The 65,208-nt window shown below is 38.6% G+C and overlaps 1 protein-coding gene and 1 long non-coding RNA gene across 3 annotated transcripts; one reads left to right on the top strand and one right to left on the bottom strand.

The window, feature by feature from the left end:
• Positions 1-9,444: 9,444 nt before the first annotated feature.
• Positions 9,445-32,118, top strand: LOC112656709 (uncharacterized). The gene is made up of 3 exons (XR_003134606.3): positions 9,445-11,074; positions 13,728-13,857; positions 30,505-32,118. It is a non-coding gene; the product is annotated as an uncharacterized LOC112656709 (long non-coding RNA).
• A 7,972-nt stretch (positions 32,119-40,090) lies between these two features.
• CPO (carboxypeptidase O) lies at positions 40,091-64,920 on the bottom strand. 2 transcript variants are annotated; one of them, XM_025442035.3, is made up of 9 exons: positions 64,734-64,920; positions 54,314-54,413; positions 52,145-52,246; positions 50,744-50,848; positions 49,762-49,872; positions 48,550-48,640; positions 47,205-47,407; positions 41,356-41,440; positions 40,091-40,492 (listed from the first exon to the last, which is right to left on the bottom strand). In XM_025442035.3, the coding sequence occupies exons 1-9, from the start codon at positions 64,799-64,801 to the stop codon at positions 40,230-40,232; spliced, it is 1,128 nt and encodes a 375-aa protein (XP_025297820.1). In that variant the 5' UTR covers positions 64,802-64,920; the 3' UTR covers positions 40,091-40,229. The 2 variants fall into 2 exon arrangements, with proteins under 2 accessions (XP_025297820.1, XP_025297823.1); XM_025442038.3 differs by having other exon boundaries at positions 52,145-52,265; positions 64,734-64,753.
• Positions 64,921-65,208: the final 288 nt, after the last annotated feature.

Raw genomic sequence — 65,208 nt, 5'->3', positions numbered from 1 at the left:
TAAATATACGTCTAGTGGCAAAGAGCTGGCACTGGTACATTAAGCAGCCCAGAATAGAGTGGAGCCAGATGTAAAAGGGTCTCATTTCACTTGCATTAATGCTGCAGAGCTGTAGAGACTCTTGCCTATGTTGAAAACCTGCTTGGAAGAGATTGGCATCATAGCACTATTCTGCAACATGGGTCCCATTTATCTTTATTAATAACCAGCCCATTCATAGGTTCCAAATAAAAAAGGCAATGCAATCCCATTATACTAATTGTTCTCTATGAGTAGGAAAAAAGACTAATGAAAATGATTAGGAGTATCACCATCGGATGGGTCTGAACTTTCTACTTGCTCAGAGTTCATGCCCTTTTCAGTGTCCCTACTTACTTAAAAAAATAGATTTGGAGCTGCCCAGCTTGTGCAGGAATGTTTCCAACATCTCCTGGTAATCAGTTATTTGGTCAGAAATGTAGTTATTTGATAGAGTGTTTAGTCCTCAAATGCTGGTCACTTCATGTGAACAGAGAGAAAACAATTTAACTTACACAAATGCCGTTGTTCAGTCACTCATCTGCAGCAAACTTGTTCAAAACCAATAGAATATCTCTCTGGTTCAGCATTCTCCCACTGCTACATATAAATGAATGATTAATAAGAGAATCTATAAATGGCATTGTTTGCTTTAATTCTAGTTTGCTATCTGTTGCTGGACTTCTTCAAGCACTTGAGAATATATTTTCTGATCATAGCACTTTTTAAAGAAGTAGTGAGAATTGTTAGAAGGACTCCATTTGCTGTTTATTATCTTAAGTCTACAGAATTGAGACACTTCATGAAACAATCAATCTTACGAGGCTCCTACTTTATTATTTTATTTCATCTTGTTCCATTTTTTTTTTTTTTTTTTTTTTTTTTTTTTTTTTTATTTTTTTTATCTTGTTCCATTTTGTTTCTGCTTTGGTCTCTATCCCCTATCCACCCTGGGACTCCCATCAGCATCTCATCAAGTGTTTTACATAGATTATGGATTGGGAGAATCTATGTAAACATTTTTATTTCGTTCATTAGCATTTATTTAAAAGATTGTGTTGTGTCACTAATGTGTGTTCTTTAGTTATGCAGGTGGTAGTGTGCTATAAATCTCCTTTTTCTTACTTTTCATTTAACTTAGAGTTTCTTTTTTTTAAAATGGGTTTCTCTTTTTTTTTTTTTTTTAGGATTTTATTTATTTTTTCATGAGAGACACACACACACAGAGAGCGAGAGAGAGAGAGGCAGAGACACAGGCAGAGGGAGAAGCAGGCTCCATGCAGGGAACTGGATGTGGGACCTGATCCCGGGTCTCCAGGATCACGTCCTGGGCTGAAGGCGGCGCTAAACTGCTGAGTCCCTTGGGCTGCCCTAACTTAGTTTCTAACATCGATTTTTCTTTAAATAAATCCAGTTTATTGCTTCTTAATCCTTCAGATTTCACCAATATACATGCAAATACTATTTCTGACTTTGACATGTAGCATATTTCATTTATTCATTTCTGTACTGGGCATTTGGTAGATACCTAGATTCCCTAGTGGATAGTTAGATTGCTTCCAACTTTTTGGTACCATAAATGATGCTGCAATCTTCCATCACCATGTTTCCATGTGGATCTCTGAGCAAGAAATTCTCTGGAGTATATTCCCAAGAGCAGAATTTCTAAATTGTGAGGGTATACATGTACTAAGCACTTCCAGATTGCTATACAGAATGTTTGCACCAATTTATAATTTCACCATCAGCAAGGGTAAAATTTCTCCACATCCTTGCCAGCACTTTCTAATTTTTGCCAACCTGGTGGGTGTAAAATGGTATTTCACTTTTTAAAATTTGCATTTCTCTGATTACTAATGAGGATGTACATCTTTTGTAACTCAAGAGCTGTTTTCATTTCCCCTTCTGTTAATTGCCTGTTCATGTCCATTGCCCATTTTTTTCTTTTGAATTTCCTTTCTTTCTCTTTTATGCTTGTTTGTAAAGTTCTTTATATATTCTAAATTTCAATTCCACATCACTAATGCAAATATCTTTTCCCCAATATTTTGCTGGTTTGTTTATGGAAAAATGGAAGTCTTTAATTTAGATGTCAAATCCATCAATTTTTAAAATTTCAACAGATTTTCATTAGCAACCCCTATATAAAATCCTTGTTTGAATTTTCCTTCTGATATGCTAAATATATATCTAGCAGCAAAGAACTATGTCTGGTACATTAAACAGCTTCAAATATGGTATTTCCTTTTCCTTCCTTCCTTCCTTCCCTCCTTCCTCTATGTATCCTATTTTATCCTTATACTGCTACCATGTGTTTTATGTGTATCTTTTTAAGTCACTATGTTCTTGGAATATATGTATTTTTGAGTGTACGTAATTTTTAAATATTTGTAAATAATACTGTATTATACCTGTCATTCTAAGTTTTTCATCAAGCATATGAACATCTAATCCTTTGATTTTAACTGCTACATAATATTTCATGTATGTACCAATTATATTTTTCCTATCCACATTACCAGTGTTAAACACTCAGACCCAAAGAATCATTTCCTTGGGATCCATGTCTGAGTGAAATTGCTTGCTTATAAGCAAATGCCTACTTAATAAGACAAAGAAGTGACAAATTGCCCTCCAGCCTTCCCTTACTCCAGTAGTTCATGAAAGTCTCTGTCCCCACATCCTCGCTTGCCATTATACTTGGCATCATTCTACTTTCTCTCCCTTTTTCTTTCTTTTCTTCTATTTTTGCCAATTTAATCATTAATTTGTATTTCACTGCTTACCAGTGATTTTGAGCATCTTGATGAATGCTTATTAACTTTTCAGATTTCCTCTTCTAGGGATCCCTGGGTGGCGCAGCAGTTTGGCGCCTGCCTTTGGCCTAGGGCGCAATCCTGGAGACCCGGGATCGAATCCCACATCAGGCTCCCGGTGCATGGAGCCTGCTTCTCCCTCTGCCTTTGTCTCTGCCTCTCTCTGTCTCACTGTGTGCCCATCATGAATAAATAAAAATTAAAAAAAAAAAAGATTTCCTCTTCTATAAATTGCCTTGCTCATTTTATCTATTAGAATTGTTACCTTATTGATTTTTAGGAGTTGTTTATGTATTCAAAACAAATTATCCCTTGTTGGTTTAGATGGCACAGATATCTTCTGTGAACTTTGTGCATAGTGCTTTCAATTAAGCTAAAATTTTTAATGATGGTATAATTTAATGTAGTTTTTAAAAAATTGTATTTATGTATTTAGCCTTCTGATGTGTGCTTCTGAAGTTTTGTTCTGCAAGTCATTCCTTGCCCTGGGTCACAAAGATGTTACCATAAATTTTGTTCTTTTATCCTAATTTTCATTTACCTGCTTTTCTTATTTTTTACAGTTTTCCCAAATTACAAATGTAAGTATTGAATTTTATCAAATAGTGTTTTGCATCTGGGATGATCAGGTGATTTTTTGTTTTTGTCCATTACTATGGTGAATATTTACAGAACTTCTTTTTTTAAAATATCTTTAAAATTTATTTATTCATGAGGCACACAGAGAGAGGGGCAGAGACATAGGCAGAGGGAGAAGCAGGCTCCCCTCAGGGAGCCTGATACAGGACTTGATCCCCAGGCCCGGGATCATGTCCCAAGCTGAAGGTAGATGCTCAACCGCTGAGCCACCCAGGCATCCCAAGAATTTCTGATTCATTCATTCTTCCATTCCAAGGGTAAACCTGACTTAATTATGAATTATTTTTAGTATAGTATTGTATACTATTATTATACTAGTCAGTTTATTTGAAATTATTACATCCATGTCCTAATGAAACTAACCTATACATGTTTTTATTACACAGTTACAAAGTAGAACTTATTCAATTAAATTATTTTTTGATTTTGATATTAAGGGTAAACTAGCTTCATGAAATGCATTCATTGGTCAGTGTTATGAGCTGAATTGTATCTCCACAAAATTCATATATTGAAGTTTTAACTCTCAGCATCTCAGAATGTGACCTTTCTGGAGATACAGTCTTTACAGAGGCAATCAAGTTAAAGTGAGGTTATTAGAATGGGCTCTAATCCAGTACGAATTATGTCCTTATAAAAAGGGGACATTTGAACACAGAGACATATACAGGGAAAATGCCCTGTGGGCAGGAAGGTAGCCATATACAAGCCAAGGAAAGATGCCTGGAATAGATTCTCTCATAGTTTTCAGAAGGAATGAAACCTGCCAACATTTTTTTTTTTTTTTTGGACTTCTAGCCTGCAGAACTGCAAGGCAATAATTTCTGTTGCATAAGCCACTCTCTTTGTGACATTTTATTATGGCCATCCTAGCAAATTTTTAAAAAATATTTTATTTATTTATTCATGAGAGACAGAGACAGAGAGAGAGAGAGAGAGAGATAGAGAGAGAGAGAGAGAGAGAGGCAGAGAAACAGGCAGAGGGAGAAGTAGGCTACATACAGGGAGCCTGATATGGGACTTGATCCCAGGTCCCCAGGATCACACCCTGGGCTAAAGGTGACACTAAACCGCTGAGCCACCCAGGCTGCCCAGTCCTAGCAAAGTAATACAGCCAGCTTTCCCTTTTCCCATTTTTGGGCACAAATTATATAAAATGGAGATTATTCAAAACTAAGCATTGTAATATATTCATATTACATTTTCTTTCTTGAGCAATTTTTTTCTTTTCTTTGGCATTAACCATTAATTCATTTTCTACTTGCTTAGTTTTGTTGGCATAAACACCAATTCACCCCTAAAATTTCTTCCATGGGTAAGTCTCTTCTCAACATTCAAATATGCCAGATATTTTTAAATTTCACTTTCTTGGAGGCATTTCTCCCAGAGCCCTCTGACCTTCTCTAACACAGTTCCCTAGCTCTGCCACTTGACAGTTATCTTGGAATTTCTTCTCCCCATTAACTTGAAGACCTCCTTTTCCTCTCCTGTGATGTAAGTAAGTCCTGTTTCTTGGATCTCATGTCTTTTTCTTTCTTAGTTGAGTCTCCTTGGTGGATCACATACTATGGCAGCCAGGACAAAGTATGCAAAGGTTATATATATTTTTTTCAATTTTAGGAAATTCTTCATCATTGCCTTTTCAAACATTTCTTTTCTCCATCTGGAGACTAATATCTCTCCTTTTGCAACTCCTAGTTGACAGAGCTGTTCCAGTTCTGTCTTTATATTACTTAACTCTTATTTCATTCTTTTCAACTTTTATCCCTTTCTAATGACTTTTAGGATAGTTCTCATATATAATTTTTTAACTCACTAATTTTTTCTTCAGCTATGTTCTTTTATTCTGGTATTCAACCTAACCATTGAGTTCTTGATATTGTGAAGGCTAGCAGTTCTCCAACAGGATGTTTTTACTTCTTATTCCAAAGGTCTACTGGGCTCCATCACTGCCCTGATGTTAGACCACCTTGGATGTTAGACCACCTTGGATGTTAGACCACCTTGGCATGCCTGAGACAGCAGTGAGTGAGCAGAGATCTCCCAGGACAAAGAAAGCTGTTCCGTAGTCATCCCGTTCCTTGGCCTCTGACCTATCTAATAAGGCTTTTCTTCTTATCACTTTTGGTCTTCCGAAGGGTTATATGCAGCTAGTGGTAATTTTATTAGGGTTCTGTGATCCGTTAGCCTCACAAACTCTCATGTGACATCCCCAAGATTGACCTGAGTGGGGACATGAAGGCGACCAATAATCTGCAGTAACCTATCATCTTGCCCAGACTGTTAAACCCAAATCATCATTTCTTTTTTTCTTTTTTATTCCAGGACCTTCATTAAGTAATCTTATTAAGCTCTGTTTTTTTTTTCTTCCATATGTTAATTGAGTGATAATATTTGTTCTCAGTTTTGTAGGAATCTTGGGAAAATTGAAATCATAAGGTTGAGAATTATGAAATTCCTTTACCACAACTAGAAATAATCCTAATTATAAAAATTCTCAGGGTTATTGTTGTAATGCTAGACCTTTGGAAAAACACATTCTTCTGGTTCTTGGTGTCGTTTTCATGTCAGAAGTAATTCTGACCTACGGAAAGTTTGATGGGAGGAATATTAGTTATGGTCTAGGCTTCAGAGACAGATGGAGCTTGGTTTAATTCATGGATCCACAACCTATTATGCATCATAGTCATCTATGTACCTTCAGGGCATACCACAGTTCCTGGCTCATGGTAAATTTTCAATAAATAAGTATTAAACAAAAAAATTCTTAGCCTCACTAAGCCTCAGTTTCCTTCTCTTAAAAAAGGGGGCTAATAAATTCCTAACATAATGCTTGGCAAGATGTATGTGTTCAATAAATATTAGTTTCCTTCCTTACCTTTCTTTTCTTGTGGTCGCAGCCACTATATTACCCAAGTAGCTTGTTATTTGAGTGCCCAAGGAAACTTGTGCTAACATGCTGTTATTATCTCAGTTCTTAGAACAGAGCAGGGAGAGTGATTTTTTCCAACTGTTATTCATACAATAATTTCCTAAAAAGTCAATTATAAATGAACCCACATTGCAAAATGCATCCTAGAGTCTGAATCAGGTTAGAAGATGCATTAAAGCTAATGAAAAATCTAATTTGGAAACATTTTGGAATCTGCAAAACTAAGGAACTGGCATGGTCTGATATAGAATTCAAAATTCATTTCATTCATAATCTCCCAATGTTGCCTTTTGAAGGAACATGTATGAAAATGTTAGATGAAAATCTTACCCAGTCCTTTTGCTGTTGTTGTTAAGTGCTATATTTTTGTTTACTTTTTATATTAGAATTGGTATGGGTATTGTACTGAGACCATCCAGGGTACTGAATACAAAAAGGAAAATACTAGGAAAGGTTAAGTCTTGACTTTTCCTTTAAGAAATTGTAGCTAATTAAGAAATTCCACTGCAATGTGTTTTTTCTCCCTCAGATGTTTCTAGAACAATGTGAGATAGAAATGAGATAAAAGCATTATTGAAAACAAAAAATCCACACCCTTGCCCCCGTTAGACCTTAGTCATAATATCATTGTTTCCCATTTCATTTTAGCATCTCAAGCTGGTATAATAGAATATGTGGTGGCAAACAAAAGGAATGGATTCTGACTAACTTACATAAGATGGGAATTTATAAGTGGGGAGAGAGATTACAGATGAAAGAGGTTCACAGAATTGAAGAGAAAACTGAGGAATTGGACTAAGGGGAAAAGAAGGAACCAGATTGCTTTAGAATTCTCCATTTCAAGATATCTCATCAGGGTCTGCTGCCATGATGAGTACATGCCACCCTCAAGATATTTAGGAGCAAGGCCCTGATTGACTTGGCTTAGTGACATTTCTATCACATATTGAGGGGAGGTTGAGAAGCCTTCATTTGCAGTCCCGCTCAACCTATACGCCCTGGGGGAGACATATTTTCCCTACGGGGAACTGGGATTTTGTCAACAAAAGACAGGGGGAATGGATTCTCAGTGAACAAAGAAAGAACAATTGTCCATTGTATATCATTCCAAAATGCAATTTAGAAAAATAATGTTTTAAATCAAAAAGTTCTTAATGAATGTGTTCATGAATTTAAAATTCAAATGTCAACAAGTCATTACTTAAATTTAGCGTTCTCTCTTTTAAATTATTGGGAGTTATTTGAGGAAATGCCATTGTCTTTATAGATTGGATTAAGGATGGGAGTAATTTCCCTGAAGAATAATTTGGGGTGGAGATAAAGAATAGCAGTTGTAGTGGTGAAAAAGTTGACCTTCTGGGCTTGCCTACTAACCTACTTTATAATCAACACTGAGTAATTTAATTTACCCAGCCTTGCAAATCATTGGAAAATAAATAAATAAATAAATAGACCTGTAAAAATTCTGCTTGGCCTGCAAAATGTGCTTGGCTGTCATCCATGTTACCAATTCTCCTCTTGATCCCTACAGCTTCTCTCATGGGCAGACTAAGAACATACAAACTTTGATGTACTCAAGCATACTTGAACATCTCTCTTCCATGGCTTCCTGGGGATCAAAACCTTTGTAAACACACACCCAAAACAAACAGAAATGAGGAGGTATAAAGGGAGAGAGATGATTGTTTTCTCATGAGGCTTAACATAATTTTTTTTTCCACCCAGAGCATGTGGCAGGAGGCCTTTTTTTTTTTTTTTGCAAATAAATTAACCTCTGTGCTCTTTAGGGTCAATAATACTTTCCCATTTTACTGGAGAATTTGAATTATTGACTGTCTGTGACTTCATTCTCTAGAAGGTGAATTGAAGGAATTAATGTTTTTGAGGTAGTTAAAAAGATAATTGGTATTTTGCTAATATTATTTTATTAATCCTTGACCGTTTTTGCAAAATGAAGTAGTGACTAAAAGCACTCATCCTGCTTTCTAGTGAGGCACAGAGAAGGTAAGTCAGTGGCTTTGAGAATGAGTGGGTTGCAGAATATTCATAGAACCTTCTAGCACACACTGGCCCAGCGTAAGATACAGTAAGTGTCCTCTAGTTCAACATCCACATTCCTGTGGTCGCTGATTTCTAAGACTGTGGAGTAGAGGCTATCTCCCAAACCGATCGCATGCCAATTTTCTAAGGCCTGCTTGAACTAGTCGTGCCTTTAAAATTGAACTTAAACGTTTGGAGCACCCTGAAAAGGAGAGATTAAATGGTCAGACATCTCAGTACTTGTTTGAGAGCTTACCTACCTATTTAACTCCAGAAGAGCGTATTTTAGAAGGTCATATTTGAACTCTTTATTAAAATAAATAGCAACAACAAAACACCTTTATAAGTTGAAAAAAGCGTGGTAATGCAGAATAAAAAGTGGAGGTTTGGAATTCCAGATAAAAATTCCAGCTCTGCCTCTTGCTATCAATGGGCAAATTATATATCTCCTCCTAAAGCTTCCATTTCCTCGTCTATTAAATGTGGAAAATACATAGTGTGAGTCTGGCGGTGAAAATTTAAATAAGGCTAATAATGCATGCAAAGAACTTGTTAACTCCGTGCATACAATATGGATTCAGTAAATGATAGCTATTAGAAAAGAGAATCCAAACCTAGTATGCAGGCTAACATGATGTGGGATTTCATATCTATTTGCTTTATTCACAGAAAGTAGATCACCAAGTTTTTTTCTTTTGGTGAAGAGCAGATGGGCTCAAAATAAACCTCTGGTTCATCATACACCCTCAGACAACCCTCCAGGAAAGGGAGGTTTTTGCCCTCCTTTGCAAGGTCAGTCTCTTTCCATTTTTTCCCCAAATCCCTCCTCACCCCCACAGGCATTCTCTTTTATATGTTTAATTACTTCATAGCTTTTCTCTATAGTCTGTGTTTTATGCCTTCTTTCCTCTCTTGCAAGAAAGATAGCTTATTTGATGATTTTTCTCATTCACTAAAGAAAGTGCTAAGTCAAACAGCTATAAGGTGTGAAGAGGTGACACTCCTCCTATCAGGAGAGCCAATGGCTAATAGCCATCATGCTAACTTTAAATATAGATTATTATTATTATTGAGCTTATAGCACCTTGGCTGTTTGCCCAGCATGTCCTTGCTAACTCAGGGTCACAGAGAAGAGTAATTCTCTGCCACAACTCAATAAGACATGGGATCTGCATGATTAAAATGGCCTTAGCATTTGGAATCCTGAAATAATGGCACTCCAAATTAAATTAAAAATGGGTTAGATTGCTTTCAGGGAAGAATTGCTATTACCCTGTACCTTTCTTCTTGCTCCCCTCCAAAGTCTTTATTGATTTCATTATTGCTCAGATCTGATAACATCTGTCCTATTGTTTGGGGGAATTTAGGATGCTTACAAAGACTTACCAAATTAATGAATTAATGGAGGGAGGTTGGAGAAACAAAGAAAATGAGGTGATTTAAATACGTGCACACACGCACGCGTGCACGTGCACACACACACACACACACACACATTCCTAACAGAGGTTGCTGCTGTGGTAGACACTTTCTTTGATAAAAGCAGAGCAGAGTTCTTTGTTCAATAGTTGCTTTCTGGGTAAATGTGTTTAGTCAGGACATGAGACCACTGGCCCTTGGCCGACTCCAGCTCGTTTGCCCCACAGCAACCACGGTGCCCACACAGACCATTCTGATAATTAAATTCCCAGAAAACCTGTTCTGAATCACCCAATAATTGACTGAATTTGTATTTGGATGCCATTGCTGATGAGAATAAAGCACCATGCAATAATGCTTTCAGTTTCACCATGGTTTTATTACCTTATTGGACCACCAGGGATCTGGAACATCCCAGGGGGAATACTTTTCAATTTAATTAACCTGTAGACATTTAGCTTAAAGAGTAACAAATAATAGACAAATACTCCCCTTTCCCCTATTTGTCTCTTATGGAGAATTACAACTACTAATAATATAATAATTGAAATCCAAAATAAAACTACACAGCCAGGGAGGTGATTAGGCAGAGAGGGTGGAGAGTAGAGCTGCAGAGGCCTGGTTGGGTTGTCTGTACACCAGCTCTGGTGAAATAGGGCTTTCCTTCAGTTTACTACAAACTGGGAGGCAGAAAAGAAAGGATTAGCTACTTTCATGGCTAGGAATTCAGGAGTCCCAGGAAAGGGCCCCGCTCTGCACAGCCTCCTTCCTCACCAGCACACTGAACCTTTAACCAGAAACAAAGCCATTCTTTCTATTGTTACATAGAAGGCTTGGAATGTGAAGTCTCCCTGGCAAGGGAGGAAGAGATGATGTAAGCTCATTAACAAGGAGAGGCTAATGACTGATGTCACATTCTCTCCTGAGGGCTGATTTTGATGATGCAAAAAGGGGAGAAAGACCTGGGCTTTGAAGAGGGATGGAGGAAAACGGAGTCCAGGGTTTGGCATACTTTGCCCTTTTAGCTAGGTCTGTTTTCTTGGTGAAACGTCATCCGTTCATCAGCTGAAAGCAAAGCTACTGGTATACGGATATGTATTAAGCATTTACTGTGTGCCAGGTTCTGGGAGAGGTACTTTCCCACACAGACTCCAACATTGCTGCAAAATAGGATTCTAATCCTCTTTTGTAGGAGAAGAAATTGAAGCTGGTATGTAAAAATTAATTTATCCGAGATCACCCAGCTCCTGCGTGGCAGAGAGGAATTGAAATCAAGGTCCACCTGCTTCCACACACCGTATGCTTTTGATTCCCACCATGAGAGCACATCTTAGAGCTTGACCTGAAGTTTGGGGATGATTTTTTTAAAATACAAACCAAGTCAAAATTTTGCCATTAATCTTGAAATATTTTGGTGACAGTAGTCAGATGGACTGAGCCCATTTTATAGATAAGACTGAAAAAGGACTGTGGGACCAAGCCAAATTTCTACTGCAAAGCAGAAAGTAATTAGCATTCAGTGTTCTGATGTTATACCCAATTGCTTGATTGGCCTCTTCTTTTGGGTTTCTCTCTGGCACCTTCACTCAATCTGTGCAGGACTGAACTTACCATCTTGTATTAGCCTATTACCCATATCCCTTTCCTACCCTAACCTATTCTTTCTTCTATTCCTTTCTTGATCACTGGATACCATCATTCATCTTTAGTCACTTAAGACAGGTACCTAAGTGTACTTCTACAGCTCTCCCTCGACTGAACCTCCCTACTCTGCCCCCCAATCTAATCAGTCCTGTTGAGTATACCTTCCAAATACGTCTCTAATAAGTTTCCTTTTTTCTTTTCTCCATCTCCAATGTCAACTCCTTGGTTTATGCCCCAGTCATTTTCCCTCTGTGTTCATCTTGTAAAGTCCAAAGTCAATTTCAGGCCACACTGCCTTCTGCCCCATCATACCCAAATTGATGACAAGCTGGTTTCCCTAAAACCCAAAGCTGGATACATAGTAAATGTTGAATGAATAAATGACAAAATAAACCAGAAAACAAAACCAAATCTATTCACAAGTATGAATACTAGAATAGCAACAAATGAGCTAGAAAAAAATGCAAGCCATTTGTACTCCTTTAAGTTGATATAAGATATATACTCAGTGAGATATGAATCTTTTTTTTTTTTGAATCTTAAGTATAAAGTTCAATCAGTTTTGTCAACATATATACCTATGTAAACAACACCTCAATCAAGATATAGAACATTTTCATCACTCTGGAAGTTTCCTTGATGGTTTTCCCTAATGATTAATGATACTGAGCACTTTTCAACATGTTTATTAGCCATCCATACATCTGCTTTTGTGAAATGTCTGATCATGTTTTTCACTCATTTTTAAATTTGGTTGTTTTTAATTGCACATTTGTAGAAGTTTTTGATAAATATAGATGAGAACTTTTATCAAATAAAACTAACATGAATATGTTTTCCTAGGCTTGCTTTTGTGAATATGTTTTCCTAGGCTTGCTTTTTTACCTACCTGTATTTCTTTTTTTTTTTTCCTACCTGTATTTCTTGAGAAGGAGAGAAATTAGAATTTTGATAAAGTCTACCCGATAATTTTTTTCTTTTATGGTTAGTGCCTTTTGTGTCTCATCTAAGAAATCTTTGCCAACTCTAGAATTCAGTGATAGTTTTCTGTTTTCTCCTAGAAACTTGACATTTTAGCTGTTATATTTTGGTCTAGAAGCCATTTAAAATCAGTTTTGTGTATAGTGAGAGGTAGAAGTCACAGCTTTGTTTTGCTTTGTTTTTCCGGATAAGGCTATCCAGCACAAGTTATTGAAAAGATTTCCTCTCTCCATTGAATTGCCTTTGTGCCTTTGTTGAAAATCAGGTGACTTAATATGGGTCTATTTCTGGACCTGTTATAATCTAGTGATCTATTTGTCTATCTTGACACCAATCCCACACTATTGATTTACTATACCTTTATAGTAAGTTTTTAAAACAGATAGCACATCTTGTCCCAGGTTATCAAAATTATTTTGGCTATTCTAAACCCTTTGCATTTTTTCTACATATGTTTTTAAATTATCCTGTCTATTGTCACAAAGAAAAGTCAGTTGAGATTTTGATTGAGAATGTGTAGAATATTTAAATCTGTTTAGAGAGAATTGACATCTTAACAATAGTGACTTTTCCAATTCACAGACATGGTATATTTCTCTATTTTTTTTTAGGTTTTATTTATTTTCTCATAAGAATAGACCCAGTACAGGTTTTATTAGATTTATTCTCAGCAATTTGATTTTTTGATGTTGTTTTAAATATTTTAGAATTTCATTTGTCAAATTGTTGGTAGTATATAGCAATATATTCAAAATATTAAAATATTTTTCATAAATAATCATATGAGTATGTGAATAAACTTTGTTTCACTTTTTCCTTTCTGGTCTTTATGCTCTTTATTTTTCTTGCCTTAAGACTTACAGTTCAATTTGAATGAAGTGGAATTTACGTGCTCCCAATGTTGGAGTAGATCCATTGATTCACCATCGAATGTGGTGTTAGCTTTAGGCTCTTTGTAAAAAAATGTAGATATAGATAGATATAGATTGAGTTAAGAAGAGTTCACTGTATTTTCAGTTTATTAAAAGTTTTCATTATGAATAAGTGTTGAATTATGTCAAATATTTTCCTGCCTCTATTAAGATAATCATATAGTTACTCTTTTTATTATCTCTTAATATGGTGAATTATATTGAATGACTTTAAATGTTAAATATTTAAATATTAAACCAGCCTGTGTTCACTTGGTCATGATGTATTATTCTTTTCACATTTCACTGAATTCATGAGAGACACAGAGAGAAGGGCAGAGACATAGACAGAGGGAGAAGCAGACTCTCCACGGGGAGCCTGATGCACAACTCAATCCCAGGACTCCAAGATCACAACCTGAGCCAAAGGCAGATGCTCAACCGCTGAACTACCCAGGTGCCTTTGAATTCAATTTTCTAATATTTTATTTATGGTCTTTGCATCCATGCTCACAGGTGATATTGGTCTGTAATTGTCTTTACTTGTAATGTCTTTTTCAGGTTTTCACATCAGGGATATACTGGCATCATAAAATTAGTTGAAGAGTCCTTTATTCCTTTCCATTGCTATCACCTTAAAAACACATCTTTATAATTTTTTTGGTTTGCTTTTTCTTGCTCCAAGGCCATGATTCTCAAACCACCTACAAGTTAAAGCAAAACAAAAATGGATGGCCCTCTTCCCAAGAGTTCCTAATTCAGTAAGTCTGTGTAGAGACCAATAACTTGCATTTTTAATAAATTCCTAGGTGATGCCGAAGTGATTAGTCTGCAAGCCAAACTTTGAGGACCATGTTTCCAGGGTTAAAAATATGCATATTTAATTTATCATAATTAATTTCAGTTAATATTGTGCTACTTCACATAAAATGTATGAGTTTCAACAATAAAATTCTATCACTATCTTTTGTGCTATTGTGGCCATGTGTTTTATATGTACCTAAGCAATGAAACAAAATAAATACAGTTTTATCATTTTTAATTTCAAGAGTGAATTCCTACATTGATTTCTAGAACACCCTCTTTTGGAGTTTCCTCTTTTCTAGTACACCCTCCTGAAAATTCTAGATACTTTTGCAGTCTAGAATTCTGACCTTGCCTTTTCAACTCAGCTAAATGGCCATTCTATCTCAGCTCTGCATTTCTACATTGTGACAGGAAAATGCCCCCCAAGAAAGTGATAAGAGATTCGCCTTGTGTGTTTCTCTTCTCTCAAGGATTGCAATTCTTCATTGTCTGTTGCTTGATGCTTAAAAAACAAATACATCATATCCTTTGACCATCTTTATACTTGTTTTATGATGGGAGGGCAAATCTGGTTCTGGTACCAGTTGCTCCCTTATGGCTGGGAGCAAAACTTTGAAAGTTGTAACTTTAAGTATAGATTCGATGACTAAGTACAAATGTGTTTGGTGAAAGCAATGTAGTAGAAACTGATGTCTGTCTAACTGCTGTCACTTCACCCAGGCCCTCCCCTCCCCACACACATACACCAATTATCTGCAAAATCTGAACTCTAATTACTGCTGGGTGTTACAACGGGCTACAACTGTGTGGCTTAGACTTTGACTCCAGTGGTGTTTTACTTTATTATTTTTTTTTAAATGAGTTGCCATCAATTAAGAATTTGAAAAGTTTGACCTGAGAGTCCAGAGTTCCTAACTTCTTTAAAATGGAAAGGTCTAGTGGCACTGAATAAACATGGCCACAGCAGCCTGGAGCAGAATAGTGATTGCCTTCTTCAGAGAGGATATGTGTTTTCTGGTTTGCCTCAGCCCCAAGCCAGTCCATTTCACTTAGTTATGTTGTCTTTCTGACCCCTATAGTATTTTTCTATGTGACTTTGGTATGAAAACAGATTATCTTACATATAAATAGAATGCCCACCATATCCAACGTGATCCACCCCTTCAGTGCCACATTCCCCACGATAGTTTTATTCTATGAATGCACCCAGTTTTCCCATACTCCTCACTATTCTCACTAAAGAAAAAAAAAGAATATTCTCACTAAGGAAAAGAAATAAAGTAACAGGGAACAAAGACACAGAATGGAGTTAAAATTGGCAGGCATAACCTGGTCTTCGTGCAGCTGGAAGTTCATCAATAAGTAGTGAGGGACTAGCCACACTGTCTGCTCCCATTCTGATTCCAAGGTTAAGACGTGTTTATGCCTTTCAGCCAACAAACCTCTCTTGTTAAAAGCTTCTCTGATATTACTTTCCTGGAAATTCAATTTGGCCCTGCTCTGAATTTTATACCCATAGTTTTGCTTGAAAACTCAAAGAAATGAAAAATCATAATTGCTTTGCTTATGCAATAGGGATATGGTCTTTGTGTTTTATAATCAAAACAATGCTTTTTTCTTGAATTTAGTGTGTGTGTGTGCATGTATTTTAAGAGATAATAATATTAACTAAGATAGTTTTTGATACTTACTATATACTAGGCACTCTGCTAAGCATTTTATATGAAAGATGAAATTTTATCTTCAACAACAATCCCGTGAAGGAGAAATAAATGCTCTCTTTGTGCCGATAAGAAAGACCGTAAATACCTTGCCTGAGACCTAATGGCAAGTGAGTAGTGAAGTTAGAATTTGAAATCTCTGAATTGAAAATGAAATATCTGAACCGAGTGCTAACCAGTTTGTGCCCTTTGACTCCTTGTAATGGTTTTGAGCAAAGGTGTCAAAATCATGCTGCAGATGCCTCACCCATCACCCCTCTAGCAAGTTCCTGGGTTGCACAATCCAGAGGGATCTTTCATACCTAGAGTTATGCTCCATGGTGGCCCTGGGGACTCAAGCATTTTCTATGAAAAGGAACTCATTAAAGTTCATGCCTCTTTAGAGAACAAGTCAACAAAACATTTGAAATGAACCACAGAATGTCACAATAAAATAACATAGAAATGGAGTATCATTTTCTCTGCTCTACACTGATTTTGCAGCTTGTCCCTGTGTATTGACCTCACATCTCTTAGGCTCAAAAAGCAGGAAAGACAGGAGCTTGAAGAAAATCCTGTTAGTGTTCTCAGGGCAAAAAGACTTGATTGAGGAGACCAGATAAACCTTGAGGAGTGTTCTCACTTCTCAATCAGGGTCAAGGAACTTAAAGTTAGAAGAAGCCCAGGAAAACATTTTTCTCCTGCCCTCCTGCTTTACAGATGAGGCAACTAAGGCCAGATGCAGGTCTGACTCCCCAGGTACTAGGTCAGTGATGGCAGAGTTGAGTCCAGAACCTAGGCCTCATGGCTTTCTGATACAGTGTATTTTGAACACACTACTATGGTGCCTCTCCTAAGCGGGACTTAAGGGTCTCCTCAGAAAGTGACTCCACTGCATGTTCAGGCATGTTCAGAGAGGAGCAGAGGGAGAGTGGCACATAGATAAAGAAGGACCTGGCAGTGGGATAACTGATGATTCAATCAAGAGCCAAAATATCAAGTTATTAAACAATAGAAACTTTTCCCTTTTATTACCATTGAAACTTTTTCATTGAAATTTCCAACGTGTCTTCTAAGAGACTGGAAGTAAAGGGAAACAGAGGATATTGTTTTACTTTTTGGTTAATCCTCCAATAATTAGTGTCAAAATTAAAATTGTGAGGTCCTGAGGACACCCTGACTGGTCTCTATAACTCCTCATTTTTTCAATCCTTTGACATGGTGACTGCAGCTTGAGCTCTTCCGTGGGTAGTGTCCTGCTGTCATAAAGAAAGAAAATAGGCTTGCAGGGGTGAACTGATTTTCCTAAGGCTCCATATCCACTCGATTCAGAGGACCTAAAACCTTTATATTTTCAGTCATTCCTTCTGGGGATGGGTATGTAGCCATCATATCAAAGACATCTAAACTTATGGGGAGGCAAATTTTGAGATATAAGTATGGGGAGGCAAATTTTGAGCAGTGAACAGAGCTGGGATATTCTACTCATGCACAAATATACCTCTCTAGCTTATGACTATGACCAGCCACTCAACTTCCCTAAACTTTAATTTTTCTCATCTACAAAATAATGACAATTATAACTGCCTCATGAGATTAATATAAAGATTGTATGGCTCTTCTTATATTACATAAAATGGTTTTCATGTAGTACATGTTCAAGAAATGTTAGAGCTTGTTCTCTCAAATATCCTCTGTCAACAGTCAAAATACTCAAGATGGACAAGAACAAAAAATCTATAACTGGTTAGGTATAATTAAGATACTAACAGAAATACTTCCATTTACTTCAGTGAGGCTTCTGATCAGATTTCTCCATGGCATTGCCATTTGTTCCTCTCTTTTTATGACTTTTCATACATTTTTATTGGCATGTAATCAAGGAGAATATGGCTTTCTAACCTTTCCCAAATGTCCCTACTTAAATCCTTCAGATAAAAATTTACCTCTACTAACTTTGATGTGCTACATTAGTATGTGTACAGAATTTTTTGAAGCTTTCATTTTAATTCCAGTCAGTTAACATACACCATTATATTAGTTTAGGGTCTACAATACAGTGATCCAATACTTCCATACATCATTCGGTGCACTCCTTCATCCCTATCACCTTATTTCACCCGTTCCCCCCACTCACCTCCCCTCTGGTAACCATCAGTTTGTTCTCTGTAATTAAGAATCTGTTTCTTAGTTTGTCTCTCTCTTTCTTTTTTTTCCCCTTTGCTTATTTGTTTTGTTTCTTAAATTCCACATAAGAGTGAAATCATATGGTATTTGTCTTTCTCGGACTGATTTTGCTTAGCATAATACTATCTAGCTCCATCCATATCATTGCAAATGACAAGATTTCATTCTTTTTTATGGCTGAATAATATCCCATTGTATATATATATGCCACCTCTTCTTTATTCATTCATCAATTGATGGACACTTGGGCTGCTTCCATATCTTGGCTATTGTAAATAATGCTGCCATAAACATAAGGGTGCATTATCCCTTTGAATCAGTGTCTTTGTATTCTTTGGGTAAATACCCAGCAGTGCAGTTGCTGAATCGTAGGGTGGTTTTAACTGTTTTCCACAGTGGCTGCAACCAGTTTACATTCCCACCAACAACACGAGTGTCCCTTTGTGTCTACATCCTCACCATCACCTGTTGTTTCTTGTGTTTTTATTTTAGCCATTTTGACAGGTGTGAGGTGATTTCTCATTATAGTTTTGATTTGCATTTCCCTGATGGTCAGTGATGATGAACAACTTTTCATATGTCTGTTGGCAGTATCTGTATGGGTTTAATAAAGAGAGCAGTTGAATAAAATAATATAGCTCTTCCAAAGCTATAGGCTCTGGTATATGCATATGTCAGTCCTGCTCTCAGGTTTTGGAAATGGGAAACAGAGTTCTAAGAGGTTGAGTTACATATATCGATGATAAATCATAAACTCTAGTTAAGATAAAGAGATCCTTTATGGGATTATAAAACAGAACTGATCACAAGTGAAAGTACGAAACTGCCAGGAATTAATATAATGCTTTGTACCCAGATTTGTGTCTTCCCAGCTTCTACTTCACTTTTCTAAGAGCTGGCTACTCACCCAAATGGGTGGGCTTTTGTTGCTATGTTTGTATTAATTGACACATCTTTTACTGGCCATAGCTGATTGGACCAGAGATGAACAGTGGACCCAGTCTGGGCCAATGAGACTCTTTTCTAGGTGTTTGGACACCTAGGGTGGAAATACATTTCTTGTGCACCTTGATGTTAGGAGGTGATGGTTTTAGGGCTGGGTCTGTGATGTTCCACCATGTACGAAAGGAGCTGGTGTGAAGAGAGAAAAAAAGTAAGTGCTCAGAAAGAAGTGGAGGCAAATGGCACCACAGTCACAGAAAGATTGGCAATAGCACCCTTCGTTCTACAGATTGTCTAGCCCCTATTACTTTCTTTGCTGGAGCACAAGGGTTGTTGCATTCTATGAGATACACATGGATTCTTCTAACAAATATTCATGTTCACACACTTGAGTCTTTTTGTTATCTGTATTAAAAATATCTTTATTGAGGCAGTGTCTATGATGATTAAGTGGTCAAGGTTATTATCCAGCCTCCTTGCACTGGAAGTGTCTTGTTGGGAAAGATGAGTTTCTCATCCAGTGATCCAAGGGAGCAGGGCTTCTGCCAAAACACAGCTACAACAATCACTTGTTTGAGGTCACTTGTCATGTAGTTCTATTTCCCCTTTCATGCACCTGTATTCTCCCCAGTAAATTGGAAGCTTCTTTAGGGAGATGATTCTTCTTATCAACTTTTCATCCCCTGTAGCACCGAGACTGTGATGCTATTGAATTTGCTGATGGTGTTAATGTAAAAAGAAAAAGAAAAAATAATAAAGAAACTTTCTACTTCAATAATTTTGCATTTGGGCAAAACTTCTCTTGCCTCGATTTAGGAAATAATCACATTTCTTTCTTTTTTTGTTGTTGTAACCAATCTCTCTCCTCAGCTTTGTGTCAATGAGGAGATAGGTTTATTTAGCCAGTAATTTCCACTGCAGAAAATCTTGGGCCCAGATTGCCCTGCAAAAGCAATATGTTCTGTTTTATTTTTATATTACATTATATTTATTTTAATTGCATTCTCCATCTGGTCAAAGATAGCATTAGGCACCATAGATGGAGAAAAGAAACAAAGAGATATCTAACCATGATAATAACTGAGATTATTATTTAAAAAAATCATCCAGGGGTACTGTAACCTGCAGGCATGAGACAAAAACAATAGCCCTCATGTTAAAGAGCTCTAGGAGGATTCTGGAGAGGAAGAAAGATAAAGAGAAATAGACCAGATCAGGACTCCTGGTGTCCAGGAGTGGCCCAGAATGGGACTCTTGCACCCACCCCACACCTGGAACTAGTTCTAGGACAGTGTGGGCCACAGTGTGAAATGATACACGTAACCCCTAAGCTATCTTGTGCAATTTTACTATTTCCAAAGTAGTTTCAGCAGTTCATTAACGTACAGTTTCAGTCACATGTTTTATTAATAAACTTTAGAAGAAACCTCCATGAAAGAGGTCATTTTCTTCTCATTTCAGGGAATGTTTCTGCAAAACTCTGCTAGCTCTTGGAGGTGTTCCAAATGAAGCTGATATATCAATGGTTCAGCATATCAGAAACCAAATCCTAAAACTAGATGCCTGCAGTGGACAGCTAGGCACCCAGCTTCTAGGTTAGGATGCTGTGTATGACAGGTTATCAGAGATGCTGAATCAACTGTTCCTGCTTTTGAATTTGATGAGGGAACTTGAGGGGAGGGTTTATACGTGAAAGTTTGCCAAAAATGAGTAGGTGGTGACATTCCCCGACTATGATCCATCTCTCCTCCCACCCCCTGCAGTCTATCACTTAGGATAGTTTATGTTTCAAAAAACAAAAATTCATTTGAAACTGGCATAAGCAACTAATGGAAGAGTCACATACTGACAGATTTAGGGGTATATGGGCTTCCCATGTGGTTGAAAGCACAGATTCATGGTATCCTCTGGGCTCTGTTGATTTGAAAGCCTTTTGTCCACCTTTTATGTCAGATCCTTCCTTCAGGTCGGTCCCAGGTTCAAGTTCCAAAAATGGTTTCACAGCTCAGAGCATCACATCCTTTTCCCATGCCAGTCAGTAACTAAGACTGCATCTTTTCTAGTCTTTAATAAGACTAAAGGAGCATTTTCACATGAAACCTCGAGAGAAATTCTTGCATTTTACTGGCTCAAACCTGATGCTCATCACTAAGGCAACCTTCGTGCCTGGGAAGGGGTGAGTCGGTTTTGCAGATTGGCTTAAGTTTATCAGAGCTCATTTCTGGAAGAGTGTGGAGGTCATTCCCATTGAGAGTGGGGCTTTTTTTTTACCAAGGGAAATCTAGGATGCTATCATCATGAAAAGAAGGAAATGGATACAGGCAGCAAAACCCCAGGTACCTACTACAATGTTCAGTAACTACAATTGACAGTTAATATTTTGGTGCTAATTTCAGCATATTTTGCAGAATAATGAAAGAACCAGTATAACAACAAAAGGCAGAAAAGGACAGCTGTTAATTATCAGGTGAGGGGTTTTGTGTTCAGAGAGGTCTAATAGGAATTGTCCTTGAAAGAGCAAGCCCGAACAGGAAGGTGGATTTAATAATTAGAATCAAAGAAGGCTGTCCTAGATATAATCTGTGCCCTACCTATAACCCTTTCACCAGGTTACAGGCACCTTTTCCCAGCTGCTAGGAGTGTGGGCCACTAACAGCTTAAAGTTGCCCCCTTCTCTGGAGATGAACTGCGATTGGCTGATGGATGTTAATCCCTGTCTCCCTCCTTGAACCCCAGCCAATCACCAACTGATGTGATGCAAAAGCCCCACTCCCTTTCCTCAAACTGAGACACCTTTGTGGCCACTTTGTCTCCTAAGTGCCCTATGCCTCAGGCGAAGGCTGGACTCTAGTCTTTTTCTCCTTCTTTTTGACTCCCTTACAACTTCTTCCTGAAGAGCTGCCCCTTAGTAAATACACCACCTGGATCTCTGCCTCAGATTTAGGTTCCAGAGAACCTGACTTAAAACAGAGGCCATTCTGTATAGAGGCAGAAAAATAAAAATGCAAACTAACAAATAAACGGGAGCCAAGAACCTTTGTTCAAGATGGGTTCCATGAGCTAATGTATTACAAGAATTAGATAGTACTTGGGGCACCTGGGTGTCTCAGTGGGTTAAGCATCTGCCTTCAGCTCAGGTCATAATCCCAGGGTCCTGGAATCAAGCCCCATCTCAGGCTCCCTGCTCAGCAGGAAGTCTGCTTCTCCCTCTGTCTCTGCCCCTCCCTTCTCTGACTCTCTCTCTTTCAAAATAAATAAAATCTAAAAAAAAAAAAAAAAAAAAGAATTAGAAGGTACTCAAAAGAATTAGGACTACGTTTTCCACTGAACAGGAGGCCCCATCCTCAAAGTAACTTAAATGTAAAAGGGAGGAAGTATTACAAAGAACTGGGTGCTTCAGAGGACCTAAGGTACACAGGTCTCAGTAGAAGGCTGTTCACAGTATGAGCAGCAAGAGCTGTTGCTTCTTTCCTCTTCTCTCTCTCCTCTGTACTTGCTACATTGCTTTCTTCTCTACTCATCTGGCCTTGGGGGGTGGGGTGGGGAACAGAAGTATACCAGAATATTTCTCTCTCACTTTGAGGAGATTGAACTGGACTCCATTGTTCCCATTTTGGTTCCAAGAGAAGGAACTTTGACTCATATCAAGGAAGCCCTGAACCAATCAATCACAGCCAGGGAGCAAAGTGATTTGGCAGTGACTATTTACTAGACACTACAGACAGGGAGATTTTAAAACCTAGTTCTCAGGTTAGATGGCTTATCTGGAAATACAATCTTATGAGAAGTGGAACCAAGAATGATTTGACTAGAAGAGACAAGACCTCTAGAGGTAGCAAGATAGCTGTATTCAGATACTCAATAGGTTGTCATGTAGAAGAGGAAATAAGGCTGGTTTCTGCTGTTCAAGAAGGTAAAAGAAGTACATGAAGTGTTAAGTAGTAGAGAGAGGCAGAAGCAGATTTCTGCAGAATAAAAAGGAGCCTGCTAACCATTAGAGATGCCCAATGTGAGGGAATAGGCCTTACTGCCAAGAGTCTACGAGTCCCTGCAAGTATCCAAGAAAGACTGAAGGTTGACAATGATAATACTAGCTGCCATTTATTGAATACCCACTACATGCCAGGTTCCATGGTAAGTGTTTTATATATACTACCTCAAATCCTCACAATAATCCTGCAAGGCAGAAAGCTTATTATTCCATTTTAGAAATGGGTAGCCTGAGGTCTAGAGGGTTAAGTGACTTGTTGAAGGTTGTATTACTTATAAGTGGCAGAGTCTGAATTTGAACCCATGTCTGTTTAATTTCAAAGTAGAGATGTTGCCAAGGAGATCCCTGCCTTAGAGGGGGTTCGATTAAACAACTATTAAGGATTAGCATGCTAATTTTAAGAATTTACTGGACCTCAGTTTCTGCCCAGCAAAGCCTGTGACCCCTGAAGTCTTTACCAAAGAAAACATACCATGATTCTGAGTAGGACCTTCTTTTGGGAGACGAGACCAGATACTCTACTTCAATGAGTTCAGAATAAAAGATAATCAATCTATCAGTAAGGATTGGCTGCAACAATGAACAATTCAAAAATCTTAGTGGCGTATCTCAGTAAATCCAGCAGGGCTGGGTTGGGGAGCTCTTCCTATGACAGTCAGGGCCCCGGGTTAATGGTGCATGCTTGATCAGCAGAACAGCAGTCAGCCAAAGCCATGGCGAATTGTGCACTGGCTCCTGAAACTTCTGCCTAGAAGTGACACACATCCTTTTCACTGACATTTCTTTGGCCAAAACCTGGTCACAGCTAACTTCAGAAGAGGTGAGGAAGTATAATCACATCACAGAACCAGTAATGGAAACACATAAATTTGGGATTGTACTGATGTACATTAGGAATTAAGAGCAAATATTGAGGAGTTGATGTTAGGTAATCATGATTATCAAGAATTCCTAGAGGAAATTGTGAAAAGACACTGTGAAATTCATTCTCTGAAAATTTGGGGTACCATAAATTGTCTCATCATACCACATCGCCGAAAGATGAACCAAAGTAGTTGTTTTCATTCTGTGCCATGGAATGCCGCAAACACCTCTCTAAAAGGTTAGGGATGGGATTCTGTATTTCCCCCCTTTCCTTTCCTCAACTGTTTTCATCTGTTTTATTTGTGGTGTGTGTATGTTTGATGGATTTTTCTTCTCATCATCCAGATATAGCCAAGCATGTGACCCAACCTTAACCAGATTCTTCTCAGATTTTGACCCTTAGACCAGTGACTATAAGGACAAAAGAAATGGTTAGAGTTCATTCAAGACCACTTCATCTCCTGCTACTATGTATATTCCCAGTCTTATGCTTCCATTTTTCCTTTAATCATCTGAAACCACTAATGTATTTCCAGTAAATTCTCTTATGCTTTAGTTAGCTCTACAACCAAATAACCCTAAATGGATAAAGTTTCATTAAGATTGTTTTTTTTTTTTTTTTTGCTTGTTTGTTTTTTACATAGAGTTCCACTGTTAAAATAATTAGAATTTGGGCCAGATAATTTTAGATGTGGTTCCTAGTCCTATGTGTTTAAGTTAAAAAAAAAAACAACAACATGAGAAAATGCTTATTGGAGATCAGGCCGCTGACTCAATACCAACATTACCACCAACAGGAACCACAAAGAAACCTAGGTCAGAAATATTCTTGCATAAAAGATGCCTCAGTGTATTTCCCACCAATCTTTCTGCACCGGCCTGTGAAATTTAGCTCTTTCTAATGTCCAAACATTCAAAAGCTGCAGGCTTGCACATTCTGGAGCTGTGTGATATGACTTTTCTTTGTCAACCTCACCGCATACTTCTCTCTGTAATGGAGGAGAGAGACCCTTGTCCCATGCACTTGCTGACTTTGAATGCAGTGCTCTTTAGGTTTGCACCATTTCTGTACAGTGGAGACGCCATTTTTGGTGAATAGCTTGTACAATCCTGGCACTTCCTCCTCAGTCTTCCTGGCTGATATTTACGAGTTTAAATATGGCTAATGATATAACAATTCCGCCAGATGGTCAATAGGAACTACATGGATTCAGATATTTGAGCATCAGGCAAAAGCTCGATTCCTTTGACTGAGACTCAAACATAAAGCCATTTTTTGGAAAATAATTTAATTCTGAAGATTCATAAACACTGTAAGAAGTAAACAGAAGTAACCAGCTCAGATAAGTGAAACAAGAATGAGCTTAGCATGCACCACGCATTCTTCTCAGCAGGATGGGTAACTGGTGTCCCACCAGGGCTGGTCCATGTCTTGGGACTCTACTTGTGTGTTCCATCGGGGACACCTGTTATCATACAGGTTGCAGAGAGTTAACGTGTTTCCTCAGTGAGCTGCCCAGCGTTCACTTACTTTGGTTAGAGGACCTTTCTGCCTCGTTGTAAATGTGCATAGATTTTTCCCGATCATTTTCATCACCTTCATGGTCTCCACTGCATTCCTCTCCTTCTTTTGTGGTAGTCAGAACTATTCATTCTTTCCTGCACTACCCAGAGGAGTCTTTGTTTTACCCCTGTTCCCTTCCAAGTCTCCACCCTGAATATGTGCCCATTCTGTAGTCCTCCTGGCCTCCGTCTCTCTGCCTCCTTCACTAGATTATTAACTACTACTATTAACGCACATGCTGAATAGCTCAGTTCTGCACTCTGAATTTTTTCTTCCTCTCTGCAAAATAGGCACTTCCTCCTACTTGCCCAGAAAGCAGCTTGGTTTCTCTTAGGAAAGGCTGGCCTCTTGAAAGAACATCATCCCAGCACTCAAAACTGAATTTTACCTATGAATTTTCTTTTTTTTTTTTTTTTTTTTTTTTTTGGTCTGTTTCCTAACTTTTAAAGTATCACTTGGCTGGGGCAAAGGCAGGTGTACTTCAAGTGCTATCGGCAGAGCATGGGAACACCACTTCCATGCATTTATTGTCTACACTTTACAGGCTCTAAGTGAGGATTACTGTCAGAATTAGGTAAGAGGGTGGAATGAAGAAAGAGTTTCAACGGACGAAAAAGATCTGTGGGGAATATAGAACAGAGTTCCACTGGAAGAGGGTAAAGGAAGACAAAATGCAACTAGTTTTCTACAAAAATTAAAAGGAAATCACATACAGACTCTGGAGGAGTTCAAAGACATTGAAAGACAGGCTGTTGCTGCTTTAAGTATCATCTTCCTTTGCACAGATTTCCCAGGCAATCCACCTGGCTGATTTTACCGCTCTATCACCCATATGGAGGTCTCTGGCAAAGTCCAAGGAGCTATAAACAACAACAAAAAATACAAATAAGAACCCTGGAAATAGAGACTTAGCTCTCAAGCTGTGAACCCAGTTAGTAAATTCTGTGACATTACTGAAGAGTCCTTGCCATCCCTCTGGCCCTGACATTATTGGGCTCATTCATTCCTATAAATGTGCCTGCATAAACCAGCACCTCAGCCAACAGCTACTTTCAGAGGAAAGATATTTGCCCTCTGTTTCATTCTCTGTCCCTAGGTCTGTCCTGAGATGTCATTGTCCGGGCTTGGGAAGTACAGTCTCTGTCTGCCACACCAGTAATGCCGTCAGCTTCAGGAGTACATTTCTTACCTGCGCATCACACGCGGTGGTTTGGTCAATGGCCAGTATTCTCCTTCCCCCGCCCTCCTCCCCATCATCCTCACGTCGCTGTGTGTCCCTAGCTGTGTGGAATCTGGGCCCAGCCTTGAGAACAGCTCTGCCTCTCAGGGGAGAGGCTGATTGGCTATGCTCTTCACCCCGAACAAGGAGACCTTTCATTTAAAAAGGAAAGGTGTTTTATTTCCTCCTGAATTAGAATAATGAAATATTTCTTGTAAACCTGGAAATTAAAATGCAGACAATACATGTCCTTCAATTTCCTTTTATTGGTCTTCAGAGGTGAACCCAGGAAGAGTTGTAAATATGTATCAGGGTAGCTCCTGGCCTGAAGGTATTGAAACTCCACTGACAGCAATGCCAATTGTTGCTGTCTGGTGTCTCCAAGAGTCCCCTCCCTCCTCCTCCCCCACCTCCGTGTCACTTCCATCTCCCTACCCTGTTTACAGTGACTTTGAGACTGGTAAGAAGCATTTTGAGGTGACACTCCAGCAGCTGTGTGGTCCGGAATGCATTATAATGCTATGTCTCAATTACAATATTCTTTGGTTGATGCAGGAGGCATGAGCCAGGATCCAGCCTTAGAGAGCACTGCCATCTCCTGGAAAACCCTCTATACATGAGGCCTGCTGTCTTCGCTCCTCCAACGCCACAAATCAGAAAACAAGGCCTTGGTCATGGCCCTCTATCTTTAGCACCAAAGGTCTGGGTACACAGAACCTTCTTCTTCTGCCCCTTCAAATTGGAACACGCCAATTCCTGAAGGAAATGAAAAGGTGTTGTATTGTCATCTTAATTAAAAACAAATAACTAGGTTGGGGAGGCCACTGGTGCTGAGACTGTGATTACTACTCCTGCCTTCTGCTCCTGAGGCTGGTAACAGACGCTGCTTCCTATAAATGAGTGCCTGGCACCAGTACAATCCTGCCCTCGGGATCTTGAGAAAAAGCAGGAGCCTTATTTACACCATTAAGGACAGTACTGAGGACTCCAGGAGGAAGTCACCTTCTCAGGCAGAGCATCAGAGACCAGAAAGCCCTGCGTCCTTCAGCCTTTGCTCTGTGGCAATTGCTTATTGAAATTCCACCTTACAGACATATTGGGATAACTAATGAGATATTTTCAGAAATCACTGGAGACCCAGAAAAGCACCTATGAGTGTCCGTTTACACTCCCAACATATGAAGGCCGGCACACCCAACAGTGTCTGTGAGGCAACAGTGGATTTTCTAAGACACGGCTTTAGTGATTAGAGCCGGGTAGTTGTCAGATTTTGGCTAGAACGAAATGCATTTGGGAAGATATCAGGCTCTTCATCATGAACAAGAATAGGCTTTCTGTACTAACAGCTTTCTTTTGAAATAAATGATTATCTGTGTAAAGACAAATACAAAAATCTTCTCATTAGCTGAATTAATTGATTTCAGTTAATTAACTGAATTGCTTAAATTTAACTAGCAACCCTCTGAATCAGTAGTTCTTATCTTTCTGAAGACCCTTTGAAAAATCTGAAAACGTATGTATCCTTTCCCCAGAAAAATGCAGACGCATTCTGCATATGATTTAATGAAGCTCATCCCCACCGACGTCAAAGCCAAAGTGATTTTAACAGCACTCAATTAAAATGCCTTTTGCAGCTAGACTTCTTTTGCAAGCCTGGTTTTAAGTTTTGGGTCTCCTGGTTATTTTAGGGGGAAAGGAAGGGGCCTCAGGAATATCTGCAAATGAGCTGACCTGTGGGTTGGCACCTACAAGGAATGGCTGGGGGAAATTCCCCTTCCATTTCCTGGCCTTATATCGAAAGTAGGTTTAAATGTTTTTCCTTTGAAAATCCTGGACTTGCAGAGGCATACACGGGAAAAACTCTGATAACACCTTGCTTCAGCCTGGTTCCAGGAAAACAAAGTAGAAGCAAGGGCTCGGCCATGGCACCTGGTTGGGCTCGTCCTTTGTCTTCACCCCTGGAGAGAAACCCTAATGAGAGTAATTCGGGAACACAGCCTTCTATGTGACAGGAAGATCACACACCACTTCTTCCTAGAAGGTCATGGTAGTAGCTCCACAACCCTTCCAGGGGACTCTGGTGTATGAAAAAAGGAACAAATCTCATGATGCAAAGAGTGAGATGGATTATAAATGCTACATTAAAATAGTGATGAAAGGGATCCCTGGGTGGCGCAGCGGTTTGGCGCCTGCCTTTGGCCCGGGGCACGATCCTGGAGACCCGGGATCGAATCCCACGTCAGGCTCCCGGTGCATGGAGCCTGCTTCTCCCTCTGCCTGTGTCTCTGCCTCTCTCTCTCTCTGTGACTATCATAAATAAATAAAAAAAATAAATAAATAAAGCCATTTATAAAAAAAAAAAAATAGTGATGAAATAGTGACATGCAGGCTTTATCCCAGGGTTCGGGTTTCTAACCAAAAACAGTCTTTAGCTCCTTGTTTTCATCTTTATCATCAATTCCTAGAAGGAAGTCTTTGGTCTTCCCTTCCTAATCTGATGGCAGAGGTTGTATGATCACATGAGCCCATTCTGACTGAGCCTTCAAGGAAGTTTTCGCTCTCCAGTTTTGCTTCTTTCTGGCCCATTTCAGCAGGCTACTGGGAACTCACTCTTATTTCTCCACCTGAAGGTTATAGAAATGATGGATTTTAATATTTAAAGGGTGCTTTCAACTTTTTTTCAAAATTTCTCACATTTAAACCTCATTTCTTTCCACATAGTAGGTGGTAAAACTGAAGCACACATAGATAAAGAGAAGGCACATCAGCTCCTGGCACACAGTGATGATAATAACAAGGAAGCATTAATTGTTCTTGGGTATCAGGCAGTTTGTCTAGCACTTCACATGCACTGTCTCATTTACTGTCCCCAACAACCCTATTCAAAGGTACAATTATGATCCCTTCTTTTCAAGTTAGGAAACTAAGAGAAGATTCAGCTAGCTGTTGCTGCAATTGTGCTGTGTAACCAACTACACGTTCTCAGTGGCAAACAATAGTAAGTCATAGATGTCATGCCTTTTTGGGTTTTCAGGAGGTTGGCTGTGCTAAGCTGAATTCAGCGGGGGTGGTTCTGTTCCTTCATCCTCTTGGACCAGTGGACTAGCTGGGGCATATTCTTCCCATGGTGCTGGTAGAGATGAAAGCGACAAAGTGGAAACTTATGAGGCCACTTAAGTCATAGGCTCAGAACTAGCATGGAGCTAATTCCTTTCAAAATTAGCCAAGGCAGGTCACATGGGTGAGCCCAAACTCAAAGAATGGAGAAGCCCACCCTTCCCAAGATGAAACCATGGCAAAAGTAGATGTAGGGAAACATGAAGAGCTAGAACCCAAGTAGCTAAGGGGCAGGATTGGAATTTGAACAAGGCTTACAACCTAAGGGTTTTTACCCCTTTTGTTAAATTTAAATTCAATTTGCCAACATATAGTATGACACCCAGCGCTCATCCCATCAAGTGCTCTCCTTAGTGCCTGTCACCTAGTTACCCCATCCCCCCACCTTCCTCCCCTTCTGCAACCCTTTGTTGGTTTCCCAGAGTTAGGAGTCTCTCATGGTTTGTCTTCCTCTCTAATTTTTCCCCACTCAGTTTCCCTCCTTTCCCTTATAGCCCCTTTTCCTATTTCTTATATTCCACATATGAGTGAAACCATATGATGGTTTTCCTTCTCCAATTGACTTATTTCACTCAACATAAAACCCTCGAGTTGCATCCCCATTGAAGCAAATGGTAGGTATTCGTCTTTTCCGATGGCCAAAAAACCTAAGTTCTTAACTGCTATGTTACATCACAAGGACTTAACAAAGGGCCACTATTATTATCTTACAGATGCAACTTGTCTCCTGATAGATTGAGTGAATTACTATCAGCAAACAAATGAGAGTGGAAAAGAAAAGCTATTAATAAGAAGCAATGATGGAAGAATAAGAAACGGGACAGAGAAAGAATTGGCAACAATAATCCATTACCCAGTGTTGACTATTTACAGAATATTTAACTCATATTTTACATCACCGTTACAGAGCAAATGAAGAGAATGTCTCATTTTGTCTTCTGTCTATATTGGCAAGGGTCAAAAGTGTTGAGCCTCAAAGTCACTTTTAAGTAGTGATTTGGGAGGTATTACCCCTTGTAGTAGCATGCTTAACTTTAGATAAGTCAGAAACACTGTACTCTGCTGGAAAAGATATAAGGGCCAGAAACATCAGGGTCTGACCTCAAGAGAAGCAGCAGGAGAGCAAAGCCAACATTGATGAACCAGATGAAGACAGAAAGAAATGGGACAATGGCTTAAAATGATCCATGAAAACTAATGAGATTGGAATAAAATAAAATTGGGTAAAGAGTGGATGACTGAACAGGTAAGAAACCTTTGCCTGCCAGGGAATGGATGACCTAGTTTCTGTAACTTTGTAACCTCAACTCAGAGCTATATTGCTGATGTCAACTGCAGATAATCTCATGGGATATGAACCCTTGTCAGGGCCAGGCATCCAAATGTCACCCCCCAGCAAGCGGCCAGTGAAAGCTAGTAAAGAGGTCATTGCAAAAAAGCTGACTGATCACTCAGCCATCTAGTACCTTCACACCAGGTTTATGACATTTCCTTTTCCTCTCCTTTCTGGAAGCAATCTGTTTGGATTACCTTAGACAATGATTCTACTCTTCATCTCCTTATTCCCCTAACCTGAAATAATTCTTAAGGAACTACTGATAACTTGCTCTTTGCTCCTCACCAGACATGTGTATGCCTCACTGTTGTGATACAGAAACGTGTTTTACAGAGGGAAAGGGGAAGGGAGCCCAGAGAGCCCACAGAGGACCAGAAGTGACTCTGCGGTCAGCAAGGGGAAAGGCAGTAAGAGGGAAAGGAATAAGAGAAGATTCTTACAAGAGAAAGGAGACAAGCTCTCTCCTCCTGGTGACATCAGTGAGGCTTACATCTTAGAGTAGGTGCTGAGGCCCAGCAGGTAGCCAAGATATGGGGTCCCCTGTGGTGCATTCCGGAGTCATTCATCTACACTTTGCCTTCCTCCTCCACTCCATATTTCCATACCAGCTATCCTTCTTGAAAAGCAAATTCCTTTTCAATGATGCTACTGTGAGACATCTTCTGATCCCAGAAAAGTTGAATGCTAAGAAACCAGGAGATAAAAGAGAGAATATTGGAAGTATTTAGTCATTGACCATCACATCAGACATACCCTAGGCTAGGCAAGTCATCATGGGGGAGGACAGTTAGCAGCTCAATATACTCAAAAGTGCTTTCCTTTTTATTGTTACTCTATGGTAAGAGTTCCCTTCCTATATCTTGGAATTTCCCATGAGAGCTGAGGACTGAGGTGATAGAAATAATAGGCTTCACTCCCTGTATTTATTGAGCACTTACTCTGTGACTAGTGAGGTGGCCCAGGGTGGACAAGTGACTTTGTTGTGGAAAGTCAGCACCCTTCAAAGTGCTTTGTAAACTTTATCTTATTGAATTGTCTCAACAAATCTATGAGGTAGATCCGCTTACTATTCCCATTTTACCACTAAGACAGTTGAAACACAAACAGGATCCACAGCTCCTCCCCAGATAGATAGCCTTGAAGGGACTAAACTACACTTTACTCCTGGGCAACAGGTTTCAGAATTTCTGCCATTAACACTGCTCTATATTGTTTCCTACACATGAAACCTGGGATTAGTCCTTGAAAATAGTTACGCACAGATTTTGAGCCCCAAGGACATTGTTGCTACAATTAAGTAGACATTATGGTTAGAATGGGCTTGGGCTTTGGTTTGGGGAACCTCGAACCTAATTTTGGTTATATGCCCAACCCACAGTTCAAGAAAGACTTTGAATTCCTTCTTGAGAGAATTTGATCCTCTGAATCTGTTGGGATAAATTCTAGGATTGTGCAAAGTTCTGGCTTCTCCCTGGGAGAGTGGCCAGCTTTGCTTTTTGACTGACCAGCGTCCACTCATTCTTCTTACACTGCGAGTGCCTGACTTCATGTTCTGTCTCAATCCACATGGTTTAGGAGAGCTGATCTATGAGTGGCCCAGGTATGGACATCAACATAGTCCCACTTCGTGATCCAAGGAGGCCCGTTCAGTCCCTATTTGAGCATCTTACTGGAACTATTGGAAAAGAAAAGCACTTTTCCTAGTGGCAGAGAGGCTAAGATACAGTCCTAGGGCTGCTAGGGGTCATTGGCCCCAGAGGGGAAGAACCTGCTTCAGTAAAACCAACTGAAAAAAATCTGATGCAAAATTAAAAATATGAAAAATCATGAACCCTGAAAACATTTTTGGAATTCCCAGATCCTTCTGTTCCTGAGCTCCCTCTAAACATTTCTATTAAACAAATCAATAAATTCCCTTTTTTAAGTTTGAAGCCAGATTGTTTGAGGTTCCAGTCCCTTGTATCAAAAAAAAAAAAAAAAAAAAAAAAAATCTGGCTAGGAACCTGTGGGCGATTTGAAGAAGACACACTCCTCAGTCCTAGGGCTTAAGAATTCCATTCCCTCAGAAGCAGGGTCCTGGGAATTTCCTCCTGTTATTGGGGACAACAGCTGACATCAGATGCCTGACTTTTTACGAGGCAAAGATCCATAAACAATCAGATATTTCTTCACTGAGATTTAACCTTTTCCTTCCTGCTTGAGAGAGGGTTTGTTCAGACTTATCCCTGCTTCCACTGCTCCCCTGCAAGCCCCCTGACTCCCAACTCTACTTTTCCACCCTAACCCACCCTACCCTGTTCTGCTTCATAAAAGACATTTTTAAATTAAAAGAATATTTTTCGTTACAAAAGCATAGTTGAATGGAAAATCCATGGCTATCATTAGGATCTCAAATTAAAGAATGTGTCTTTCACAGACTGCAGATCATTTAAACAATTAGACTGTTTCCAAGTTCTGCTCAAGCTTTTTTTTTTTTTTTAAGATTTTATTTATTTATTCATGATAGTCACAGAGAGAGAGAGAGAGGCAGAGACACAGGCAGAGGGAGAAGCAGGCTCCATGCACCGGGAGCCCGACGTCTCCAGGATCGCGCCCAGGGCCAAAGGCAGGCGCCAAACCGCTGCGCCACCCAGGGATCCCCTGCTCAAGCTTTAAGACGACCAGGTGAAATCTTCCCTGGCCCCAACCCACCTCACACAGAGGCTGAGTTAATGGCTCTTTTATTCTTAGCTTCATATACTCGCCCTCCGTTTCACTACTTATCCTTAAGTGAGTGTTTACTTTTCTGTATTTTCAACTAAACTCAAGGATCTTTGAGGGAAGAGATTTTGTTTTTCATAGTTCACCTCCTTTTACTCAAAAAATAAATCAAGGTGGGGCACCTGGGTGGCTCAGTGATTGAGCGTCTGCCTTTGGCTCAGGGCATGATCCCGGGATCCTGGGATCGAGTCCCTGCATGGAGCCTGCTTCTCCCTCTGCCTGTGTCTCTGCCTCTCTTCCTGTGTGTGTCTCATGAATAAATAAATAAAATCTTTAAAATCAATCAATCAAGGTACTCTTTGCTTACCTAGAGGTAGTTTTATCCTGATTATGAGCCAAGGGCTTTAATTTATTGTTTCCCAAACTGTGTTTCCTGGAGCAGCAGCATCAACATCACCAGGAAATCTTTTAGAAATGCAAATTCTCAGGCCCACCTGCTGAATCAGAAACTGAGATAGGGCCCTGATACCAGTCCATGTTTAACAAACCTTCCAGATGATTCTGATACATGCTAACATTGGAAAACTACTGCTCTAGCCTCTTGCTACTCAATGTATCGTAGAGAACCAATAGCAGCAGTATCACTGGGGAGCTTGTTAAACATGGAAATTTTATGCTTTGCCACAGATCTATTGGTGTGGCCCAAGAATCTGTGTTTTATCATGCTTCCTGAGTGATTTGTGTACTCTAGAGCAGCGCTTCCTAAATTTTCAAGGTCAATGAATTACCTAAGAATCCTGTTAAACCCAAATTCTGATACCCAAGAATCTGAATCTCTGACAAGCTTTCAAGTGAGATGGGAGCTACTGTGTCATAGACCACATTTTGAGCAGTAAGGGACTAGAAAGAAAACAGAAAGTGCTTCAGGATTTCGGAGAAATTGTGGGAGGGGGCTGAGGGGCATCTCTAGACCCACCAGCATCCCTCTCCCCAGATCAGCACAGCAATTCTGATTTTGTCTGATTGATATATCACGCTTTAAGGTACATTTTTATTTGAAATAGGAATTCTGCTGCAAAACAAGTCTTTGAAGACTTGTTAGAGAAAATAGTCAACCTTTAAAGTGATAGACTTGCAAACCTAATTATAAAATAAATGTCAGAGGGTACATTAGCGTATGTGCAGGAAGAAGCTCGTGGATATTATGTTTTTTAACTTTTTTAAAAAGCTTTTACCAAGTTTCCATATTGAAGGAAATTTTGAGACATGAGTTGAAATGAGGGTTGCCTGTGACTAGAGACCTGCTCTAAAGTTGGAAAGCAAACCTAAGTTTCAACTGACACTTCAACATGACAACTTGGCATTTCCTATTTCCTGTCTAAAACTAGTGGTTCCTCATTTTTTCATACTGCTTCCCTTCTGGCTTCCATGAATTTATAAGTTCACTTTCAGCATTGGTCTCTTCTACCTTTTCTAGGTAGGGATGAAACCAATTTGACTTAAGGCAAGTTCTCATGATCTGATAACACCGTAATTTTTCTAATCGTCCACAGGCAGTAATTTCTACCTTCCTTTTCCACATATCCATTTTCAAATTGACCCCATATTGAATCTTTCTGAAAAACACCTCTGATTTCTGTCCCTTGTTTCCATTTTTACAGCCTCCAAATCCACTTGAGTCTTATTCAGTTGATATGTGCACAGTATATTTTCCGAACTGTTTGCCTCAGACTTCTCCACTCCAACTGTCTCCTTCTAATTCATCCTCCCAGACTTTACACAACGTGCATGTATTTATCTTCCCTGTGCAAAAACATCGGGACTCTGAGCAGCCTATAGGAATAAAATCCAAATTGTTCCACATTTAGGATCTTCAACCACCTGATTCCACCTTGACTTTCTACCTCACGTCTCATGATCCTCTATCTAGTTAATTGGGTTTTCAGGGAGTTCAAACCCATGAATACATATTACTCTTTGCCTCTTCTGTGTTTTTGTGGTTGCTTTTGCATCATCTGTGGGAAGAGCAAAAGCACTGTTCACCTTTGATTTGCACCATTATTTTCGGGGTGACTTGCTCAAATGTTTTTTTTATTTTTTTCAAATATATTTTAAAAAAATTACAAGTTCTCAGAAAGAAACGTAATAAGAACTCCACGGAAAAAGTACATGCAACTTCGGAAGGAGTTAATACACTCACCATTGAAGCTCTCTGGAGCCTTACTTTTTATTATTATTATTTTAAATGAATGACTCCTAGAAAGAAATAAAATTCCTTTTTTGGGAGCTAAGAAAAGACTATGCAGTCTTCACTCTAGCAGAGTGGGAAACTGTGGTTAAGTGGCATTATTTTCCAATAAACTTTTATCAAAACATCAGATACTTCAAAATTTACAAGTCCATGAACGCTGATCGTTTTTTTTTCTTTGCATTCAATAAGGACAAAACTGGAAATGTATATGCTTTTCTGAAATAAAAGTCTTATCTGAAACAAGATTCCTCACATTCTAGAATGATAACATCTTCAACATAAGAATATTTCTGTCTATACGACATTCATAATCCTCAGACATATTCTGATTATTAAATCCTAGTATGACTTTTATTAATGGTCATTTTAGGAAATTAAGAATATATTTTGTTTTGGTAATAACTCCCAAGGGAGGTGTCCTATGTTGGGTTCCCCAGACATAGACCCACCAGTAAGGATTCATGTACAAATTGTTTACTCAGGAGGTGCTCCCAAGATAAGCTGGTAAGGAGTGGGAGTAGCAGGACAGGAGCAGGGAAGAAGCCATGCACCTCAGAGAAATTTCTGTGGAGGGTAACTTCAACCTCATGCCACAAAATCTCTGCAACATGAGTTATACTTCTATGTTTTCCCCAACTTACTGCAAGGGGACAGGGTGTTATACTTGTCAGTTCCAATCCAGGCAGGTGCTAGGGGTTTCTGGTGGTGAGTGCAAACTCCATATGTGTCTCACTCTCTGTGGCTGCAGGAAAAGTATATGCAGTAGCCAAAGGGTAGCCATCAGAAGACGAGTCACCTATGTGTGAGCTGTTAGAGAAAAAACATGTCAAGGACAGAGAGAGAGATACAGGAGAAGGGGCCTGTAGGGATCTGGATGAAGCACTGACAGTGGCCACTGGACAGTGCTTCTGATATCCTAGAGCCAGAAAATTCCTATAAATATGAAATTCTCAATAATTATTTGATAAATCAACAATTATTAAGAACCGTGTGAGCATGGGCATGCTACTTCTCTTTGTCTCAATTTTTCCATCAAATACATAAAAGTACCTAGCTCAGGACTCTTTTTTATTATATTTTGAAGATTTTATTTATTTATTCATAAAAGACAGAGAAAGAAAGAGGCAGAGACAGAAGCAGTCTCCCCACAGGGCAGGGAGCCCGATGCAGGATTTGATCCCAGAATCCTGGGATCAGGACCTGAGCCAAAGGCAGATGCCCGACCAACTGAACCATTCAGAAGCCCCCTAACTCCATATTCTTATGAGTATTACACGAGGTGATATACATAAAGTATTTCAATCACTTCATAGTGTAACAGAAATTAATAATTATTCATTTTAATTTTTAACTCCTTTATAGCTAGTATTGTAATTTTATATATTTGGAGAGTGGGCTTCCCTTAGTGCCATGATACATTTATGCCAGATTCAAATTATATGCACAAGATAAGAATAATACTGGGGTGATATGAAGAATGTATTTTTAGTAACATATCAAAAGATGGTTAAACTGCATGAGAAAAGGAAGGGAAACGGGAGCTTGGTCATACATAGTGGAAACAAAAATATAACTCATTTTGACACTGATGTAGAAAAAAATAGGAGTTAGAGGCTTGGATACCATCTGAATTTATCATTTTGCATCATTTTAAACTCTAAATTTACCTATAAGTCAAGAAGATTTAGATCCTTTGTAGGAACAGTTATGGAAAAAAGTACCAACAGAATTTGGTAGAAGGAAAGAAATAGTAACAGAAAAGGCAGTATATTCAAACTTTCTAAAAAATGTTTTAAAAGGCACCACGGAGGCACCTTTATTAACACTGAGAAGTTATGTTGAACCATATAAAATCACCAATACTTGGACTTTTTTTGATCAATGAAAGCAACAATTTCATATGATTCAACCTAATACATAAAGCCTGTTAGAAGGCAGTCATCTATGGGCTTCTCTTGCTCCTCCACATCTTGCTGGCTATGCTAAGGATGTGAGGCTCTGGTCCATTTCTCAGAGTTGTGTCTGAAGGAAGCAAGCAACAGAGATTAATGAGTAAGTGTCTCTTACTGGGATAAAGAGCAGGCTTGCTTACTGCTTGCTATAAAAGCAGCAAAGTCTTCAAGCTCAGTATTTCTCTCCTATAACACAACTCACTACCTTAGCAGGTGTCATCCAGGCTCCTCTGGAACTTGAGAGCAAGATGAACCAATGTAAATATGTTGATGCTCAAGCTGCTTACTGTGCTGTGAGTAATGCTGTCCTGTGTCTCTGACTCCAGTCTCCTGTCTTCCAACATTCATGAAACAGTAACAAGGCAACTTCTTAGCTTTAAAGTAGGGTAATATCAAATCCCAGGCCCCACAAAGTCAGAAGACAAGATACTTTCAAGATTTAATTAATTGCTTCTGTTGTGAAGTTTTCCCAACCTATTGCCATTTAAGACAAGAAGTTGAAAACTTCCTTGAAAAGATCAGTATGGTTGTTTATCACCATTCCACCCTTCCTCTTAGGATCCTTTCACAAGAAGTAAAAAACTTTCAGAAGAAGTAAAAAACATATTCTGGCCCTCAGATCCCCTCATGCCCTCACAGCCATGTGAAGCCCCCCAAGAAAGCTATGATTGTGTCCTAGACTCTTGGAAGAATCCATTGTAAGAAGTTTCAGGCAAGCTAGTAGCTTGCATTTCTATCTGTTCCCTTCCGATTTTATTTGCCCACAAGTTTAATCTTTTGACATAAATTAAGATTCGTAGGTCAGAATTCCTATAATACTTAGAGGTCCAAATTGTTAAAAGATAGTCATAGAAACTAAAACACAGGCTAGATGAAAGCTAATAACTCAGGTTCCAAGGCACAGCTCCCTCACTTTCTTCTTGAACATAGCATTGGTGGTCACACGAGTTTATTTTTTTCCCTGCTAGGCTGACTACTGATGAGACTCTACCATTTTTTCCTGACAATGCCACAATTGTGGAGTTGGCATTTTTATGTAAATAGCTGTTCTCTGATTCATTCAGCCCTATTGCCCCTGACATTTTTTTTTCTTTCTGACCCTTATCAGCCACACACTGGCAAAACAGGAAGAAATAAAGAGGACAAAGAAAGGCAGTAAAAGGGTTACAACCAAGAAGTATATTGTGACTGTGACCAACAAGGAAATTTAGAAATGGGTGACTGAACACCCAAGAATGCTCTGTCAGCTGGTTACAGCTACAACATTTGTTCCAAGCCTGACAAGTGCTTAGCACCATTTCAAGGTGTCACCTAGAGATACATAGGAAATGACAGTCATAGACACTACCTTAAGAGCACTCACAGTTTAATAGACAAGATAGCACAATTAAATGCCTGTATTCCTGTATACGTACAATCCGGTCCTTGCTTACCTCTCTTTATTTCTCTCATAGCACCTGTCACAAGCTGCAATATTCAGTTTATTTATTTGTGTTCTTGATTGCTCTGGCTCCCCTGAGCTGAGATTTGCCCTGTATGCAACAGTGTGTCTATTCCAATTATTTATAGCCACCATCTGCAATCTTACCCACTGAAATAGAAATTCCAAGAGGACAGGGACCATGTCTATCTTATTCACCACTGTAACTCCAAAGCCTAGCAAAACATACCTCGCAGATTCTCAAAAAGGATTTTCAAATAAATAAATAAAATACTAAATAAATGAAGCCAGCAAGAGCCATAAAGAAAGATTATGTAACATCTTCTGAATGCTGCTACTTAATCGATAATACAAAATTAAAAGTGAACCTCATTCAAAAGCACGAGTAAATTTTTCAAAATATTTAGATGAGAAAAAAAGGCTCGAGGCCCCAGGGTAGTACCCTGACACTGGCCACAGATGCACAAGTGAGCATGGCCAAGATCAGCAGAACTTCTCAGCTGACCTACAGATGCACGAGCCACTGAAATTTAGAATGGTTTGGTGTGGCATTTTTATAGCAACAACTAACAGTATACTCTTTTAAAGTAAGAAAAATTAATTACCAGCAAAACACACATGAAAATGCAAACATGATTCATCTTTATTGAAATGGAAAGTATCTTTAAATTATTTGATTCCTCCTTAACTTCTGACAAACACTTCCCCTGTAGCCACGTTCTCGTAATTGGGGATGAGCAGACCTGGGTAGGATGCACTCAGAAAATAGACACCAGGGACACTAGCAGGCCCAGCACCACCGTGGCAGGTGTCACCTTGCCAGCACTGTCTGAATTCCAGTATTTCTCATATACATCATCCAGGACCGAGAGCACAGCCTCCATGGTCTCCTCGCAGGTGGCCTGAATCTGAGCTGCTGGCAAAATAAATCCATATGTACCATTGTCCCGGAGCTCAAATGTGTATGAGAAGGGGATCCCAATGTCCCGAGCCCAGTCTCTTGAAGACCCTGATGTGGCATCTACAAATGAAAACATGAAGGCAGAGGTAGAAGTTATATTGTGAAAAGACAGGTTTCTATGGCTATTTCTGGGAATAAAGGTTCAAGGCAGCAAATGAGTACATTTCTTCATATTAAAGATTCACCAAGAGCTGTCTTCACCCTCTCATTGATATGAAGCCCCCGTAGGGCAGGAATCCCATCTCGTTTAGCCTCTCTGTCTCCCCTTGCCCCCACCCCCACCCCCCAGAATACCTAGCTTTAGGCCTGGCACATAGCAGAGAGCTGCTTAAAGTTTGTCTTTGAATCAAAGACTAGACAACCTAGTCCTACAAGGCAAGTGAGCTGACATATAAAGGAACAGAAGCAAAATGAGCAACAGTACTAATATTATGCAAATATTATCCAGGTGGTCCTCAGGTGGGTAGAGGAGGTGGTGGCTGGGGATGAAGGAAAGTGGTGCAATGTCCTTTTAACTAAATTCTTTTCTGTGTTAGGTCCTTTCTCCAGGCCCTACCTGCTTTGCTTCCTCAGCCTGACAGGTCCTCTGAGAACTGAATCAACCGACCAAGGGTCACAGGAAAACATTCTTCCCGCTAACTCCTGTACCTTCTTACTTGCGAGCTCTTTTTAACTGAAGCCAGAGGGAGTTCTGGTCTGAGCCAGTGTATTCATTTTTTCTTTTAGCTCACACCTTATCCCTAGAGAGCATAATTCTGGATTTGCACAAACTCCCCTTTCTCCTTGGTCATTTTGATTTGCACAACTTCCTGTTGACCCCAGGAGCTCTTCCGCCCCTCTCCTGCCCACCCCACTCCCCAAAGTCCGCTGGCTTCTTTTGTGCCTTAGATACTATTGAAGAGGCAAAAAAAAAAGCGACTTACATAAAATATCTGCACTCGATCCAACTCTATAATTGGTTCCATGCTTTTTTTTCAATGCATTTGCTGCCTTCTGTCCAACTTGGATCTGTAGGTGGGAAATGCAGAGACAGATATCTGGTGTTAAAAATAAATCCAACAATCCAGAGGGTTGGGTATTTTGTCCAAATCCATCTCCAGAGTTCCAGACCATCTTTCTAACTTCCCATTGGACCTTTATACCCAGGTAGCCTTCTGATACTTCAGACTCAACACACTCGCACCCAATTTCATCATTCTCCCCCAAATAAAGCTATTCTAGTTTCCATATTTCTGACTTACCATGCTCCCCCAAATCCACATAAAACCCTGCAGTCACCTCTGACTCTCTTTCTTTAAAATGGTTACCAAGTTGCATTCCCAGCGCCATCACCCTATTACAGTCTCATTACCTCAAAAATGGACTATTGTCATCTCTAGTATGTTTCCCTTCCTCTCATCAGTCCTTATCCCAATTGATCTCCTCTGGATTCCAGGTAAACTTCTGTAGAGTAGAACTATGATCATGATCCTGCTGAAGAGCCTTATTCTTAATTGCCCACTGAATTAATCACAAGCTTCTCAGCTTCATTTTTGAGATCCTTTATGATGTGACCCTAACTCACCTTTCTAACACCATATTCTTTATATCCTACCCTAGATGATAGCCAAACTCAAGATTTCCTACTGTTCCCCAGACATGCCCATTTCCTCAGACTTTCTACCTTTTCTCTGGATATTCCCTCTACCTGGGCATGCCTTACCCCTTTTCTCTGCCTACTGAACTTCTACCCAACCTCAAAGGACTTTTTCAAATGTTGATCTTTCCTCAGCCTTTCCTCATTACACCAACTAAATCCTCTTTCTCCCCACTTTCCTCCCCATGGCCTTTTGTTCATACTCTTATAACTCCCTTCTTATTTTTCCTTATAGGTATTTGATATTTATGTCTCATAGGCTTACAGAATTTCAGAGATTGAAGCTACACCCTTCCCCATGTCTACCATCCGTCACCTGAGTACACTAGAAACTCTCAGAACTGGATGATTTCTATTGTCCCAGCCTTGCTCTCTGCAGACCCTTTCCTGAGATCAGAGCCACTGACACTGAGAGATCCAAGTGTATTGGCTGTGTTTATTAACTTTCTGATAAATTTCCTCATGTATCCTGTCAGTCTTCTCCAGGTATTCCCCACTCCAGACTCCCTAATACTTCCCCTTTGATTTTACACAAACATCACCAAAATCCCCTTGGCCACTCCCTGCCTGGACTGTGCTCCACCTTTGCTTTCTTTAACCCTTAAGGTAGCCCAACTGCTCTTGGGCTTACGGGTACATTGGCTCCCCTAACTTCTGACTAGTGATGAGTCTAACTTTAAACCTTATCTCTTCCTTCCTGGTCCTGCATTGTCCCACTGAATCCTAAGGTATGACAGAATGGTACTTGGGAAGAGTAGGGATAGGCATGCTGAAGTTTAAAAGGAGGAATAGAAAAAGGAGTAAGCGGTGGTAGGTCATGTACAGCAGCTGTGAGCAGCAACCTTAGGGCATTTGGGACTTTCTGCGTGTGGTGAAGATAAAACAAAAAAACATTGAAGTGAACACATTTTCAAGATTTTTGCTTCCTCTTTACTCATGACTGAGAATTCTGTCTTGGGCCATTCACCTTCTCTCTCTCTTCTTGAGTAAAAGATTCTAAGTCTGGTTTAGTTCCTGGACTCATGTTGTCCAGAATTGACATGATGGGTAGGAAGGGCTTAAGAAATGCATGAAATAAAGTTGGTTTGAATCATTAACACCGCAAAGAGGTATAGGAGCTATTTGTAGATAGAAGAGAAAATAATAAGAGCATCAGAAAGGGGATTTCTGGAGAGAGAAATCCTGCTAAAGAAATGAAAATGAAGGGTGAAGAGAAAGGATCAGAGTAGTTGCTATCTGTGAGTGAAATGAAGAGCATGAGGCGGGGAGGGGGAAAGAGTTGCTATGATTTACCAGCTACACTCCCTTTTGAAGTCTGCTAGAGACATGAATTGCTTTTAATTATTTTTAATTCCCATATGTTTCTGCATTTCTTTGAATGAAACTCCATGCTAAGTGGTCCATGTGGGACCTTAACTTTTATTTGGGTTATGTGGATCAGCTCCAGGCTATATGTTCTGTCCAAATGGCTCTTGCTTTTTTTTTTTTTTTTTTGTCTTCTGCAGTTCACCCCAGACAACAACTTCTTTCTTCGGATTTACTTATTTTATCCTATGTACTTCCTTTCCTTCAAATCCTGTGGGATGGGAAACAGTCTTCCTATTCCTAGTTTCCTCTTCTTTATTGACACAAGAAATACTGATTTTTTTTTCAATAATTCCATTAGCAATGACTATGGGGAGGTCAATAGGAGTAGGAAGTATAACGTTTATGAGAAGTATACAGTTGTGACCCTAGCTTATAGACTTGGTCCTTTCCAAGAAGGTGAAGTAAAATCCAGAGACTCTGACTTCTCTCCTTAGGGGTGGACCTCCTAATTATTCTTCCCTTTCCTTTTGACACTACAACACAAGGCCATAGAGTGCCAATTTCTCTGCTGCCCTTCTTCTCAGTCCAAAGGAGCTTTAGTCAAAATAATAAAAATCCCTTTGCGTAATACATAATTTACATTTCTAAAGACCTCAAGCCTCCTTAATAACTCCCAGAGAACTTCCTATAGGCATATGTTCACAGGGAGGCACACAAAAAGGTTGATGAAGGCCCTGGCATGTGTGTGGGAGGAAGGAGCTTGGGATGGGATCTAGAAGTTGATATGGGAAGAGTTCAAATGGAAAGAATGTTAGCACTTAAAACATTAGAATTTTTATAGCTATTCTAATTTCCAGAGCAATTTAGAACAGGGCTATATATAGCTATGTTTCCCCTACATAGTGATTGCCAAGTTGTCTATCATGCCGTATAATATTTATCGTAATTTCTACAAATTTTTGGTTTTGTAAATATATAGAGATTAATTACTAGTCTCTGGTAGTTGTAAATAGTACCAAAAATGGAGATCTCCTCCAATAGTTGGCTTGATTCTGTGCCTTTGTGCAGTCTATCAGAGCTTACTCTTAAGAACCTAAAACCACTGCTAGCTAGCTAGCTTCAATGAGGTTGACACAAGATGGCAAAATTTTCACACTGTCTTTTTATTGTCTTGGAGATGAATGTTTATGCTAATTCCTCAGCACCTGAGATTGGTAAGAGATACAGAATTGAAGCAACCTTTCTCAATTCAGTATGCCCATTTCTGCATATGGTATTAACAGGTTCTCAGTAATTCCCACCTTCAAGTTCCTTCCAGTCATGGCAATTTCAGTGCCACAGGTCTTTCCTGCCCTTTCACATCCTCTAGTCTGTGGCCAGAGGGCTCTAACCAGAGAACCAACAGCATAAGACCCTCTCACCTTTGAATACAAACTCTGCAAAATGGTCATATCTGTTTTCCTGAGCCAAGAAGAGAACAGAATTCTCTAAAAAATAAATAAATAAATAAATAAAAGGGAGGGTTACAGGCTGCCTTTTCAGCTGGCAGAAGGCCTGGCCCATTAAGGATCTATAATGGCCTATCTTTGATGGTTCATTTGTGTCTGTCACAGATCCCTTCAAGCAGAAAGTAGACATCTACACAAATACCACAAGAACTGGGAAATAAAATGGGTTCTGGGCTTCTCAGTTGAAATCTCTGTTTCTGCAGCTTCCTTTACTGAGGAAATGAAATTTCTAGAGCTCAAGAAAAGAAGGAAAGAGGACACATCTGGTCATCTAAGTTGATAGGAGCTCCTAGAAGTCGCAAGTCCTTTCTGAGCAGAGAGGCAGTATGAAGAGGCTGAATGAATGTAGCCTCTGGAGTCTGAAGACATGAGTTCTAACCCAGGCTCTACCAATCACTGTCTATTGCTAATTCAAGGTCTCAATTTCCACATTTCCAAAGTGAGGTTATTATATTGTCTTCAGGTCAGATGAGATAATGGTCCTAAAATCCCTTTGTAAATTGTAAAGTGTTAAGCAAATGTTAGTTATTGTCACATCTTACAAAATGATCACATAGTACAAATGTCCAAAAACACTGTGAGAAAGATATTGGGGTACTACTGGATATTCTTGACTGTTGGAGAAAAGGCTCCCTTCAGCAAAGACTGATAGTGGTTTTTCTTTTTATGCTCAGACATGTGTTCTCCAGGTCATGTTTCAGTGGGAGAAGGACAGGACACATAAGAGAACCAGTGGGTCCCCAGACCTCTGTTAGCTCAAGAGCAGATTGAGCTTAGCCTCCATCCAAGCCCCATGAGGAGCTTGTTTTAAAAAAATAGAAAATGGTGCAGTCACTATGGAAAACAGTATGATTTTTTCCTCAAAAAATTAAAAACAAAACTGTTGTATGATTCATCAATTCTACTTATGGTTATATACCCCCAAAATTGAAAGTGGCATCTCAAAGAGATTTGTATACCTATGTTCATAGAAGCATTATCTGCAGTAGCCCAAAGGTAGAGACAATTCAAATATGCACTGATGGATGATGGATATAGAAAATATGAGGGCAGCCCAGTGGTTCAGTGGTTTAGCGCCACCTTCGGCCCAGGGCCTGATCCTGGAGACCTAGACCTGGGATCGAGTCCCACGTCAGGCTCCCTGTGTGGAACCTGCTTCTCCCTCTGCCTGTGTCTCTGCCTCTCTCTCTCTCTCTCTCTCTCATGAATAAATAAATAAATAAAATCTTAAAAAAAAAGAAAATGTGATACATACACATGATGGAATATTATTAAGCCATAAAAAGGAAGGAGATTTTGACAGATGATACAACATGGATGAACCTTGAGGACATGTGCTAAGTGAAATAAGTCAATCACAAAAAGACAAATACTGTATGATTCCACTTGTATGAGGCATCTAGAGCAGTCAAACTCAGAAAATGAGAAGAGAATGGTGGCCTTCAGAAGCAACAGGGACCAGGAATTGTTTTAATGGCTATAGAGTGCCCACTGTGCAAGACAAAGGAGTTTTGGAGATTAGTGGCACAATGAGGTGAACATACTTAACACTAAAAATGGTGAGGATGGTAAATTTTAGGTCATGCAAATTTTACCGTAATTAAAAATGGGAAAAAATAATGTTTTAAAAAAGATAACGAATATTACAACAATCCTAAATTTACCCTCCCTTTGATTTGTGTCTGTGTCCTCAGCTGCACGAAAAGGCAGAGGCCAGGCCTTTGCAGCAACTGTGTCTGGCAAACACAGCTTCAGAGGACCCGGATGTAACAAAGCACACTTCCCCTGGCCGGGCTTGGACTCTGCTGGCACTTCCCCTTACACATATCCCTAAGCAAATACTAGAAGCAGAGCTTAGAAGAAAATAAAGCATTGTGTTTAGCAGAGAAGAGAGCAGATATTATTTAGCCATGTTATTTTAGATATGCCATATTCCACTAACAGCTGGCAAGTTCTTTAAAGCACGGTTCAAAAGCTATAATTGCTGAACGGAGCTTCAAGAGAATTTACAGAAATGAAAGCACATTCCTGCAGATTATTAACATAATCGTCTCATTTATATTATAGACGAATACCTAAGATGTCTCCCAACTTGACACTTTACGAAACAGGTAGTTAATTAATGTAGGTAAAGCAGCATTTAACCTGAAGCCTCCCCAGCAGGCGTCTGGCAAGGTGTAAGAAGCAGAAGAAAGAAAATAAGGAAGAGCAGAGAGAACAAAAGCAGGGCTGGAGCCAAAATCTTGAAAATGGAAACCAGGGAAAGGAAAGCAAGAGTCCCACGGAAGTTTTTGTAAAAGCTCTGGTGCTATGGTCTTACCAGTTCCTCGTGGTTACTGGACTTATTTTTCGTGTAGCCATAAGGCGTGAGGATGAGCTGCCCGTAGGAGTGCATGGTCAGGAAGCACACGATGCTCTCCTTCTTGCTCTCCACAAAGCTGGAAACGGCTTTAGTCTCTGGTTCTGACACTGGTCCTGAGCCACAGAATGTTATATCCTGGCAGTTTTTCGATGCGCCAATACCTGGGATATCCAGAAAACCACGAAGAAGCCAACGTGATACCAGTTTAGAACAGATGGAGGACGAGGAGTCCCCCCCCCTGCTCAGGGCAATCTGTGGGTGGCATCGAGGCTTGCCCTGGCTTATCCAAGTTCCTTCTGGTTACATTAAGGAATGAGGACAGTCATTCAGGGAGGAACTCAGAAAGGCAGGAGGACTGACATTCAGATTTAGAAACCAACTCCCCGCTTCCATGGCCCACAAAGAGGATGCAAAATGAAATGGCATTTTCAGTAATCTTTCATGGAAACCTGCAGCTGGGCCCTGAAGCAGATGTTTGGGAACCACTTGTCTGGTTCCTAGGACAGGCTCTGACATAGCCTTATTGGCCTAAGCCTGTCTGTCTGTCTGGCTGTCTCAATGTCTTTTGTCTCATTAGAGCTATTTTGCAAGGACACAGTGATCTGTTCTCCTCAGTGATGATGATAAGGACCAGCAGCCGAGCACCTTGTACAAGCAGGGCACTGCCGTTAGCCCCTCCTACCTGACAACTCATCAAATCCCCACAGGGGCCTACTGATTGGATGGTATGACCACGGACCACATTTTAAATAAGAGAAAACTAAAGCAGAAAGATGAAGACCACACAGCTGCCAAGACTGAATGTTAACCCTTACCATCTGGTTTTTAACCAGATTGCTCTTTAACCATTTCCCCCTCCTTATTTGCTTCTGATTCACTGGGCATGTTGAGATTCAGAAACATGAACATGCCTTAAGGAGAAGGAAATGTTTGCTTTATTTACTTCTGCTTCCCTGCTATAAAAATAATCTGTGAGGATAATTCTCTTATTTTTCTTTTCTTCATGGAAATTTATATATTTACAAATAAAGTGATAGCTTTCAAACATTTTCACTTTGAGCTAGGTCTTCTTTGCCCATGTGTAGTCAATCCCACTTGACAAGGGTCCTGCACTTGAGTGTTGCTGGTTCTTACTGCATAGGTAATGTCCTCCCTTAGAGTGAAAACACTGGTCCAGAAGTCCAGAGAGCTGTGCAAAATTAGATATTTATTTTTGAAAGTTATATCTCCAGTAATTCACCTCTGTCTTAGCTTCTCTTCTCCATTTTTTGCTCATCAAGTCACCAACTAAACATGTACTTACTACACCAGGAAACGTTGAAATTTCGATTGAGATCTGTCCCAAAACATGTGCCGTTATTATGGGATGAACGAGATTTCCTCCAAAGCCTATCCTGTAACAGAGGAACATAGAAATGCTTCTGTCCTAGGATCTCATAAATCACAGTGTTGGTGATGAGTGGGTGGGCCTGGAACATAAAAAATAGTCCCTACGATTGTCTGGAAAAACTTGCCTTTAACATAATGAAGCTTGTGCATATAATTTTTAGTCTCACAGATGGGCCAGCAACACCCAATAACAGGAACATCTGTCCAACCCAAGCACACCTACATGTAAACCATCAGCTTGGAGGGAGTATGGCCTTTTCCTCATGAGCAGATTAGCAGTGCCTGGTGGACGTGATCTGCTTAATCAGGGAAAGCTTCAGAGAGTCATTTTTTATGTCCGAGTGATACAAGATGAAAGGTAAATAGTCTGGCAGATGGAAAAAGGCTGTTCCAGGTGTATCAGTGATGGTCTCTGCACATTTCTGGAAGCAGAAGACTGATGAGTGGAGATGAGCTTAAAGACAAGTTTCTCCAGACAAGCTTGGAGGGAAGAATTTAACTAATACCCAGGCTGAAAAGCTGCTGCAGAAAAAGGGGTCCCAGGAACCACTTTGTGGGAGCAAAGGGAAAAAGGAAGAAATGAATTCTCTCTAGAAACAGGGATTCTTGTTTGTGGAGTGATCTTCTTTTTGAGACATTTTAAAGAGTTTTCTTTTAACTAAAAACTTTATGAGACATTTGACCCCTGTGTGAATGATCACAGTGGAAAATGAAAGTTGGGTTAGAATTTATACATCATTTGTACCTGTCATGCTTCAAAACTGGGTGGTTACATGGTAGTATATGAATTTTATACCAATCTGACAGGAAGTCCACCAACTGGAAGGAGGTGGACTTGGAGAAAAGTTAAGTCTGGCTGCAAAACTGGGAAGATGTCAAAAACAAACAGACATAAAAACACGTGCTGGATTTCAATTCTAACAAGACCTCCACTTTCTCCATCCTAAATTTGATGTAGATTGGTGGCTTAACAATATTGAGTTGATTTTTTTTATCCCAAATGGGGTTTCTTTCTTTACCTGGCCACAAAACATTCCCGTCGCTACAATGACTAAGGTCAGTAAAATGAACCTGAGTCAAGATCTAGTTCATGGACTCATCCCGGAACCATGCTCAATGTACTCACAGTTGTCCAAGTATAGATATAACCATCTATATTAAGAACTGGAAGCACGTAGAAGTCCAGGTTTCTAAGGAATCTTCCTATCCTTGGGTTGTCTTTATAGTTTTGTAGAATCTGGAAATTTAAGAAACATTTGAAATGCTCGGGGGAAGAGGTCTTTTTTCAATTTCCTAACAATTTCAACTTAATTATAAGAGGTGATTGCATGAGGAACCTCTACCCTCCTGTTCCCTAACCCTGCCTCAGTTTTCCTATTTGTTGTGGTAGTGGTTCTCAAGCTTTATTTTGCATCAGAATCACCTGGAGAGCTTGTTAACGTAGAGAGTGCCTGGGTCTCCTCCCCACCTCCATCCCCTTCCCCTAATCCACTCTATAGAAGTTGGTGAGGTGAAGTCCCAGAATTTGCATTTCTAACAAGTTCTCCGTTATGTTAATATTAGTGGTTTAGAAACCACACTTTGAGAACTACTCTTTATGGGTTTCTTTCTGTTGTGGCTTCTGTAAAGACTGACACAAAAAATAATTTGTAGGGTGGAGCAAAAATGTAACAATTCACTGAGTAGGTATTTTCCACACCGTAAATCTCTTCATCTGCGCTTGCAGACTCCTTGGAAAGGCCGTTCCAAGCTCCTCCTGCAGGCAAAAAACTAGGAGTCCTGGTGTTAGAAAATTTGACCAAGACTATCTGAAAAAGGCAGCACCAGGCTTTACTCATCTCTGACTTCCATGATGTATATTGTCTTCTACATTTAGATACATTTGCCTTCCAGTACAAAGTATTTTGGATCCACTAAAAAGAGATCATAATACCTAACTCAGTTTTCAGTGAAGCTACTTATAAATTCCATTTCCCTTGGGGTGAAGGAGTAACTCGGTAGAGAGCTGCATTGCCTACCTGTGAGCAAAGTGTGCTTTCTACATAGTTGAGATGTGACAGGCATTTTGTTAGGCGGTTAACCATTACAAGAAAGCTAAAGACACTTACTTCTTTCACAAACCATTGGCAAAAAGCTGGGGCAATCCATTCCCTGGCATGAATTCCACAGTCCATCCAAATGATCTTCTTGGGGTTATCGGATGGCTGGCTGATCTGAAGGGGACATTCGTGCTCTGTTACCAAACAATTGCTATAATCATAAGCTGCTGTGCAAGTTATTTGGTTTTTTATTGCCCTACAGGTCCCTTTCTTCCTCCACTCTGTGATCTCAAGCATGAGGCAGGGGTGATGGCAGAGACACCCACCACTATGACCCTTTCCATGGCTGCTTTTGCTCCCCTGCCAGGTACCTTGGGTGACTATTCTTAGGCCCATGTGCTGACTCTCGATATCCCCGACCCAAAGCCTAGGCTTCCCTACCCTAAACTAGTCTCTATTTATGGATAAAGGCAGAAATGGCCAAGCCACAAACCAGGAGGCTAAATCTCAATATATCTTATAAAACCTTACCACATAGGGTTCACTTACAGTGGTAAAGTATACCAGAAGTAAGGTTCACGGTGTTAAAAATGAATCTTGGTCTTCATTTAAACTTCCTGAAACTGCGAATGCATCCAAATGCATAATTTCCTGCAATACTTACTGAATTCATTAAATCCCTCTCTTCCTTAGAGACTCCACCATTCCCAGTCAACCCAGTCTTCTTTTCTTTCTCCCTGTGCCATTCTTATACATCAGTTCAGCCTCACTCCAGCAAAAAGATCTCTTCCTCTTTCAGAGGGGTGGGCTGGATAACTTGGCAAGTGTGGATTCTCATTGGTGGAGAAGAGGTAGTGAACACTCCCAAGTTTGTCAAAGTCACATTTGTTTTGAATGTAAATGACCTAGACTCCAGCCATTCACTGAAAGCCACTGGGAGGTGGGCTGATGAGGAGTCTTCCTCTTCATCAGTGAGAAACTTACAAATTGAGATAAAGACCAGACTGGATCCATCATATTCAAGGAACTTTTTCCCTAGAGCTTCACCCATTTTCCAAACTGCCAGCATATTTCCTAATCTAACTTTTATCTTTATTCCCTCTTAAAATTACCCCTTTTATGAGTACCTGTGTTTGATTATATATTTATCTCTATTGCTTCCTAATTATACACCAGTTCTACTCTTTAAAATATGCCCCAGACAGGGAATATTTAGATATCTTTTTTGGCTGACTCAGCTCAGAATTTGATGGCCCATTGAAAATCAAGTAGGTAGGTGCCCCATGCTTACCATATCAACCATTCACTCAATTTCTGGGTAAATTCAATTTCAGAACCAATAGATTTTTTTTTGTAGTTCTAGATAACTTTCAAATTTGGGGATATGCTTTGTAAATTAACATGTCTACAGAAAGTGGTAAACGGGCAGTGAACTAAGTAAGTAAGGCAATTCCCAGCCCTCTCACTCACCTTCAAATAATACATGGGCCGGGTCTCATAGGTCATGCCTAGGAAATGCTGTGTCGCCACTCCTGCGTACTTCTCACTTATCTGGATCATCCACTGATAGATCTGAAACAGCCAGGGAGGACTGTGGATATCAATAAGAAAATCGTTTGCTTGCCTCTAATTAAGATAACTGCTTCTCTCATTAAGATACTGAACTCTGGACTATTTGCTCTACATTACGACTCTGTGCTAAACAAACTACGAGACTAAACCACTGAATTATTGCTGATCCCCTCCCATTTTCCGTAAGGATCTACTCTGCCATTCGATCTTAGAACATCCTATTGAACTTCACAAATAAGTTATTGAGAATTAATAGTTTCAATAATCCACTGATAACACTTCAGAAACATCATCCAATAACACATCCTTCAAATGGCCACACACCTCTAGATTTCCATGTGGCAGCCAATCATGCCAGCAGTTTCAGGTCAGGCTGATTTGGGTGGATCCTTTTGGGCCCCAACAATATCCTTTGCTAATGCCCACGGAGCCAAGATTAGAGAAGAACTGGAAATGCCCTTCACAGAACATGCCAATAGAAGTTTCTAAATCAATTCCAAATTAATAATTTTTGATCCATTTGAGGAGATCTGAATGGATGTTGATTTAATTACAAGTCTTATGCCATGCTTGGAAAGGAAGGGTCTGATGCCTTCATCCATAAGTAAATAATGTGGGATTCTGTAGTGGTGAGTGGACTGAGAGAATTCATAAACATAAGATATATTATGATAGTCATCAGCATGTGACAGGATAGTCCTACAACTCAGTTTCTGTAGAGTAGAAATACCTTTACAATAAGAGTTATGGTAAATAACCATAATTAATTTGGGATAATACATATTCTATTTGAAAATCTTAGTGTTTTGATTGACATTCATCTTAGCATGGAATATCTGTAAGATAAAATGCACTATTGTAACAGTAATAATATGTCAGTGGAGTATTTTCAATTCAGTTCTGTCAACAGAAGAGAATGACAACTTCTCACAGGGGTATTGTGCATGCTTCTTGATGCATTGAGCTAGATGAAGGTGCCATAAGCCCTGGGAGGGCTACAAACAGCAGTGTAACAGCAGCAATTATTTACCTATTGTTTAGTCAGAAGTACTCTAGGGTATTTCATTTACTTTCACAGAAAAGCTACAAGATCAGTACTGATTTCCTGTTCCACAGGTGAGGAAACCAAGGATCATAGAGGTTAAGTGCCTTGGTCAAGGTCATAGAGCAAGTAGCCAAGCCAGGTGTGACCTATCTCTGATATTAGAGCATTAGCTTTCCATAGGCCTTCCTGGACCTTGTTCAAATTTTTAGAATCTCCAGTACTTGGGGGTGGGGGGAGGTTAATGTTTCAGAAGAATGTGTAAATTCATTCTTGCATTCTTTGAAAAAATTCTGGAAAATATTAATATACTCCCAAATGTTGAGGGAATAAATGGTAAAGCCTATTTGGAAGGCAACTTGTGCATTTATATAAAAATGTAGATGTGCTTATCCTTTAACCCAAAAATTCTATGTTTAGAAATTTACACTTCAAAAAAAGCTTTGCATAAAATCACACACACACCCCCCACAAATATGCATATATAGTAGCTAATTTTTTTTCTACTGTATCCAGTTTCAAAAACAACCAAACTCATTTTAGTAGCAATATGAGTATTTCTTTAAAAGAAATCTTCCCCTCTTAAGAATTACTGCCTGCATCCTTTGCATCCTACAAGAAATGCCACATTTTCAGCTAAATGTGATTAAATCACGAGACCTCTCCACTCCATGTCCCACACCCACATGTGTTACATTGGCCTTGCCTGCTGAAACCGGCTAAGTACTTGACAAACAAGAGTAAGGTTTAATTTTAGTCCACGTTCACATGAGCAAAACTGGCTAGAGGATTCTTTACCTCCTTTTCCTTGTGGTTTGCCTTTTTATTTCATATGACAGGATTTATAGCTTCGATGGTGGGGATCAAAAGATGATTTTCTGCCATCCCTTGAACTCAATGCACAGGCGAATCTCAACCTCACATTTTGAAACTCTCTAGCCTAATGGATATTAACCGGTGAATCATCCCTCGCCCCTCCTACAGTAGACTGTGGCCACCACCAAACTCCATGTGTCCTCCCTTACCTCCTCCATAGGGTGATATCTGGTATAGGAATAGGTGTCCAGGCTCTGCCACGGGCTCCCTGTCTCTTCCACAACCTCACGTCTGGGTTGTGCTAGGGATCTGCCAAAGAAAGTCAGACTCAAAGGAGTGAAGAAACTAGAATACCACGAGGAGTGGAAAGCTGATGAAAAAGGTGGTAGAAAGCACTGTGAACAGGATTTGGAGGAGAAAAGTCACTGTTAGAGTCTTCTTGCTGTGACTTACTGACTGTGAGGCGTGGGCCAACCATTGAGTCTCCCCCCAAAGTATAGTTTCTTCATCTGTAGAGTGAGGCAAGGACAGCCATTCCAATCTTGCAGGGAAGCTGGGATAATTCAGTAAGATGTTGTAGATAAACATGTTTTTAAATGTGTAAAAGAAATAATAGCTAAGATTTACTGAACCGAAATGTATTACAAGACACTCAAGCAATTTAAATATCATTTACTTCTCTTGAAAACACAGATAGGTATTCTCATTACCCCCATTTCAGAGATGAAGAAATCGAGTCACAGGGAAAGCGTTATTGGGACTGACAATAACTGACAATAATGGACAGCCTGATTGAAGAGCCTACAATATTTTTTAAATTATTTTTTTAAATGTTACTAAAGTATGATTAGCATACAGTGTTATTGATCAGTTCTGGGTGTACATTATAGTAATTCAACAATGTTATTCATCTCTCAGTGCTCATGCTAAGTGTGCTCTTAATCCCCTTTATCTATTTCACCCATCCCCCCACCTCCTGTCTAGCAGCCATCAGCTTGTTCTTTGTATTTGAGTCTGTTTTTGTGTTTGTTTCTTTTTTTTTCTTTGTTCATTTGGTTTCTTAAATTCTACATGAGTGAAATCACATGGTATTTGTCTTTTTCTGTCTGACTTACTTAACATTGTACCCTCTGGGTCTACCCATATGCAAATGGCAAGATATAATTACTTTTATTAAACATATTATGTATAATATATATGATATAAATATACAAACACAAATTTTGTATATATATAAAATATATTTTGTATGTAAATATATTTTATATATATATAAAATGTCCCACTCCACATACAACCTCTCCCACAACCAATATCCTACACCATAGTGGAACATTTGTTGGATTCAATGAACCTACATTGGCAGACATATCTTTATTTACCGAAGTCCATAGTTTACATAGTTTACGTATTTACAAAGTCCACTGTTGGACTAGTCCTTCTATGAGTTCAAACAAATATATAATGACATGCATCCACCATTGTAGTATCACAGAGCACAGTCACACTGTCCTAAAAATCCTCTGTGCTCTGTCTGTCCATTCCCACCCACCACCCACCCGCCACTGGCAACCACTGATATTTTTACCGTTCCCATTGTTTTGTCTTTTCCAGAATGTCATGTAGCTGGAATCATACAGTGAGTAGCCTTTCAGATTGGCTTCTTTCCTTGGTAACATGCATTTAGCATCTCTCCATGTCTTTTCATGGCTTACTAGCTCATTTCTTCTTAGAGTTGCACAATATTTCATTGTGTGGAAGTACCACAGTTTATTTATCCATTCACCCACTAAAGGGCATCTTAATTGCTTAAGTGGCAATTATAAATAAAGATACTATAAACATCTGTGTGCAGGGCTTTGTGTGGGCATAAGCTACCAGTTCATTTGGGTAAATACCAAGAAACATGATTACTGGGTCACGTGGTAAGAGGGTGTTTAGTTTTCTAAGAAACCACCGTCCAAGAAACTGTCTTCCAAAGTGCCTGTACTATTCCGTATTCCCACCAGCAACACATGAGGATGCCTGTTGCTCCACTTCCTTATCAGCATTGGCGTTGTCCCTGTTCTGGATTTTGGCCGTTCTAATAGGTGTGTAGTGGTATAGCACTGTTTTTCACTTGCAGTTCCCTAATAACATATGATGTTGAACATCATCTTGTAGGTTTACTTGCCATGGGTATATCTTCTTTGGTAAGGTGTATGTCCTGGCGTTTTGCCCATTTTTGATTCAGGTTATTCATTTTCTTATTACTGAATTTTAAGGGTTCTTTGCTTATTTTAAACAACAGTCCTGGGGATCCCTGGGTGGCTCAGCAGTTTAGTGCCTGCCTTTGGCCCAGGGTGATCCTGGAGACTCGTGATCGAGTCCCACATCAGACTCGATGTGGGTGCCTGCTTCTCCCTCTGCCTGTGTCTCTGCCTCTCTCTCTCTCTCTCTCTCTCTCTCTCTGTCTCTCATGAATAAATAAATAAAAAATCTTAAAAAAAAACACAACAGTCCTGTATCAGATGTGTCTTTTGCAAATATTTTCTCCCAGTTTTTGGCTTGTCTTGTCTTCTCGTTCTCTTGACATAGTCTTTTGCAGAGCAGAAGTTTTTAACTTTAATGAAATCCAAGCTATCAATTATCTTTCATGGATTGTGTTTTTAGTGTTGTATTAAGAAAGTCATTGCTATATCCAAGGTCATCTAGGTTTTCTCCTATATTAACCTCTAGGGGTTTTGAGTTTTGAGTTTTATATTTAGGTCTATAGTCTAATTTGAGTTAATTTTTATGAAGAGTGTAAGGTCTGTGTCTAGATTTTTTTTTTTTGCATGTGGATGTCCAGTTGTTCCAGTACCATTTGTTGTAAAGAGTATTTTGCTTTATTGTGTTATTTTTGTTCTTTTGTCAAAAATCAATTAATTATATTCATGGAGGTCTATTTCTCGACTTTCTATTCTGTTCCATTAATCTATTTGTCTTTTCTTTCATCAATACCACAGTGTCTTGATTACTGTAGCTTTCCTATCTATTAATATGAAACAGTTCTCCGTTTATTTAGTTCTCCTTTGATATCTTTCATTAGAGTTTTATAGTTTTCTCAAATAGAGCTTGTACATATTTTGTTAGATTTACACACAAGTATTTATTTTGGGGGGTGATAATATAAATAATAATATGTTTTTAATTTAAAACTTCCCTTGCTCATTGCTAGTATATAGAAAAGCAATTGAATTTTGTAGTGTCTTATAGCCTTACTATAATTACTTATTAATTTAAGTTTTTTGTCAATTATTTCATATTTTCTACATAGATGGTCATGTCATCTGTGAACATAGACAGTTTTATTTCTTCCTTCCCAATCTGTGTACCTTCTATCTCCATTATTCATCTAAATACTTCCAGTGTGATGTTCAAAAGCAGTTGTGAGAGTGGACATCCTTGCCTTATTTCTGATCTTAGCAGGAATGTTTCTAGTTTTTCACCATTAAGTGTGAAGTTAACTGTAGATTTTTTTGTATCTGCTCCTTTCGATATTGAGGAAGTTCCCCTCTATTCCTAATTCACTGTTTTTATCATGAATGGGTGTTAGTGTTTGTCAAATGCTTTTGCTGTATCTATTGATTCTGTATCATGTGACTTCTTATTTTTTGCCTATTGATGTGATGGAGTATATTAGTTGATTATCAACTGTGAAACCAGCTTTGCATACCTAGGATAAATTTCAGTTGGTGGTTGTGGTGTATAATTATTTTTATGTATTGTTGATTCAGTTTGCTAATTTTTCTTAAAGACTTTATTTATTTATTTATTTATTTATTTATTTATTTATTTATTTATTTACAGAGAGAAAGAGAGGCAGAGGGAGAAACAGGCTCCATACATACACAGGCCAGATGTGGGACTTGATCCCAGGACTTCAGGATCATGCCCTGGGTGGAAGGCAGGTGCTAAACTGCTGAGCTACCCAGGCATCCCCAGTTTGCTAATATTTTGTTGTGGGTTTTTATGTCTGTGTTCATGTAAGATATTGATCTGTAGTTTTGTTTTGTGTTTTTCATACATTTTATTTTTTCTGATTCTCGTATTAGGATAATGCTGACTTCATAGACATCAGGAAGTATTCCCTCTGTTTCTATCTTCTGATAGAGATTGTAGAGAATTAGTATAATTTCTTCTTTAAATGTTTGGTAGAATTCATCAAAGACCCCACCTAGGCTTGATGCTTTCTTTTTTGGAAGGTTATTAATTATTAAGAATTATATAAAGAGGGATCCCTGGGTGGCTCAGCGGTTTGGCACCTGCCTTCCACCCAGGGCATGATCCTGGAGTCCCAGGATCAAATCCCACATCAGGCTCCCTGCATGGAGCCTGCTTCTCTCTCTGCCTGTGTCTCTGCCTTCCTCTCTCTCATGAATTAAATAAATAAAATCTTTTTTTTAAAAAAGAATTATATAAAGAAATTTATCTCTTTAATAGATATAGGCCTATTCAGATTGTCTACTTATTGTTTATCTTTTGATAGTTTAATAAAACTATTCCATTCCTCTTGTCTATTATCTTTTGACAGTTTATTTTATTTATTAATTTAATTAATTAATTAAATTTATTTAGAGAGGGAGACAGAGAGTGGAGGCGAGGCGCAGAGGGAGAGGGAGAAAGAAACCCAAGCAGAGTCTGCACTGAACGTGGAGCCCCATAGTGGGCTCGATCCCATGACCTTGAGATCAGACCTGAGCTCAAACCAAGAGACAGATATCCAACTGACTATGTCACCCAGGCATCCCAGCAAATAGTTAACTAAAACTATTCAACTCCTCTCCTCTACGCCAGATATTGTGTCAGCACTTAAGATAACATATTAATGCGCCTTATATAATTCATTCTCATTACAACCTTGTGAAGCATCATCATCCATGTTTTATAAATTAGGAAACTGAGGCCAAGAGCAATTAAGTAACTTGCAAACAGTCACAGAGCCAGTAAGTCATACAGTTAGTACCTTCTCTCTATGCTACACAAATGTTTGATGAATGTTTTAGCTCCCTAGCTAAAAGGCTTTATTTAGTCAAGAACTAGGATTATAGTTTCATTATTAGCACATACTAGCTGATAATTCATTTACCCAAGAAATATGTATGGAGTGATTACTATGTTAATAGCAGCAGGATGTGAGCCTTTGGAGAAGCTGTGGCGTGAACATTTGGATAGTGACCTTGCATTGCAAGGATATGTGTCAGAGATTGAATTAATGTTTCAATGACTTTTATCTATTTTCTCATTTTTCCTCCCTGAACATTTGTGATATTATATCTTCTCTTTCCTTAAACCTTCATTTCCTATCTGTAAAATGGGAATAACCATACCTTTCCAAAAGATTCATACAAAGATTAAATAAATTAATCCATGTTACAGTGTTAGCACAATTCTGACACCTAGTTAATACTTAATAAGTGTTAAGACACACCAGGAGTTCAAAACAAAGCAAAGCAAAACACTATTCAGTTACAATAGTTTAAAATAAATTGTATGGAGAATAATTTAGTCACCTAAGTGGAATTGTCTTCAAACAATACCAAACCACAAAATATTTTGATAGAATTAATTAAAACTCAAGTTCCATTTATAGCTACATAACTCCAGTAAATGTATTGACTAGATTTTAGTTTTTTAATTTGGTTCATTTAGCACCATGTACCACTATAATAGAAATCAATTTCCCTACACAATTCCATGACTTTAAACTTGGAACTACATTTATTATTTTTAATTGCTGCTAATATTTATAAAAATTACTAATATTAATAAGAAATGTTATTCTTGATTTAATAAGTTCTTTACCCTCAAAATTGTAAATGTTTTTATTACATCGTTGAATGAATTTTACCTTATGTACCTTGTTCGAATGAAAATCTCATGAGAAAAGATTGTTTAAATAATCAGTTAAAATAATGAAATTGAATTTTAGAAGGAGATTAAAAGAAGCAAATGTTATTTAAAATATAATAGTTGAGTAACAATATGTTTCTCCATGTTATTCAGGGATTTATTTCTAATAATTATCATTCATTTAATTTTTTTGTAAATAAGCAAGAGTGCTTCATTCAGAGAGAGCAATTCTAGTATAAAATACACATACTGGTGGAAGCAGTATGTTGAGGCTGATTGACAAAACATCTAATCATTTAAAAAGAAAATATGTACAACCGTTGGTGTCTTTAATAAAAATTTAATCTACATATAAATTTTCAGGAGCATAGTTCATGTCTTTATCAAATAATCAGAAAATATATATTTTTTATGATACCAGTTAACCTTTATTGAGTGCTATATGCTAGGAACTGATAAAAGCATTTATAGTTTCATCTTATTTAATCCATTCAGTAACCCAAGGGGTTGGTACTCTTGGTACTATAGGCAAAATTAGTAATAGATAATAGTAGTGGAAAAGTAGATTTCTTTCTTACAGAATTTAAAATCTACTTAAGGGAATAGATATAAATAAATACATGAAAAACAAAATAACTCAGCCATTAAATAATAAGGCATAAAGTGCGATATGAAAATTGCCTGATTGACTACCAATTAAATGGTACACTAAGTGTTCTGAAGATAGGGATGGAGAATTCCTAGCTCAAGTGCAGTCAGTAATAGCAACCAACATTGTCCTAGTAATTATGCGTGCCAGCACTGTTCAAAAAACTTGATATATACACTTATTTAATCCTGACAAAAACCCTTAAGATAAATTTTATTATCTCGGGTTGTTGTTTTGTTCTGAAGATTTTGTTATATAGGCTAAATTATGCTTTAATTATACCTTAGAGAATCAGCATAAAATATTAGCCCATTTAAAAAATTGTCCAGCTATGATTTGGACTAAAAGAAAGCAAAATAAGTATCAGCATTATAAAGTCACACAATAAAGAAAACAATTCCAATGCTTCTTTCAGAAAGGAGAGAGGAGAAGAAATGAAGCAACTGAGAAGGACATCTTTTCAGCCATTCCTTCATCCTTCCCCACATTGGCTGTCCTGCCTGTCCTGTCCTGCCCAGAAATGCGATTATCAGAGAGGCTTTTTACAACACTTTTGAGACAGAGATGGTGGCTATTCAGAGCGACTCTGTTCCATCCTTCATATAGTTCAGCAAATGTTTGCATCTTTATTTATCATAGTTACCTACTCAGTGGAGTAAGAAAGTGAATTACACAAAAAGCAGGGCTGGTCCCTGTGAATTCCTGTTTCAGTTGGGTTGGTATTCTCTGGCAATTCCACAATATAGAATGGAAGAAACTAACGGTAACTGGATACCCTCAAGAACCAATACTTGGTTTTCCCCCTGCTAATATCTGCCAAATGTGTGAGCATTGGATGACGAGGTCCATATAACATGCCCAGTATTGGATGACGAGGTCCATGTAACATGCAAAAAAAGAGAACTGTATGGGATCTGAGTGAAAATCTCTGCTATTAAGAATGCTTATCATTTTTACATGAGATTAAAGACAATACTTAAATCTCAGAAACCCAAATACTTAGTTCAAGCAATGTTTAAACCATATACTTAGAAAAGGCAATTCCTTGTTTCTAGGCAATGTCTTGGGTAATGCATAATGCATGCAGAGGTAGGAAAAGCTAGCTAATCCCCCAAATTATCACCAGTCTCATCTCACCAATCAAATGAAAAGATTATTGTACTTTGTGTATTCTTTTTGAATAGGAATTCGTAAAATGTTTAACAGAGAAAATTATCCTTGGGTACATTATTAATAAACACTGTAGATCTAAGATAGTCTAGTGGAATTTTGATTGGAATGTATAAAGAGGCAAAAATCTAATGAACACTGAGGCAAATTTTGTATTTTCAATACGTAGGAAGGATACAGTTATATGAATATTTCATGATAGTAATGTATTTTCAAACTTTTTTCCTTCTTCTAAAATTAACATACACTTATCATGGAAAATTTAGAAGGTATGGAGGGGAAAAAATAGAAAAGAGAAGGAAGGAATAATCTTCAATAATCCCACCTCCCTGAGTCATTATTGATATTTTGGCATATTTCACATCAGCCTTTTATCTGTGCATACTTTTTCTTAAACATAGTGCAGATTATGTCTACATATAATTTTGTATTCACTTCCTTGTATTGCATATTATACCAGAAACATTCCCTCAAATCAATGAAAAGGTTTTATAAACATTAATTTTAATGACTGCATAATATTTGACAGTAGGTATATATTACATAGCATCATTTATTAAACATTGTCATCTATGCTGGATATTAAATCTATTTCCTCTTTTGGTTTTTTGCTATTGTAAATAATTCTGGAGTTAATGACTTTTTGCATAAATCTTTGTGCTCATGTCTATTTCCTTGAGTTACATTCCAAGAAGGAGAATTAGTGGGCCAAAGATAATGAGTATTTTCAAGGCATTTGGTTCATATTGCTAAATCCCAGCTCATTCTACAGATTTACACTTTCATTGGAAGTGTGCAATATATATGAGTCCACCTCCCTAAATGCTGAAAAGAAAGATTACAAAACTCATAATCTTTGTTAATCATAGGTTTTCTAGACTATTATTATGTCATATGTAATGGATAGAGTATCAAAAATGACAAGTAACCTATGTTTTGCATTGGTCAGAGCCATTTAAAAATGGACATATTTTCTATTAGTAAATAATAATGAAGATGCAAACAACCACTAAGGACCAAGACTAGCAGATTTTAAATGTTTTCCCCAAGTGCAGTCAGAAGCTGCACTTTCGTTATCCAATGGAAGCCATCCTGTCTGAGTTCCACTGCCTGAGCCACATCACTTCCATAAGCTAACCTGGGTTTGAAAAACATTTTTTAAAAATCTTCATTAAAGAATATTCACAAAATGAAAAATAGTTGAAGAAAAAGGGGGGAAATCACTACCAATTATAACAATGACCATTTTGGTACATATTTTTCCTTTTATTTTTCTAAGTATCTTATTACATTTTCTATTCTGCATTGTTTTTAGCATAAAACATGCCTTTTCTCATGCTATCAACATTTTTTCATAATCATTATTCTAATAAATAATATTCCATTGTCATATATCACATGTAAACATTTACATAACCTAGTGTGGGACATTAAAGTCATTTCCAAACATTATAATATTTTACATAATATTTATGTTACAAATAAAACTACATCTCAGCACATAAAACTCTTTCCATATTTAGTTTATTTTCTCAAAATAAGTTTCCAGAGACAGGGATACTTACTACTTCAAACAAATGTGTAAGTTTTAAGGCTCTTGATAACTTCAAAGCAGGGTGATTCTTTTTCCCAATCAAAGCCCTGCAATATATATGTAAGTCTTTGTCTCTAGTTTGTAAATAATCTCGGAAAGATAAATGCAGTATCTATATGAAACCAAGCAAACTGATGAAAAACATTAGATGGCAATGTCCAACCAGATTTTAGTGCCATGGAGATCGTGGGCTCTCTTTCTATATTTGAAATCAGACTATCAAGCTAAAAGATAAGCTGGGGTTGCACCATTCATCCGGGGCAACAATCAGAGTAAATTTCCCTAGTGTACGAAAGTTTGTTGCAAGATTCTTTTAACTATAAAGCAAAAGAACCACGCATGTTTGGTGATATATATCAAATGAACAGGATGAACCATGTGTGAACAAAGGAAAATATACATTTTATATGAAAACTATACCATACACACACACAGAATTCAATATATATTATATATTTAGAGAAGTTCTGCATCATGAATAGGAAAGAACACAAACATAAGCAAATAATAAAAGCAGACATTTTATAAACTAATACAATGAGTAATAATCAAGACAAAACATTTAACTTTATTAGAAATCAACAAAATGCAAAGTAAATCAACTGAGTATTTTCACATGTAAACTGATGCAACTTTTTTAGGGGGCAATTTAGCCATGCATAGCAAGATTCTCACATTTTTCTCAGCTTCTGACCCAGGGATTCCTCTTCTAAATTATATTAGGGAAATAAAGATTTGCAAAAAACTTTCATGTGGTTGGATGCTAACTATGGCATTATTTGTAAAAATGGCAAAGTAGAAATCAACCATATGCCCCACAGGGTAGCAATGATGGAATATTATTCGTGGTTGCAATATGTTTTAAATGTATTATGAATGTCATAGGAAAATTCCTACAATATAATTTAACTCAAAAATTCTGGCAGTAGTACTGAATACATAATTATCTATCTATCCAAAAATATTAGCAGTAACTAGATCTTGGTGAAATTTTAAACGCTTTAAACGTTTTTTTTCAAAAATTAGAATAATCTGATTTACCAATTGTGAAACTGTAAATGAAGGATATAGAATTTTCATTATCATTTCCTTTTTTCAATCATAAAATATGACATATCTACTGGTATTTATCATATTTTGTGCTGGAAAATGTTTATTAGATATTTATTCATTTATTCAAAGATTATTAGAGTAGTGTTGAATAATAAAACTTCCACAGACTTTATTATTCTCATCTCATGGCAGTGTGTATGAGTAGGCAGTGTGTATGATCTTGAAAAAAGCTTTCTATTTAGACCATCTAAGTCAAGAGAGTCAGTCCCTCTTCCCATTTCACACTCACCCATCATATCCCAGCCCCTCAGGAATCAGGATCCCCAAAAGACAAAGGGTCCCAAGCAGAGGCTTCATCTTCTGCAGAGAGAACTAGAAAATCCTAGGCTTTCTCCTGTAGGTCAATGGATCAAGCATCTCTGAGAACGCATAAAGGCAGAGGCTCACACAATCAAGATAAGGTAAGTCAGTTAATGGATGTCTCAGCAGAATTCTATGTGAGCAGTTGTTTATTAACTCTATCATGTCCTCAAATAGCTTTTTTCTTATATAGCAGTAAACACTACCATTGGGTTTTTCCTTTATCCTTGAAAACCAAATTTATACAAGCTCTTGGTTCCACAGATCCAGAAAGAAGTTTCTTCCCAATGTGAAGTCCTCATTGAGGAATCCCCGTCACCTGTACTTAGGAGATCATTATTCCTGCTGTTCACCCTCCCTCCCTATGGGGTCTCTGGGCATAGAGGATTTTATGTCTTCTGCCC

This window comes from Canis lupus, chromosome 37, assembly GCF_003254725.2.
Source record: "Canis lupus dingo isolate Sandy chromosome 37, ASM325472v2, whole genome shotgun sequence".
In the NCBI taxonomy this organism is placed as follows: Eukaryota; Metazoa; Chordata; class Mammalia; order Carnivora; family Canidae; genus Canis; species Canis lupus.
The sequence above is the reverse complement of the archived record's forward strand: the minus strand, read 5'-3'. Positions and strand labels throughout refer to the sequence as shown.

What these genes read in the sequence shown, in the direction of transcription:
- CPO (XM_025442035.3), bottom strand. Translation starts at nt 64,801, where the DNA reads ATGAAGCCTCTGCTTGGGACCCTTTGTCTTTTGGGGATCCTGATTCCT. An exon ending in ATATCTATACTTGGACAACT is followed by an intron (nt 48,641 to 49,761) that starts GTGAGTACATTG and finishes CCTCTGTTACAG; the next exon opens with GATAGGCTTTGGAGGAAATC. An exon ending in CCAGTAACCACGAGGAACTG is followed by an intron (nt 41,441 to 47,204) that starts GTAAGACCATAG and finishes TCCCACCTACAG; the next exon opens with ATCCAAGTTGGACAGAAGGC.